General features: G+C 35.8%; 1 long non-coding RNA gene across 2 annotated transcripts; it reads right to left on the reverse strand.

Moving 5' to 3' along the window:
* Window positions 1–18,467: 18,467 nt before the first annotated feature.
* On the reverse strand, window positions 18,468–35,370 carry LOC103103125 (uncharacterized). 2 transcript variants are annotated; one of them, XR_008917782.1, is made up of 5 exons: window positions 35,008–35,370; window positions 22,200–22,291; window positions 21,776–21,962; window positions 20,844–21,008; window positions 18,468–20,443 (listed from the first exon to the last, which is right to left on the reverse strand). It is a non-coding gene; the product is annotated as an uncharacterized LOC103103125 (long non-coding RNA). The 2 variants fall into 2 exon arrangements; XR_008917781.1 differs by having other exon boundaries at window positions 21,776–22,000.
* Between the last annotated feature and the right edge of the window lie 36,719 nt (window positions 35,371–72,089).

Raw genomic sequence — 72,089 nt, forward strand, 5'->3', positions numbered from 1 at the left:
AACATAAATAAGGCATATATTTGCTTTCACCTGCAAGGGCTGACAGAACTCTTGGACTGGCTGCCACAGGGTTTCGTAGAAAGCCTGAGTATATTTGCACAAATTTTGAGCCAACATACAGATCATATAAAATTTAAGGACAGCAAATTAATTAAATATGTAGATGATCTACTCATGGCTTCAACAGATGCCAAAGCATGTCAGGAAGATAGTAAACACCTTCTTTTGGAATTGCACAAAAGAGGGCATAAGATCTCAAAGGATAAAGTTCAGTGGAGCCTCCCTAAAGTAAAATATTTGGGGTTCATCCTGACTGCAGGTGCCCTCTTTATTTCTACAAAATGTATTGAAAATATTCAAAATTTAAGCTCTCTTACTACTAAGAAAGAGTTGAGAGCAATTTTAGGAGTAATGGGGTTTTGTAGACAATGGGTTCCTTGCTATGGGGAAATTACTGAACCACTTTTAGCACTAACAAGGGATTTTGTCCCTGAACCCCTCAAATTAGAGCCAGAACACCTGTCACCTCTATCAGATCTAAAACAGGCTATTCTGTCTGTCCCCGCTCTAGGCATCCCAGATTATAACAAGCCATTTACTTTGTATGTACATGAGTGAAGGTGGGGTAATTTCAAGTGTTTTCACTCAAACTTTGGGGCCTTCTTAGTGCCCAATTGCTTATTATTCTGCCCAACTGGACCCAGTATCATCAGGAGCATGTTTCAGAGATATGAGTTCTGCCCCTTGAGCGCTAATATTAAAGGGCAATGAAGCTGACCACTTAGTTGCAAATTCTGTGACTACAGCAGCTCCAGTGTAGTGTATGCCAACCCTCATAAAAGAAGAACCATCAATAAATAAGACCAGATCTGTATTGTCTAAGGGAGTGCCGAAGAGATTATCTTGAGGCTTTTCTGCCATGGACACTAGTGTTTCACAACTGTATAATGGTTCTCCTGAAGTTGGTATATCTGGAAGCAAGGTGGCAGGGTTAAGGGTTGTACAGTGTTTCAAGGTAATGTTTTCACTATTTAACAAGGTTATTTTATACCTTGTAATTCGCTGATCCAAGAATGCCTGTGTTCTATGCCTTAGCAACAATGCTTCTACCTCATGTGGGCACATACTTGTTAGTGGGCATCCCAATACTAGATCAACAGTTTTTGTCACTAGTAAGGCTGTAGCAGCTACTCCTCTAAGACATGGTAGAGCTCCTGATGCTACTGGGTACAGTTGGGCAGAATAATAAGCAATTGGGCACTAAGAAGGCCCCACAGTCTGAGTTAAAACAGCTGACATTACCCCTCTTCACTCATGTACATACAAACTAAATGGCTTGTTATATAATGTGGGATGCATGTATATATCCATATCCATATTTATGTCTTGGCATTTCATCCTACACAGTTTGTTACTTTTCCCTCTTAGTATAATTCTTCTAGCTACCCAGGTGATAATAACTATTTTAAGAGTTACCAATATCCTCTTTTCTTGTAGGGATACATATAATTTTAACTAATTGGCCCCTTAAAATGTTTTTTATTTGTTTGCTTGTTTTTTCCCTTTTCTTAATTACCTTTTGGTGATTCTCTTGAGATCTGTGTTTGGGCATCACATTTCCTGTTTGGGTAAAATCTTTTCTTTACAAATGCTTAAAAGTCTTCTATTTTATTAAATGACCATACTTTCCCTTGCAAGAATATAGTCAGGTTTGCTGGGTAGTTGATTCTTGCTTGTAGACAGACTCCCTTGCTTTCCAGAATATCATATCCCATGCCTTTTGGTCCTTCAGTGTAGATGGAGCCAAAACGTATATTATACTCACTTTAATTCCATGGTATCTGAATGACTTCTTCTTAGCATCTTGTAATATTTTTTTTTCTTCATCTGGAAGTTCTTGAGTTTGGCTATAATATTCCTGGGTGTTGTCAGTTGGGGATAAGGTACAGGATGTAATCTATGGATTCTTTCAATCTCCACTTTTCCCTCTTGCTCTAGAATGTTGGGGCAGTTTTTTTGAATAATTTCCCATAGAATAATGTCCAGGCTTTTTCTTTTGTCATCATCTTCTGGTAGATTCTTAAGTTGTCTCTCTTGGACATATTTTCTAAATCTTCCATTTTATGGATGAGGTTTTTCATATTTTCCTCAATTTATTTCATTTGTTTGATTTTGTTTTAGAGTTTCCTGTTGCCTTGTGATGTAATTTCTTTCTAGTTATTGTATTCAAGTTTTTAAAGACTGAATTTCATCCCTGGCTTTTTGGTCATCCTTCTCCTTCTGGTCTAATTTTCTTTGGTGCTCATTTTTCATCTTCTATTCCTCATCTTTCCTTTTCTTTGCTTCATACTTCATCTCCTTACCCTCATTTTTCAAGCTGATTAATTTTGTCTTTCAAGACACTATTTTCTGTTTACAGGTGGTTTATTTTGCTCTTTAAGTTCTTTTCCCAGTTGTCTTCAGCCTCTCTTAATTATTTTTTTTAAATTGCATTTTGAGTTCATCCAAAGCTTATGTCCAATTTGCTGGAGTGTTTTTGCTTGATATTCCTCGATCCTCCTTATTTCATTTTCTCTTTGTTCATTGCTTGAACAGAAGCTGTTGATTGTAATTTCTGTTTTCTTTTTCTATTGTTTACTCATATTTGCCCCTTCTTTCCCCCCTGTAGTTGCCTGTAGTCCCGCTCCTCTCATTTTGTGCTGGATCTATGAGTATGGGTTTTTCTGTCCTGAAGGGACTTCTTCTCTGTTCTGCTGTTTGAACAGATAGTCTGATTTTACCCAGGTGATAGCAGAAGTTGGGAAGGAACTGAGCTTCCCATCCTGTGGTCAAGGTTGCTGCCTGTTTATTATTTTTTAGGAAAGACCTTTCTATATCTGTACTTTCTAGTGTTTTCAATAGGAATGAGTGTTGTATTTAGTCAAAAGTTTTTCTGTGTCTATTGAGCTAACCATGTGATTTTTGTTGGTTTTCCTGTTGATGAGGTCAATTATGTGGATTTTTTTTCTAATATTGAACCATCTTTACATTCCTGGTATAAATCCCACTGGATCGTAGTAAATAACCCTCATGATGACTTTCTGGAATCTTTTTACTAGCATTGTATTTAAGATTTTTGAATATATGTTCATTAAAGAGATTGGTCTATAGTTTTCTTTCTCCATTTTTGACCTGCCTGGTGTTGGCATCAGTACCATATTTGTGTCATACAAGGAATTTGGTAGAACTCCCTCTTTGCTTATTATGTCAAATAGTTTGTATAATATTGGGATTGGCTTCGAATGTTTGATAGAATTGCCTTTTGAATCCATCAGGCCCTGTGGATTTTTTCTTAGGGATTTTGTTGATGGCTTGTTCAATTTCTTTTTCTGATATGGTATTATTTAAGAATTCTACTTATTCTTCTGTTAATCTAGGCAGTTCATATTTTTGTAAATATTCATCCATATCACCTATATTGCCATATTTATTGCCATATAATTGGGCAAAACAGTTTCTATTGATTGTGTTAATTCCCTCTTTATTGGAGTTGAGGTCTCTTTTTTCATCTATGACACAGTTAATTTGGTTTTCTTCTTTCCATTTTTTTATTAGATTGACCAGTACTTTGTCTATTTTCTTTGTTTTTTTTTCAAAATACCAGCTTCTAGTCTTATTTATTAGTTCAATAGTTCTTTCACTTTCAATTAAAATTTTTTTTTCTTCCTTAATTTTTAGGATCTCTAATTTAGTTTTCTTCTGGGGACTTTTAATTTGTTCACTTTCCATTTTTTTTTATTTGCATGTCCAATTCATTGACCTCTGTCCTCCCTAATTTGTTAATATATGAACTCAAGGATATAAATTTCCCCCTGAGTACTGATTTGGCTGCATCCCATAGATTTTGAAAGGTGATCCCATCATTTTCATTTTCTTCAATGAAATTATTAATTTTTCTATAATTTGTTATCTAATTAACTGGTTTTGAAGAATCATTTTATTTAATTTCTAATTAATTTTTGATTTGGCTCTCCATGTACCCTTACTGATTATTATTTTTATTGTGTTATGTTCTGAGCAGGTTGCATTTATGATTTCTGCTTTTCTGCATTTGTTTGCCATGTTTTCATGACCTAGTATATGGCCAATCTTTGTGAATGTATCATGTACTTCTGAAAAGAAGGTTTATTCCTTTTGTCCCTATTTATTTTTCTCCATATAGCTATTAACTCTAATTTTTCTAAGATTTTGTTCATTTCTCTTACCTCTTTCTTATTTATTTTTTAATTTGATTTATCCGAAATTGATAGTGGTAGGTTCAGGTCTCCCATTAGTATATTTTTACTATCTATTTCCTCCTTCAGTTCCACTAATTTCTCATTTAGAAATTTGGATGCTATACCATTTGGTGCATTCATGTTGATTACTGATATTTCCTCCTTGTCTATACTCCCTTTTGTTAGGATATATTTAGCTTCCCTATCCCTTTTCATTAGATCTATTTTTACTTTGACTTTGTCAGATATCATGAATGTTACTCAAGCCTTCTTTCTATCAGTTGAGGCCCAATAGGTTTTGCTCCAACCTTTACTTCTAACCTTTTGAATGTCTACCTGCCTCAGGTGTGTTTCTTGTAGACAATATATGGTAGGACTTTGGATTCTAATCCACTCTCCTATTTGTTTTTGTTTTATTAGTGAGTTTATTCCATTCACATTCAAAGTTATGACTGTCACTTGTGTATTCTCCAACATTTTGATATCTTCTCCCAGTTCTATCTTTTCTTCTTTTGTTATATCCTTTTAAACCAGTGGTTTGCTTTTAATCAATCCCCCTAATCATCTCCCTTAGTATGCTTCCCTTTATGGCCTCTCCTTTTTTGTTCCCTTCTTGTTTTTTCAGGATCTATTAAGTTCCCTCCCTTTCTCTTTCCCTCTCTTTTTGTACTCCCTCTCCCCTCCCCCCCCTTATTTTTCCCTTCTCATGTTCCCTGTAGGATAAGATAGAGTTCAAGACCCAAATAGATCTAGATACTGTTCCCTCTCAGAATTGATTTCACTGAGAGTAAAGTTTAGCACTCTCTTCCTCTCCTTAAAAGAGTATCCTTCCCCTATTCTTCCTAGGCATATCATTGAGTGATAATTATTATCCTATTTATTTTATTTCTTCAAATATCTCTTTGTGCCACTTTTGATTCCTCCTTCCCTATTTCTTTTTTTTTGCATATCATCTCATAGCACTTATTACCCCAATCTCTTCCTGTGAATGATTCTTCTAATTACTATCATAATGAATATAATTTTTGAGAGTTACAAATAACATTTTCCCCACGGATTAATGTAAATAATTTGATCTTATTGTAGCTCTTAAAGAAGAAAGTTTGAATAAAAATCATTTCCCCCTTTTCCCTCTCTTTTTTATTTTCCTTTTCATGTTTCTCTTGATCTTTGTGTTTGGATATCAAACTTTGCACTTAGTTCTGGTCTTTTCTTTACAAATACTTGAAAATCTTCTATTGTGTGCAATGCCCATACTTTCCTCTGGAAGTATATAGTCAGTTTTAATGCATAGGTGATCCTTGTTTTAAGACCCAATTCTCTTGCCTTTCTGAATATCATGTTCCAAGCCTTGTGGTCCTTTATTGTGGAAGCTGCCAGATCTTGTGTAATCCTGATTGGTGCTTCTTGATATCTGAATTGTCTCTTTTTGGCTTGTAAAATTTTCTCCTTAGCTTGGAAGCTCTTGCACTTGGAAATTACATTTCTGGGAGTTGTCTTTTGAGGATTTAGTGTAGAGGGTGTTCTATGAGCTCTTTCAATGTCTATTTTGCCCCCTTGTTTGAGAACATCAGGGATGTATTCTTGGATAATTTCTTGTAGTATGATATCAAGTTTTCTGTTTAATTCTGTGTTTTTAGGTAGACCAATGATTCTCAATTTTTCTCTCCTTGCTCTGTTTTCCTGATCCATCATCTTTTCAGTGAGATATTTTATATTTTCTTTTATTTTGTCAGTCTTTTGACTTTGCTTTATTAATTCTTGCTGTTTTGCAAGATCATTGGTTTCTAGTTGCTCAATGCTGGCCCTTTAGGCCTGGTTTTTTGTTATAATCTTTTGGTTTTCTGCTTTAATCCTTTTTTATTTTCTGCTATAACCTTTTGAATTTCCTTTTTGGTTTGGTCTATTCTGCTTTTCTTAGCTTCCAGCTGTTTCTCCAATTAGGAGTTCTTGTCCTTTAAACTGTTATTTTCCCTTTGAACTATTTCCCACTTTTCTTGCCAGAAAACTTCCATCTTTTTGATAAACTCCATTTTAAATTCTTCAAGAGCCTGTGGACAACTTCAATTTTTTGGAAGGTTTTGGTGCATTCATTTGAATTTCCTCTTCTATTTTCTCTGTAGCCTGGGTTTTTTGTCTGTAAAAATTTCCCAGTCCCTTCTTCTTGTTTTTCTTGCTGGAGGGAGGTTGTTATTTTTGGGCACTATTTGCCATCACTGTGGAGGTTTTTCCTTCCCTTTTTAGTTAGAAATCTGAGTGAGATAGGCAGGCTCTCTGTGTATGGAGTTAAGGAGCAAGGATTTAGCCTGAGGCAAGCTTTCAAATCTCTGCAGCCTTTGCTGTTTGCTGCCCTTTTCTTTGCTATCTTCCCACTATTGCCCATGGTCTGAGCTCTTCAGCTGTTGGGCTTTCAAGTATAGCTGCTCTCAGGGGTAGGTTTTTGGTGGTCTTAATCAGCTGTCAAGGACCTAGATGTGCCCCTTACTCACTCTAGAGGTACCCCCTTGCTTTCTCACTGATTATGTTGTGTGCTGGTTCTGACTCTGGCTCCATAGGTGGGGTGGGGGAGGGTAGATCAATTCACATTTTTGTTATTTATTTTTTACTGTATATATTTCTGTGTACCAAATTTTAGGAATCACAATGATATTTGCTATTTCCTATGTAGTTTTTCTTTTTACTTTTCTATATCTATACCGGAGTATTAATAATAATTGATGAAAACAACATGGGATACTTAAGAGGAAAAAGACAAATTTATCCCCACTTAACTCAATTTCACTTGCAAGTTGATATTCAATTTCAAGACATATAAGAACCTGGTTTCCTTCATTAGTCAAAGTAACAATTAATTTTCATTAGTATCAAGTTAGGCTAACATATTTCTACTGATTATCATAGTGAATTAAAAAGCATGAGTATATAATTTACTACTCATATTTTTAAATTAGTTTTTGACAATGTCAAGATTCAGTTGAAATGGAAATGAAATTCAATATATTTTGAAGAACATTTTCATCTCCTGATGTCTTAATAAATATTGTCCTCAATTTAATTTTTAAAGCTCTCTCTGATGTTAATTATTATTCTTATTAACACTAGGAATTATTGCTCTTATCATTTAGCTTATTAGTGCTACTAAGAACTACATGTAAATAGATATTATGGATAGGTTGAATGAAATGGACTGGAAATTGGCATATCCCCTGCTTGTATACTATAACTATGACTCATGGAAGTTGCCATTCTATTTCTTTCCAGTTTTGTCTTGACTCTATTTGTCCCTGTTTTTGGATCCCTGACTTGGACAGAAAAACCAAGGATAATGAGGGCTAATATCAAAGATATATAGATCCCATAAGCTATCCTGAGCACATGATTCTACTGAAGGACCTATATCATGGGTTTCTTTGTATGCTTTTTTTTTCTTGGTGCAAACTGATAAAAATCACATTTTCAAATATCCTTTTATTCGTTTATTTCTCCATTCATTATTTTCTGAAATGAAAATTAAGCTGCTTAAGCAAAACATTCTTTAGTTGTTACTTTTTCTTTATGTCTTTAGCATCTAACATAGTATCCTACACAAAATATGCATTTTCTTTTGTGGAATAAAATAGAAGTTAATAAAACCCAGAACAAAGTTTTTGAGCACAGATAAACTCAAGTTATTCAATAGGATCTTTTAATTAAAAAAAAAAAAAACATGATTCTAACTATAGCTTAATGGAATAAGTAATGGTCATTACTCAATGATCTGAGTCTGAATCCTGTTTCATGTAATTACTATTTGTCTGTCTCTAGTGAAATCACTTCACATCTCTCCCTCCATTTCCTCACCTGTAAAATGGGAAAGATAAAAGTAGTATTTATTTTATTGGATCATTGGGAGAATCCAGGGGGATTACCCATGAAAAGCAATTTGGAAAATTTAAGGTGCAGTATAAATTTATCTTATCATTTGACTTTAGTGCTTGTGACTTCTAGCTTTACTTGTATCCCATCTTCTTCATAAGGTAAAGCATTAATTTTATTATCAATAAAGAAGCATATGAAAAGCAGGCCTTTAAATAGTTATCCATTTTTTCCTTTAAAATTATGTTTGAATAAATTCCATCATAGACTAAACAGACATTACATTCATTCACAGACTACATCTTCATCAGGAAACCAAAGTAAACAGCTCAGTAAAGGTACTGGAAATGTTATAAAAAGGCTCAACAATGTTTTTTTTATTCCTAAGCTAAAGAAACATTCATATTGTCAACTAATTTTAAAGTATGATGTACTCATACTCAGATAAATTATCATTTTCACATATTAATTTTTACAATAGTGAATTACTTCTGGTGAGTTGTTAACAGCTTGAGATCTATTTTCATTAAGTTTTCCATAGATTAATAGAATAGCAATGATAGAAGTGAAAAATAAAAACAAAAGAAAACAGAAGAGATTTTCTTATTTTATATGCACTGATTTGTAGGCCTAACACAATTGTATTAATAAAGGTATTATTAACCTTCATATTAAAAATGCAAGTACAGTGTGATGATTAAAACCAGAAGAATACAATTTAAAATGTCATGATATTAATTTAATCCACAGCTCATAAACACCGTACACTTTTCCTTAGTGTCTGTATTGAGTAATTAAATTTTATGCTTTTTACTCCTTAGCATCTGTTTCATATTTTTTACAAAGTAGTTAAGCTATCAATTTTTGGCAGGATAATAACCCTGTTGAATCAATGGCTACAGTAGTGGTAGCACTATTGACTCAGCAGTCAGCTCCTCATTTTCTTGCTCATCTGTTTCTAGAAATTTAACTTTTCCTATCTAATTCTAATCTTGGTAAACAAAGAATATCAATACTCATATGCATAATGAATTAATAGGTGGCATATATTAGTGGATATCCAATTGTAAACAGGAAGAGCTGGCTATATGACCTGCCTCTCACATATTCAAGCTGTGGGACTGTGGGCAAGTCTTTTAATCTCTCAAGAAACACTCTATGACTACAGGTTACATAAAGATTACTGACCTTCTTTGATGGGGTATTTGGGTTTTATTTTGCAAAAGCAATTTTCACACATGGAGTTTCCAATACCATATGTTAAAAAATGTGATAAGTTGTTGAGGACTTTCATCCTCTTCTGTACTCTTTCCTACCCAATCTCTTTCCTTTGGAAACAAAAAGAGATCAGACTGGAAGAACGTGCAGTTTGAGATGGGAAGTCCATAGAGAGCTGGCTATATGGGAGATACTGATTCACTACTCTGGGAATAGATGGAGCACCCTCACTTTAATGCTGAGGATTCTCACACCCAGACATATTGTTCTTATTCAAACAATTCTCAAGCCTTGAAGATATCTTTCAAATTTCATCCTCCACTCCTATTAACCATTTTTAAAATTCTTATTTTTCTCACTCCTCCTATCCAAAAGTTTCTACCAAATACTACCAAATCTTCTATTCTACCATGTGGAATGCCATTTCTATAGGGACAAACCTGGGTTCAACTTTATTTTTTTTCTTTTCCATTCCTTCTAACTATTAGATATTACTGAAATCTAGATCTCTACAGATGATACAGTAACCCTAACCACCCTTTGCAGTACTGACCACCCTTTGGGTCATTCTCCTGAGCTCACTGTATGAAGTAAAGGGTCTGACGTACTCCTTGCTCCCCAATACCTCTTCTTTATTCTCCCTTTATCTGGATCACTCACTAAGTCATTTTTTTTGTGTTTCATGTTATTCATATTCACCACCCAATCAAAATCTTGGTAATTGTTTTCTACAGATCTCCAGGTGATTCTCCTTTCCTTCATGAGTTCATTATACAGCTCATGATTTCCTCTCTTCCCCAACTTTTGCTCTCATACTATAAGACTTCAACATATCTAATGACTCTCCCCTCAAACACTCTAACTATTCATTCCTCAATCTGCTTACCTCCTATGAGCTACTTCTCTACTTTTCTTGACTGCACATAAAGATAGTTATATACTTGATCTTTCCATCAAACATAAATGTACCACTTCTATGTTCAGGAATTTAAAAAATGCCCTTATCTAAACGCAACCTCTTTCAATCCTCTTTCTTTCTTCTCTTAAAACCCCTACATATCATTCTACCTAGACCTCCAATCCCTAAACCATTCACTTGTCTCCCAGACCATCTCCCCTGCACTAGCCATTTTCTACTCAATCCCTTATTTTTACTTTTTGGAAAATCTATTCATGAAAACACTATCTCTCTTCAATCCATTTTCCTCTTTAGTTTTTCACTGATTATGATCTGCCTTGGATATTTCACTCTATTTGTCAACTTTGGTCCTAACAAATTTAATAGACATTTGGATTCTTATAATCAGATGTTTGTAGATGCTATAGGTCCTATTTGGAAATCCGATGTACAATTCCAGGTTTTTTGTAATTCCTGGTAAGGGAGATATTTGACTCTTATGTTTGCATCTCCTTAAGAAATTGAAAGAAAAAAGGAATTATTTATGTGGTGATAAAGGAAGATGGAGAAAATCATACCTCTAGACTTGCCAAGATAAAATCCTGACTAGCTCTACTGCAAATTAAATTACATGATTTCCACTGGGTCTTTACTGTTGTTAGATAATCCTTCTTTACCTGTCTTATTAACTCACTCATCAAGTCATTCTCCACAGTGTCTCTTTCAAATATGTTCATCTCTTCTGAAGCCTCTCATTGTTCCCCCCTCCCAAATTCCTCAATATATAACTTTGCTTAATATTTTAATGAAAAAAATATTGAGACACTGTATCTTCTTGCCTCTTCCTAATCTCCTACTACTCATATACTTTCTTCCACTTATTCTTCCTTCACCCCTTTTCACATGAAGTAAAGTGAGCCTTAAGAAGGCTAATCATTCTACTTGTTCAAGGAATCTCATTTTATCTCATTTCTACCTTCTCTATTCTGTCACTTATTTTCAATATCTCTATTTAATGGCTCATTGTGGTCAAAAATGTATTTATCTCCCTCACATGCCTCAAAAAAAATTTTTAAACCTCTTATATTATCCTTCATTTTATTATCCCTTATCTCTTTTGCACTTTATATCAAATCTCAACAAAATGCTATTTAAAAGACATGCCTCAACTTTCTCTCCTTCCACTTCTCTTCTTATTTTATCATTACACTTAAACTTATTTCTAAAGTTGCTAATGACCTCTTAGCTGCCAAATGCAATGGCTTTTTCTCAATGCTCATTCTTATTGATGTCTCTGTTGCTTTGACATTTCTGACCACCATTTCTTTCTTGACATTCTCTTCTCAATTTTCAGAACATCACTGTCTTCTGGCTCTCTGATACTTTTCTGATCTCTCTTTACTCCCTTCTGTTACTTTCTTATCTAGATCACTTCTGCTAACCAAAGGAATCACTCAGTGTTCTGTATTGGGCTCATTTCTTTCCTCCCTTTATGCAAAATTGACTTGGTGATCTCAGAAATTCTCAAGGATTTAATTACCATTTATATACTGCTTTTTCTAAAATCTAATGTATCTCACTCCTCAATCTGATACATTTCATTGCCTTTCAGACCTCTCAAACAAGATATTCTATAGGCATCTTATGCTAAACATGTTCAGAGCAGATGAATTATTTTTCCTCTAATCTGTTTGTCTTCCCCACCTTTGGTATTATGGTATTTGGTATTACCACCCTCCCAGTACTTTGGAATTCCAACCTAGGAATTATCCTTGATTCTTCATCTTCCTCACAATCCAAATTCAGTCTGTTGCTAAAACCTGCCTATTTAACCTTTGCAAAACCTTTCAGTTATGCCCACTTCTCTTCAATGACACTGCACTCTTCCAGAGTGAAAACTCATTATATCACACTTGAAGTATTACAATACTCTTTTCATGGGTTCACTTGTTTTGTTTCTCTCCTCATTCCAATTAAACCTCATTTCAATAATCAAAGTGATTTTTTAAGTGCAAATTCAATCATGTTGCCACCTCTCTACTTAATAAACTCTAATGGCTCCCTATTGTCTCCAGGTTCAAATACAAAATGTTCAGTTCAACATTCAAAGTCACTCAAAACTAGATCCCTTCCATCTTTCTGACCTTCTTATACATACTCTCTGATACTTACACTTGATCTAATGGGACCAACCTCCTGGTTATTTCAGGGACAACACAGACAGTCTCTTGGCAAATTCTTGTCTGTGGCTGACCTCCATTCTTGGCACATTCTTCCTGTTCAACTCTACCTTCTGACATCCTTAATTTACTTTGTTTTCTGATTAAGATCTCATCTTTTATAGGAAGCCTTTTCCCAAACCCTCTTAATAGTGTTTTTCCTCTGTTAGGTCTTTCCTTTTTTCTGTGTATAACTTCTTTGCATATATTAGTTTGCATTCAGATATCCTTCATTAATTTGTAATCTCCTTGTGGGTAACATATGTCTTTTACATTTTTTTTTATCCAAAGAGCTTAACAGAATGCCTGGAACATAGTAGTCATTTGAAAATTTTTAATAGAATTATTAAAAATATAGATGTAGCACATATATATTTATATATAAAAAATACACACTTTTCACACACATATATAATTTTGATTGTATGTCCCTTAAATTTCACCCTCTATCCATCCTCTACCCTTTACATCAAAATAACTTCCATAACAAAGACTTTTTAAAAAAGTAATAAGAGAAAGATCAGAAAAATATCAAAGCTATCTATCTTTTTAAAATCTGATGAAACATGTATTTTTTCAAATTCATGGAATTCTTCACCTCTGAAAATTGCTTCTTATACCTCTTCTTTGGTGCTCTATTTTTCTATATAATCTTAAAACCTTTATTTTATTTTTTTATTCATGATTGTAATGTTTTGTATATTCTGTTATATTAGGAAATCTATTTCAATAACTATTTTCAATTATCTTAAATAATTAAGATTTTGTTTTATATGAACATAGTTTAACATAGAGACTCTGCCAATGGCCTTGGCAATTTAAAAGGCATCTTTTATTCAAGTTTGATTACTGGCATATAAAAGATACTGAGCTGTTTAGTATTTCAGCAATTTCTGTATAAAAATATGAATTCTTAAAATCTTTAAGACATCTTGACCTCATCGATATAGTTAATCTTTCTAGCACTATGAATTACAATACATTTACATCCTCATTCACTGTCATTTTTTCCCATTACCTCTCAGAAAGTGGCATATATTTATTGAATATAGAGGATTAAAATAAACATTGCATCAGCATTCAGAGACTATCAGAAGTTTTGGTGGAACAATGAAAAAAATGATTAAACACCCCATTAGGAATGAAGAAATTGACTTGTTACCCTGATACTCTACCACTTTCCAAGTTCACTAGAAGGTTTATCAGAAAGAATTCTAGACATAAACATTAACCAGAAAATTCCTTTAGAGCTTAAATTCTTGAGAATCCTTAGATGGCTATGTGTTAGATTGCTGTCTGGACATTGCCTAAATGCTTATGTAAATATGTATGAGTATATTTATGCATATACATTGATGTGTGTGCTGGTCTGTTGCAGCAATCTGTCTCTTATGTATTTCTTAATATTATAGATTATGGCAATGCTAAACTTTTTATATGAGTTTCAACACTTCTGAGTCATAGACAAGATCTGATCATGGAAAATGTTGTAAATTTGGGGGTCTTAAACTCCTTAGATGGAGAAATAAGGGTTGAAGGCAGTAAGGAAAGGGTTGATGAAATGGTTTCCTCACTACCCCCTCCCAGAGTCCCCAGATTACTTGAGGGAGACAAACTGGAGATCTCTCCTTGGTAAAGGCTTGCACCTTGATGGCCATGGTAGCCCTTAAGGGCAGCAGGGAAGTCTTCTCTACAAGGAGAGGAATGTGGGACCTCAATTTGGATATGCCCTGCTTTGGGGGTGCTCATAAGACTCCCCCTCGTTTCTTCTTGAAAACTGGCAACAAGATGGAGTCTGCCAATGGGCTTACTCTCTAGTTGTAAATAAATGAGACTGAATTCAGTATCTGACTGCTTATTTGATTTAATTGTTGATTGGGCAAAGGGTAGAGGTTAGAGGGGTTGTGGGTCAACCTAAGTATCTTTCTAAATAAAACTACTTACTGAAGTACAAGGTTTTCTTGTAGGCAAGGGACAGGTAGTAAAAAAAGGAAAGAACACTGCTCACCAATCTGAGTCCAGTATCTCAATAATTCATGGAATGAAAGTCTTTGAAGAAATTAGTTTTCTTGACAGGAACCAGGAATGTTTTAAACAGGAACCCACAATGTTAAGATTTTTTCAGTGTCAGAAATCCCCAAAGGTGTCTTGAAATGGCCTAGAGAAACAGTTCCCTCTTCCACTCCCTTCTGTGTCTCAACACCCAATACCCCTCCTCAGGAGAATTTCCCAGAAGTCTTTGTCCAGTTTCCAACTGTCATTTCTGCCTCATGCAACTGTAGAGCTCTCAACATTTCCATTTCCCCCAATGGTTCGTTTGTCATATTCCCATCATTATAATATCCTAGTTTTGATTTTTGTGAGCCTTTTTATAAAAACTCACACTTCTTGTGCACTGTGTTTTCATATTCTTACCCTATGTTCTATTCCACCAAAATAACAAATTCCTATTTTACTCTTACTCTATCTAGGATTCTATCTACCTATGCTAAGGAAGGTATATAGGAAAGTTTTGGGTAGGAAAGGATAATACAAATTGCATTACTATGTTGCAATGGATGAACAATTTTTGTAACAGCAAACAGTTTTTTCTTAAATCAAGAGTAAATTCAATGTAACAATATGCCATCTTTCCTCATTAATCATTCATTAACTTACACTAAGCTATATATTTTTCTATTCTAAATGTTATCCTACTCATGTTTACAAATAATGTTAAGTTTTGCTATTATTTAATTGGCTATCTATCTTATTTTTGTAAGTATCCACAAACAAAATATAACAATATACTATAGTCTTATCCTTATGCTGTCCCTAAGCTGTCAAGCTAAAAAACATAACTTTTTTTCTAGTCCCTATCTGCTTCTTTCTCTATGCTATCATTTTAATGTGGTTAGTTGTTATATTATTCGATAGTTAGATTTTTTGTAATTAATTTTTAATCTACTTTTATGCATATATGATACAAGTATGTACATATTTATATATGATATATTTTTACAGGTTTTACAGTCTTGCATAGAGATTTTAGCCCTACAAGGAAATGAAACATGTCCTTGTCAAGTTAAAAAACTCTATAGGCTTAGGAAGTATATACATTTATACAATATATACCTATATACTTTTGCACATATGCAATCTTCAGACACTTGTTTATTTACACCAGTTCTATGTCTAGAAATCAGTTTTTATGTTGTGTAATGTCTAATATGTCCTGTTGCTTGCACATACTTACCCTTTTTGTTGCGAGGTGTATTTGTCTAACTAGTTGCTGGTAGGTTCTCTTCTTTCTTGAAGTTATGTAGCTTTGTTTGCATTTTTATAGTGTGAGGTTAATTTGTGTTTTTTTGTGTTTACACCACACTAGATTTACATACAGTTTTCCTTTTGTCTTTTTCCTTGGACTGTCCTTTTTTGAAAGGTTTAAAATTCTAATTGTCCATTTTGTGTTGTAAGTTCATCCATTTATTCTTTACTTCTATCTTTTGTTCTTTTTCTTCATCTGTGGTAGTTGGATTTTTGTCATCTACATGTTGACTGATGGGGTCTTTCCTCTTGTATTGGAACTTAATATGAGTGTGATGTTTATTTATTTTAGTTATTGGAATTTTCAGCAGTCTCTTGTGTTTTCTTCATTAATTCTCTGGGTTTTCATTTGATACTAAGTTTTGAGTAGTTTGTGAGTGTTCTGATTGTTCTGTGTCTATGTTTGGTTTTTGCAATTTTATGTGGGAACAGTGTAACCATGAATCTTTGTTTGAAACTTTTACAGTTGACAGAGAAACGAGCAGAACTTCATGTGGACACAATCATTTTGGATCTGTTACTGATTTTCTGTTGAAGTTCTTTATATATACTATGTTTCTGGGTTTTATATTGTGTAATGGATAGTCTAGTGGAACTCTCTCTTGTAAAATGCCCATTTCATGCAATTCTTTGAGTCTGTTGAACAGACTGAATGGAGTTGAATAGCCTTATGAAGTTGGCAATCTCCTCCAAATATTGATATATATATACACGTATATATATATATATACACGTATATATATATATATATATATATATATATATATATATATATATATATATATATATATATATATATATATATATATATATATATTCAGGTTTTTGTGTTCTCCCATTCCAGATTGAATGACCATAAAAAACCTCGAATGGAGATAGGTGTAATTTTCCACTTGGCTTGGTTCTGAGATGAAACATTACCATTGGCAGAGCATCTGTTCAGGATAGATGTGTTTCTGTACAAACCTTGCTGAAAAGTGTTTTTACAACTCTACTGAATCTCTCAATCTGGCCTGTGCTTTCAGGATGGTATACAGTGTGATAATTTCCTTTTATCCCTGAGTTTTTATACCCTTTTTGGAGTATATAATGTGTGAAGTGCTTTCCCTTGTCCGAATATAAAGATGGAGGGATCCCAAACTTGGGAATGATCTCTTTCAAAAGGATTTTTATCATAAAAGATGCCATGCTCTTCTTAGCTGGAAAAACTTCTAGCCATCTTGTCAGAAGATCTATTATGACAAGACTATACTTAAACCCTTTGTTATTTGGCATGCATATGTAATCAAGTTGTAAACTCTCAAAAGGAGTATATGCCAAAGGTCAACCTCTCAAACCCTTGGTTCTGAATACTCCTTGGTTGAACTGTAAAGAGATCTTGCATTTCTGACAAAATGCCTAAGAGGAAATTCCAGGAGCTGTCCAAAATAATTTTACAGAATTGATGATTGCTTATGTGTTATAATGCTTTTGTTCATGAATAGCATTGCACACATGGTAATACAAGGCTTTTGGTAAGATGGGACTACCTCTCTCAGAGAACCATATGCCCCTCAGTTGTTTTGCTCCAAGTTTTTCTTTCCAGTTCTGAATTTCCCTTTCATAATAGGCTTGTTTTAAATTGTCCATCTCATATAGGGAAAAATTCAGAATATGGATTGGACCAAACTGAGCCCCATATTTTGCTGTTTTGTCTTCTCTATGATTCCCTAAGGAGATGTGATCTTTCCCTGGATTCTCTATCTTCTCATTAGCTATTTGAACTTCTGCCTTTATCTCTTCTACAGTTTGTATTGCCACGTCTAGGGTTTGTTCCCCTTTGTTGTTTTTCATTATCTCTATTTTTTTCTAATTGGGTTATTTTTTTCTTTTAGTGTCAGGATGTGTATATAATTATCTTCCTTTTGCCCAAGTATTTTCTTGATTAGATTCTTTAGACATCAATAAAACTGTAGGAAGGATAATATGAATGCAAAGATTATAGGCAAAAATTCAGAGTTGTTCCAGTTCATTGGTATATGCCAAGAATTGTTATGATTCCTAAGATATATTATGGAGTCACTTCCATCCATATGCCATATAGCATTGACCAGAATTTATATAGCAAGAAGATGCTGCTGCATAATGCAACAGAATTGTTTTTATAGACTTTTCCATTGTTTTGTATCTCTCTGTCTGATTTTGTACCAGTTGTGTTGATGTCCCTTTAAATTTTCTTCACTGAGATGTTTCAACCTCTTAGGCTACCATAGGGAGTGGAAAAACAAAATGGCTACCTTCCAGTTCTCCCCTGAGAAATGTTTTGTTTCTAAAATAAATTTCTCTTATCCTATAGTAGGTTTCATCCCAAAACCAGCCTTGCCAACTGTAATTTTGGAGGATTCACATTCCTTAGATGGAGAAATAAGGGTTGAAGGCAGTAAAGAAAGGGTTGATGAAATGGCTTCCTCACTACCCCCTCACAGAGTCCCCATATTACTTGAGGGAGACAAAATGGAGATTTCTCCTTGGTGAAGGCTTGCCCCTTGATTGCCATGGTAGCCCTTAAGGGTGGCAGTGAAGTCTCTACAAGGAGAGGTATGAGGTATCTCAAACTGGATATGTGCTACTTTGAGGCACTCATGAGCCTCCCCCTCCTCCCTTCTTGAAAACTGGCAACAAACTGCCAATGGGCTTACTCTCTGGTTGTAAATAAATGAGACTGAATTCAGTATCTGACTGCTTATTTGATTTAATTGTTGATTGGGCAAAGGGTAGAGGTTAGAGGGGTTGTAGGTCAACCTAAATCTCTTTATAAATAAAATTAATTGCTGCAGAACAAGGTTTTCTTGTAGGCAAGGGACAGGTAGGAAAAAAAAAGGAAAGAGAGCACTGCTCACCAATCTGAGTCCAGTATCTCAATAGTTCATGGAATGAAAGTCTTTGAAGAAATTAGGTTTCTTGACAGGAACCAACGATGTTCTAAACAGGAACCCACAATGTTAAGATTTCTGTCAGTGTCAGAAATTCCCAAAGGTGTCTTGAAATGGCCCAGAGAAACAGCTCCTTCTTCCACTCCCTTCTGTGTCTCAACACCCAATACCCCTCCTCAGGAGAATTTCCCAGAAGTCTTTGTCCAGTTTCCAACTGTCATTCCTTCATCATGCAACTGTAGAGCTCTCAACATTTCCATTTCCCCCAATGGCTCTTTTGTCCTACTCTCCATCTTTACAGTTGTAGAATGTAGTATAGGGAGCATTTTGCCTAACATGGAATCTTGGGATACTCATGGCAATTCCTTGCATGCAGTCAACTAGAGCCCCAAAGCTACCTTAAGTTGTACAAAAGGCTTTGTAATGCTTATATTACATTTCCTATTATCACATCTCTATTGAAAACTTAACATGGGAAACTCAAGAATAACTAGTACTTAACTGGTTGGTTAACTATGAAAACAAATATCTAAGTGCTTCTTTGTGGGGAACAGAGTATGAGTGACAATGTTTAGGAGTAACCTAATTTATTGTTGCATATTCTTGGCCAGGGCTTTCAACTACATCTTTTCAATCTATGTCTATCTATAAAAATTTATTTTATAAGCCTTATTTGTCAAGTCATTTATGACACTCTATTACCTTGTTTGAGACAATTTCCATAGCCTGTTTACACAGCAATTAGGGTCATGAAAATCATTTCTTCGTTCAAGCAAAGAGAAAGGGGAGTCAAGTACACATTTATTCTGGATTATCCTAATCCTAATCTGTGGCAATAGGTGGCAAAAGATCTGTGAACATTTTAAAAGAATTTCTACCAGTGAAATGAGATCCTATGCCCCATTGAACTTAGTGAAATTGATATAGAATAGAAAGACAGTGAGAAAATAAAAGCAGAAAGGGGGTTTTGCAGAAGGGGAAAAACCTCTGAATCTTTTTGGGACATGAACTTAATTCTTTCAGTAAAAAAATAATTAATATGGATGTTCTGTCTATTCTTCTGAGAAGGTAAGTTTTCAAAGCTAAATCACTATTTCATTTGATTGTTTGCTTTCTATATTTCATTACCTGGAAGGAATAACTTTGACTTTTGTTCCTATCTGCCATACCCACAGGGGCAATTTCTCTTTCTCTAAACACAAAGGGGGGAAAAGGGGTGAAGGCTTTTATTGGGATATATCCAGTGTCAAATCAGTCTTTTCTGAATTCTGATCTAGTTGCTTGGTGTGATGACAGAGGAGATAAAAGATAGAAGAACACGCAAAGACAATGCAAAAAACAACAGGGAGAGGTCTATTTACTAGCCCTAGGACGGTTCCCCAAAAGAACCATCCCCGGTAGGATTGGGAGTGCACATATATAGAGCAGCTGAAAAGAACAGGCCTTGTTCTTGTGACCTTGTTTGTTTCAACAGTTAAGGCCTTGGGGAGGACGTCTTAGTTTTTCCCGGTTATCTGTCTCAACTGTGGCCTTGCAGTTTTTCCCAGGAACTGTTCATTTGGATACAGTGCAACCTTCACTCCATTCCCCAGTTCTTTTTATTTTATGATGTTCATTCAGGGGCGAGCGGAGACCTCCAGGGGCAGGGCATTAGCATAGCCATGGGCGGGGAAGGGGGTGGGGTCTGGCAGGGCCTGATACTGCTGCCTGAGGACCATGAGCTGGACTGTGTGGACCTGGTCCTTCACAAAGTAGACCAGTTGGTGGACAATACAAAGCCTGAAAGTGATAAGGAAAAAGAGCATTAACATTGGTCTAGCTATAGTGGAGATGAGGGTGGTGAGTCAGGGGGATTTCACAAATGCTTGTTGGTACCAGGGTTGGGTGTGAGTGCGTTCGTGTTCTCGGGTATCTAAACTATGCTTAAGTCTGGCTACTGACTCCCTGACTACCCCTTTGTGGTCAGTATATATGCAGCACTTTTTCCCGAGGGTGACACAGAGGCCTCCCTCCTTGAGGAGCAAAAGATCAAGGCCCCTCTAGGTCTGGAGTATGACTTCTGAAGGGGAGGATAGCAATTTCTCAAGGGCATCTAGTGATTTTTCTGTACGCCTGAGGTCTGCCTCTACGGCAGTGTGTAGGTGCCTTAGGTCTGCTGTTTGAAAGAGGGAGGCTATACCTGTGCCAATCCCTGCCAAGCCAAAGAGTGTGGCTCAGGTCAGTGCACGGAAAGGTTCTTGTTACTGGTGGCTGATTCTTTGATGTTCCCAGTAGTCCAGCAGCTCCATCCCGGATGGTATAGTACTTGGGGCAGAATGGTGACTAGGATACAAAGCTCAGGGTCCTGGGACAAAGTTATGGAGGAAACACAAGGGGTCAGTCCTGAGGAGGTGCAGGCCCAGTAAGCACCTGACGGGGAAATGTCATAATATGGTGGTCTGGAGGTGAGGTTAGGTGGGGTTTAACTACCACTGAGGCAGTTTCATGGTTTATTGGATAGGCTTCTACCCAACCTGAAAATGTGTCTACCAGGACTAAAAGGCACCTGTATTCATAAGTCCCTGGCTTGATTTCTGTAAAGTCTACCTCCCACTGTTCTCCTGGCTCCAGCCCTCTTCACCGGTTGCCCCTGGTTCCGTCAGTCCCCCCTTTTGATTAACTCACTCACATGTTTCACATCTCTAAGTGATGTCTTTGCATAATCTGTGCATAGTATGAAAGAAAAACTCTCCGTCCAGTATATCACTCAGTTTTGTGCCTCTCCTATGTGTGGTGTCATGTATTCTTTTTGCTAGCTGTCTCTCCACTGCTTCTGGTAAATGAGTCCTGCCATATGGCAGGCCCAGATATCCATAGGGGAACCACACAGCCTCCAGGAGGGCCAAAATCTCAGGCCCCACCTGGTTCAGTGCTCTCTGCCCTCCTATCAACTCCCCTCTCCAAGTATCTAAGGGAAGAAGGGTGATGGCCTCAGAATTCTGTAACTTCTTCAGAGCTGAGAAGGGGTATAGAGCTGTCCCTGCCTATGGTCAGGAGCTAGGTATTGGGTATAGGCAATGTCCAGGGCTTTGGGTTGGAATGGTTGCTGAGGTCACAAATGCATATGAATACCTATCCCACAGGGGATTATCCAAAACTTGAACAGGGAGGGAAAGGCTGAAGACACAGGGTATTTAGGGGCATGTCCTCAGTGAATGCCAGGGTCCCAGGTCAGTGGAGACCTGCTTGGAGATCTGAAGGGTGTCCAGCCACTGCTTCCCCCGATTGGTAGACAGGTCACAAGGGGGAGAGTCAGCCCCTAAGATAGAAGTGTAGAAACCAGGACTGAGGCAAACACTAGAACACCAGACAGAAACAGAACATTAGTACAACATTAATTGGCATCACAAATTTGCATATGGGTATCTTAGCCAACAGACTCCATCTTGTGAATTTTAAAAGTCTCCATCTTGGTCTAACACCCAAAAATTGTGCACACCCACACTACACGGGCATGCGCTAGTCAATGACAAATCAGAAATAACTAACTGCCCACCTGGGCTGTCCTAAGCCAAGCTAGAGCCAACCATTGGATTTGTGAGACACAGGAAGTGAGGTAGGGAACAGCCTCTGGAATTCGCTGACTTCCTGTGGAGAGAGCGAGACAGGAGTTGGTGTTAGGAGCTTGGAGAGAGAGGACGCCCGCAGACAGCTTTCCTTCAGAGCGGTCACGTGAGTTAAGGACTGATTCTTTCCACCTGGGCCTTTGGGCCTAAAACTCCCTCTGCCTTGGTCAGAGGTTGAGTAGCCCCTTTCCCTTTTCTCTTCTCTCCTTCTCTCCCTCTCCCTTCTCTACTCCCAGTGTGATTAAACCTCCATAAACTCCATTCTGACTTGAGTGCTTCATTTTAGGAATTTCATAAGTAAATTCCTTGGTGGCCATTGTTCAATATTACATAAATCCTGTAGCCACATTTGTAACCATTACAATATTATAATCTCTCCCAGAAGCCTAAAATTTCAACTATTACAGTTAGTTGACGAGCCACTACGGGAAAAAAAGAACTATATCAGTCTTCTGATCTCCTTACTAATCACCTGGGAAAAGTCCCACCCCAGCTACCCCCTCTGGCTCCTGGCCCTGCCTTAGTGCTTGGAAGGTTTCTAGAACCTCAACAAATTTCCTGAATTTTCTTGCCCTTTCACCCCACTTATTACTCACTCCGTCAGTCCTTTTACCAAATACCTTGGCTTAAAGACACAGCTGCCAGAACAGGTGAGTATAAAACACCTTTTCTCTTTTCCCTTTACCCCTTAAGTTAAATTGGGGTCAACAGGATTTTTTTTTTCCTTCTCCTCTTTGTCTCTCATTTCCGTCTCCTTTTACTTTAAGGAGGTGGCTCAGTAGATTGAGAGGCAGTCCAGGCTTACCTAATCAACTGATTAGCAACGAGGAACCTCAGGAGAAGGAGCTCTTAGGAGCTCCTAGCCCACAAAAAAAAAACAGCTGAATACAGCTAGGGAGCTAACTTAAAACCCATTTTTTTCTGTTTCCTGGCCTTTCTAGTCTTAAAAATTTAAGTGGGCTTTGCTCAAGGAAGATAGCACATGGTCCTAGCGGTTTTAGCCTGAGGGCTAAAGAAGATTGCTGGGACCCACCTATACACATTTTGTAAAAGAAGGAGATTTAGCTCTACCCTTTTGTTTACGGTCTATTCACTCCTAATCAGCCCTTTCATAGCTTCTACCTTCCTGCAGGAGGGCTTTTGTAGCCCCTCCCAGAAGCTTGATAAGGAGAATTTACAACACAATAGGCCCTTAACCTGTATAGGGTTGTAGACTAGGGAGCCACCTACTGTAAAAAAAAATAAAAAAAACCTGTGGAAAGTTTGTTGCTTTGCCTTGCTCCCCACGTGCTTTGTGAAATTACAAAATATACATATAAAAATGAGTACTACATTCTTTGACAATTATACGGCAGCTGAAGAAGTAGGGGCATTGAGGAATGAAGGATACCTCCAAATTTTTATATTAATAGGTACTGTCATTTTTGTAATCCTCAATACTATATTTAGAGATGATAAAATAAGAAAAATTGAGGATAAAATGCAAGCCCAATTAGAAGATCTAAAAAGTCTCTTACAGGATCAATTGGCAAACAACCACTCTACCAGAAACAGACCTGTTTCTGAACCTTTGAATGAGGAAATTTCCTTCCCTGAAATAGAGATGGAAAACACCTTCCCTATAGCCCAGTTAACAGACTGCTTCTCTTGTGTAGTGCAAATCTTGTCTGAATTTAATCCCCAAAACCCTTCCCCTGCAATCCCAGCTTCTCATGTTCCTTCTACAGAAAACCAAATTCCAATGCAAGGGAGATCTTGTCCTCCTAGAGAAACCTGTCATTGTCAAACTGACCCACAGGTGCAAAATTCAACTAGAGGCCTGTTTCCCCTAAGAGAAGTACCTGAAATAGGACGAAATGGGGATGTGGTGACTTTAAGACATAGGATACCGTTTACTCCCCAAGAAATAAATGAATTTACACGAAGTATCCCCACATATGAACAAGATCCTTTTCTAGTAACAAAAAAGATGGGAGACATATTTTTTCAGTATAATCCGTCTTACAAGGACGTTGAGAGCTTACTACAGGCTTTTTTAAGTGAACGTGAAAAAAATAAAATAATTGCTCATGTCAACAAAACCCGGGGGCGTAATGCAGCACATTGGCCATCTCAGGATCCCGAATGGGACTATAACAATCCTGATGATTATCTACAACTATACCGTTGTAGAGAGGCCATCCTCACGGCCATGAAGGAATGTGCAGACAGTACAGATAAGTGGATGGAACTGGAAAAAATTAAGCAAAAGGACGAAGAAACACCCTCCAGATTTATGGACAGAATTATCGAGTTTGGGGACAGATACTTAGATTGGGACTTAACTAAAGAGAGTAGTTTAAGACAAGTTAGGAGAATCTTTGTAAACAATTCTTGCAACGCAATTAAAAATTATTTTAAAACACAATGCCCAAGATGGTCAGATATGGACCTTGAAGAATTGCGAAAAACAGCTATATATGTTTTAAAGGGAAACGAAGAAAAGGAGAAAGAAAATAATGATGACATGGTGGAAATGAAGAAAAAAATGAGATATTTAATAGATAGGATAACTAAATTAGAAAGTGGGCATGATAATGAACCAACGACAATTGCCCCTCTCCAGAAATCCAATTATCAATCCATTACTTGCCACTTCTGTGAGAAGAAGGGCCACAAAATGATGGAATGTAGAACCTTTCTTAAGATGATTGGAAGGAATACACAGTTTAATAATAGCTTTAGAAATAATAACTATAATGAATATAGAAATAAGAACTTTAGAAACCAGAATTATAGAAATAGGAATTGGGAAAATAATGACAATGCTCAAATTGAAGAAAATTTTAATGATAATACTCAACAATATATGAGAAATGGCGCTTGTCCAAAAATTACTCGAGGTACTAATGACCCTCAGAGAGGTGCCCTTCAGGGGGGTGCCCAAGGAATATCCCAAACACAATGATGGTGTCCGGGGGGGGGCTGGGGCACAGGAATCAGAGGATACAACCTTTGATTTCCCGGACCCTGATGTCCTACTACCCGTTGTCCCTATCTACTGCCCTCCCCATACTAATGAACCCCATGTTACCTTAAAGGTGGGTAACACCTATTATGATTGTCTATTAGACACCGGAGCTTCCTGGTCTGTATTAAAGAGAACACCTGATTTACAATGTTATTCTATTGGCTCAGAGAATGTAATGGGAGTATCAGGAATAACCCAAAGAGTTAAAAGACTTCCTCCTAGAATGGTGTCTGTAGGACCCCTAGAGGTACAACACTCCTTCCTTTTGATGCCTGACTCCCCTTTAAATTTGCTGGGGAGGGACCTTCTATGCAAACTCAGAGCCACAATAACCTGCTCCCCAGATGGCTCATTATCATTAGAAGTACCAGAGGAATCTTTAAAATTACTCCCTGTACTTCTCTCGGAAAACCAGGAAGCAAAAGAGCCTTCCATTTTTGAAATACCTGAAGATATACCTGAGTCTCTTTGGGCCACATCTTCTTCTGATGTAGGCTTACTTAAATCTGCTGTTCCTGTGCAGATAAAAACTAAATCTAGCCCACCTCCTTCTATCCCTCAGTATCCCCTCTCAAAGGAGGCAATTGAGGGTATTACACCAGTTATTAACTCATTAATAGAACAGGGAATGATAATCCCTTGCAAATCTGAATACAACACGCCCATCCTGCCAATTAAAAAACCAAAAAAAGGGCCCGATGGCAAGCACATCTATAGATTCGTACAGGATCTAAGGGCAGTGAATAATCACGTTATAAAGAGACACTCCGTAGTTTCTAACATACATACTATTATTTCATCTATTCCTAGCACAGCTACATACTTTACAGTAGTAGACTTGTGTTCAGCTTTCTTTTCCATACCAATACATGAAAACTCCAGGCATATTTTTGCTTTCACCTGGAAGGGCTCACAATATACCTGGTGTCGGCTGCCACAGGGTTATGTCAAAAGTCCGAGCTTATTTGAGCAAATTTTGAGCCAAGACACAGACAATATAACATTTAAAAATAGCAAATTAATCAAATATGTAGATGATCTACTCTTGGCTTCAACAGATGCAAAAACATGTCAAGAAGATAGCAAACACCTTCTTTTGAAATTGCACAAAAGAGGTCATAAGATCTCGAAGGACAAAGTTCAGTGGTGTCTCCCCAAAGTAGAATATTTGGGGTTCATTCTGACAGCTGGTGCCAGCTCTATTTCTCCCAAGCGAATTGAGAATATTCAAAAATTGAGTGCTCCTACCACTAAAAAACAGTTAAGAGCAATTCTGGGAGCAACAGGGTTTTGCAGACAATGGATTCCTTGCTATGGGGAAATTACTAAACCTCTTATAGCACTAACAAGGGATGTAGTCCCTGAACCCCTCAAATTAGAGCCTGACCACCTGTCAGCTCTATCAGAGCTAAAAAAGACTATCTTATCTGCCCCTGCTCTAGGCATCCCAAATTACAACAAGCCATTTACTTTGTATGTACATGAGCGAAGAGGAGTAGCCTCAGGCGTTTTAACTCAGACTCTGGGGCCTTCTCAGCGTCCAGTTGCTTATTATTCAGCCCAGCTAGACCCAGTAGCAGCAGGAGCACCACCATGCCTTAGAGGAGTAGCTGCTACAGCCTTACTAGTAACAAAAACCATTGATTTAGTATTGGGATGTCCATTAACAATAATGTGCCCACATGAGATTGAAGCATTATTGGTAAAACATAGAACACAGGCATTCTAGGATCAGAGAATTACAAGGTATGAAATAACCTTATTAAATAGTGAAAATATTACCTTGAAACGCTGTTCAACTCTTAACCCTGCCACCTTGCTTCCAGATTTACCTACTTCAGGAGAACCATTACATAACTGTGAAACATTAGTGTCCATGGCAGAAAAGCCTCGAGATAATCTCTTGGACACTCCCTTAGACAATGCAGATCTGATTTTATTTACCGATGGTTCCTCTTTTATGAGGGATGGCATACGTTATACTGGAGCTGCCGTAGTCTCAGAATTTGCCACTGAATGGTCAGCTTCACTACCTTCTAACATTAGCTCTCAAGGAGCAGAACTCATAGCTCTAAAACAAGCTTGTATAATTGCCAAGGATAAAAAGGCAACAATTTATACGGATTCTAGATATGCTTTCGGCATTTGTCACTCAGTCGGGATGCTATGGCTCCAAAGAGGATTTTTAACCTCAGCTGGAAAATCCATAGCTAATGCAGAAATTATTAATGAAGTTCTTTCTGCTCTCAAACTGCCTAAAGCCCTAGCTGTAGTTCATTGCTCTGCCCATACAGGTGGCTCTGATCCTGTCTCTAGAGGAAATGACCGAGCAGATGCCGCTGCAAAACTAGCAGCCATAAAAGGACCTGGATTAATTTTAACATTAACAACCACTGATAATTTAAATTTATCACTCTCCTATAATGAAAAGGAAGTGGAAAAATGGAAACAAAAATTTAAAGCAAAACAAATTAATGGAGTATGGGTGTCATCTGAAGGAAAACCCCTGCTCCCTAGAAGTTTCTATAACCAAATTTGCCAATCTATTCATAAAAATGGTCATTTTGGCACCCAGGGCATCGTGGACTCTGTCAAGAGAGTATGGATAGCCCCTGGTATAACTACTATAGCCTCTAAAGTGTGTTCATCCTGCTCTACCTGCCAGGCATATAACCAACATGCCTTTCGTGGTAAAGCCTTTGGTGGACGTCCTCTGGCTTACACACCTTTTGAGCACCTGCAGATAGATTTTATAACGATGCCAAAGGCTGGACAATATAAATTTTGTTTGGTCATAGTAGACCAACTGACCAGATGGCCAGAAGCATTTCCTACTGCCCGAGCCACAGCAGATTTTGTTGCTAAGGTGCTTTTAAAAGAAATTATTCCTCGATTTGGCCTACCAGCACGTATTGACTCCGATAGAGGGAGTCATTTTACCGATTCTGTCTTAAATCAAATATATTCTTGCTTGGGGATAACTCCAAAATTCCATGTTGCATATCATCCCCAGAGTTCAGGCCAAGTTGAGAGGATGAACAAAGAACTTAAAACTATGATTGGAAAATTATGCACTGAGACCCATTTAAAATGGCCTGAAATTCTCCCTTTGGCCCTATTTTATCTTAGAAGCAGGCCTAGAGGAGACTTACATATTTCACCATTTGAGATGCTTTTTGGACATCCGCCTATACAGGCTAAGCCTTTCTCCCCGGCTTATACATCGCTATTAGGGGGAGATATTACTATTGCTTCCTATATACAGGAATTACAGCACAAACTGCGTGAGCTACATTAATCCGGAGCTGCAGTATAAGCTGGACCACTAGACTTCTCACTTCACGACCTGAACCCAGGAGACAACGTGTATATAAAGAATTTCAAGCGTACTGGAGCAACTGAACCTTCATGGGAAGGACCATTCCAAATATTGTTAACTACTCCAACATCTATAAAGGTTGGAGAAAAGGACTCTTGGATTCACTGTTCTCATGTAAAGAGAGCATCTTCTGTTGAGACTGATTGACTGTATCCTATACATTGACAAGTGGAACTGTTTTATTCTGCTTTTGACACATTGAATTCCTAAATTTAATTTTTTTTCCTTTTTTCTCTTTTCCTTATTTTATTATTATTATTATTATTATTATTACATTATTTTATTTTTTCCCTTTTTCTCATTTCTATGTACTTAAGGTACATATGATCAATATTAATTTTATTCTACAATATTAGTTTAAATATATATACTTGCTATTATTATTAATACACACACAAACAGCTTTAGACTATGGGAACCTGCCATTTATTGATAATTGTTGTGGGACTATGATTAATGTTTGTGTCTGATTCTAGGAACGAGATCAAAAAAGGAGCACAGAGATAATCTGGATAATGCCAAAAGAGCTCACAGGTCTAAAAATCAAAAGACCAAACCAGGTAGAATTAATGCATTTCTAAGCCAATACTAAGGACTTGAACCTAGTGTGAGACTCGGGGTTGCGACACTTGACAGACGTTAAGATGTAGGCCTTCCCTGTATCCACACTCTTCGTGAAAATACCTACAGACAAGTACCTAAGGTTGGCTACCATCCTGGCTCCATCCATGCCTGAGAACGAAGGTAAAATCAGACGAGGGAATAACACTTCCCTAGATATAAAATAAAAATCTGGTCCTCTTTTTTCTCTCCTATAGTATGGCAACTTCCTGTAGCCTTGGCTGCAAATGGGGAAGAAAAATATGCTGCATTCTGTCCTACAGACTTGTGGGATTAGAAATTACTTAACTGGACCCTAATACAGGGGCCTGTGGAAAAAAAAAAATTTTATTCTTGCTTTCTCAAATTTTGTATACATAGATTTTTTTTTGATTTTTGATACTGATTTTGAATTCTTCTCTAATATAAATATGCATATATAAAGGGTTTATATTTTTCCCTTAATTTTTCCCTTTTTCTTCTTTTGATTTTGATTTTTGATTTTATTTTCATATTGTTTTGTTTTTCTTTTGAATTAACTCACACACCCCCACAACTGAAACTTGAATCCTCAGCTGGACTCAGTGTTTTTTCAACACTTTCTTCAGGGGGGATTGTATTTCATCAAATCCAAGATTTAAATTTTGTTTGAGAGAGAAATCTTCAGAGAAGAAGCTTGCTAACTAACTGAATCCAGAGAATGAACTGTTTGCAGAAAGATATCTAAACCTTTTCACTACAGGAAGATCCAGAATGAACCTTGGGGTGTGGTTGATTGAACATTTTTGAATGTACTCTCTTATGCCAAAGGGGACTGCCCCCTAATTGGCTTTTGTCAATGTGCCCAGCAAAACATTGGTTTGCTGTCCTTCTCTCTCCTCTATTTCCCCATATTTACAACTATTACAATTTTCCTCTTAGTGGGTAAAAAAAATTTTTGTATACACTTATAGTTAGAAATTTTTGGGGTGCAGTATGCTTATGTTTAGTGTTCAATTGGGGAGACTAGTCTCCCAATCATCATCAGGGGGGATTGTGAATTTTAAAAGTCTCCATCTTGGTCTAGCACCCAAAAATTGTGCACACCCACACTACACGGGCATGCGCTAGTCAATGACAAATCAGAAATAACTAACTGCCCACCTGGGCTGTCCTAAGCCAAGCTAGAGCCAACCATTGGATTTGTGAGACACAGGAAGTGAGGTAGGGAACAGCCTCTAGAATTCGCTGACTTTCTGTGGAGAGAGCGAGACAGGAGTTGGTGTTAGGAGCTTGGAGAGAGAGGACGCCCGCAGACAGCTTTCCTTCAGAGCGGTCACGTGAGTTAAGGACTGATTCTTTCCACCTGGGCCTTTGGGCCTAAAACTCCCTCTGCCTTGGTCAGAGGTTGAGTAGCCCCTTTCCCTTTTCTCTTCTCTCCTTCTCTCCCTCTCCCTTCTCTACTCCCAGTGTGATTAAACCTCCATAAACTCCATTCTGACTTGAGTGTTTCATTTTAGGAATTTCATAAGTAAATTCCTTGGCGGCCATTGTTCAATATTACATAAATCCTGTAGCCACATTTGTAACCATTACAATATTATAATCTCTCCCAGAAGCCTAAAATTTCAACTATTACAATCTTCAGAAATCATCTTCTGACAGGAACAGATTCCTTTAGGAAATCAGATTCCTGAGTTGTTTGCAGAGTTGGTATGTGATGTTTCTGTTAAAGAATATTCTTTTGCAAAGTACACATTAACTATAACATCTATAAACACTGGAGTAACAATATTTTACAGATGAATTTCCTTAGCCCAGAGGCTTGGGAAATTCAAGAAAGCTTTGAGCTATATTCCAAAGCTCAAGAACCAAACTTCAACTGCAGTAAATCAAGGCTACAAATACAAGCCCTCTATGAATAAACTTCACCTACTTCTCAATATATGTTCCTAACAATTTGAAAATGTTCAATTATTAGAGTTGTTTGAGGAAATGGAAACTTTAATTTTACAATTCACATTATGTGCTGACCATGGGAATTCATTACAAAGGAAAATATGTCCTCAGGTCCCAAAGGACACAGTGAGTGGCTTCACATGCAGGCAATCAAATTCTCTGTCCTCGATGTACTTTGTCACCATTAAATCCCAGAAGCCTTTGTTTGCAGTAAAAGACAAGTCTAACCCATTTCAACTGAGAGAAATATTACTGATCAGCAGTCCAGAAACAAATCTCCATACCCCCAAACAAGCCTTTTATATCCCTACAAGGCTGATCACTCAATTATGCTTAGTATTTTGGCAATAATTAATACATCACAATTTAGTCACAAAACCGGAACAGGAACTTTGAATTCATCACGCCTACAGTAAATACAAACTAGAGCTAGATCAAATCCTGGCCTTATGCCATCTGAAGGAACTAAGACAACATTAGTCAGGAATCTCCCTAAGGAATTTTTAGAGAAATTCCAGAATTATTTGTGATTTTCCACATACATTAATTCTAGAAATTATCCCTAAGTTTAAGATCCAATTATAAGCATAGAACATCTGTCTGTTTTCTTTTACCTTCTCCCTCTCTACTCCTTCAAAACCCTCTGTTTAAAAAGGAGAACACAACTTCCATTCTTCTTTCACAAACCAGCATACTCAGGCTTTCATGGACTTTAGATCAAAGTCCCTCTTTCTTCCAAATTCAAACCCAACATACCTCCCCACCTTCTCTGATGTGCTTTTACCATCATAAGGCAAATAACTCTCCTCCTAGTATTACTTCAATTGCTAATAGGTAAGGCAAAAGAATTCTGATTTAATGGATGACATCATTAAACCATCTTTAGTGTAGGGCTCATCCATTATAAATTACAGTTCCTAGAACAAATATGTAAACTGAGGTAACCACTGAGTATTGAACAAAACCTATGGTACAGTCAGGTTAACAATGAGCTTTTGTTTACATTTAAACAATACTTAAAATGCATAGTTCAAAAGCAACCCACATAACATTTAAAAAAAAATTTCATAAAGCATTTAGTATTACAGGATCTATTTCAGATTTAGAGATATGAACCTTGTAAGGACCTTAAACCTTAAAGCAAGCCTTTTGACAAGCAGGCTAATTATCTATTGTTGAGACCAAGAAGTTAAAAGTAATAATAAAGTTAGTCTAGCATTAATACACTGGGAGGGAAACCATTGAGATGAAAGCCATTTGATAATTTTAAATAAATACCTCATTTTAGGTAAGTTTAAACACTTAAACCCATTTTCATTTTCCCTTGAAAACTCTTATGACAGAAAGATAGATAAGGATGGAACACCCCTTCTTGAGGCTATACTTCTAAAGCCCATTTTACCTTTTTAGATCCCTATTTCAGTCCCTAAGTATCAGTGTGGAATAATTACAAGCACTCCTTTCTCCTCCCTGTGTGCAAGGAAGCGGTTAACAACTGCTGAGCAATGTATCCCAAGGCTTCTTGGCTTGGTTTAGAATTTATTACTTAGCAACCTTATTCGATCCATCTTTAATCAGTGAGCTTACTATAATTTTAAAAGTTTGAATGTATCAAACTCCCTTTAAAATAATTTCCTCTCAGTAGATTTCAGTTTGAACTCCACACTTCCAAATAACCCTGATCAAGCCCTTTAGCAATGTTTCAGTTCAACCAAACTGAGGTGCAAAGCATTTACCTGTACTTCTCTCAAACCCAAGCTCAAAGCATTGTTACATTCCTAATTAAAGTCCATCAACATTATTCCAATTTATAATTTTTTGTGTCTATTCCACACTAGAATTCATAGTATCAACTAGTAACTCTATTCAGTTGTAAAGATTAAAATTTAGGGGAGACGGGGAGACTGAGGCAGGTAGAAATTAGTTTCTCTCTGCAAGGAGTATTATATTTTTTAGAGGTTTATTAAAGGATAAAGATTAAAGAATATGCAAGTAAGAAACATGTGCCTAGGCCAGAGGCCTAGACAAAATAACCTCACATCACGCAAGAGACCGCCTGCTCCAAAACGGAAGTCCAAAAAGAGCCAAGAGCGAGACTCAAAAGCCTTTAATCAGCTTAAATACCTTCTCGATCTCGGCCCAGGTGAGATTACAAAGCATTCTGGGGAAGTGGAGCAAAGGCTTGTGGGGATTGTAGTCCTGTATTCGAGTCTATTTTTTACACAGTGTTCTTATTTCTTCTGGTTCCTCCTTTTTGCCATTACTGTAAGTAGAGGAAAGGTACTGTACTGAATTGCCTGTAATTCCCATGACAAGCCCTAAAATCAATAAGGGCTTGTCAAGGTTGTCTTCTTAAGGACATACAGTTTGCATATCATATACCCCTAATCTATTTAGGTGTAAAACTTAATTATCTCTATAGTACGAATGCACACATAATTTGTATTTACTTCACTACTTTCCAGGAATTTGTATCTGAATACATGTCCATCTCTGGATCACAAATTCTTTTCTATACATTGTGCAATTGTTTTCCCCAAAAACAATAAACATAACCTTAGTCAAAGACAACACCATTTTAGAAATTCTCTTTTGCAAAATACCAAAATTCTTAACACTTACATTATTAATTCCCCTGCACAGATTAACCACTTCAAAAAAAAACAAAACTTCTTGTGTCATATGAGTTCTTGCTGCTAGTTCTGACAGCACATACATTAAACAAATCTGATTCAAAGAATTCCCAATTTCAAATTCTGGAATAAGTTCTTCTCAACAACATAACAACTTTTTCTGAATGACTTTTACATCCATAAAGTACATCTATAAAGTAGCCAGGACAAATTCTGTCCATATAGAATAATCATTTCTCTCTGTGTCAGACTGGCTATCAATCACATTTAGACAATTCTCAAATTCACTGAAATCATTTTGAATTGCAGGGTTTAACAAAACAAACCTTGAACCATGAGTTTTTGTGCTCAATAAGTATTTGATCGGAGTCCTTCTCCCATGTTCCTCCCAGGGGCCACCCACTCCCGAAGTTTGGCCATTCTGAATTGCAAAGGTTTTGTACTTTCCATTTTTAACTGAGACTCCCAGATTCTGCACCCAAGTTTTAAAGTCGGGGTAGTGGCTCAGGTCAAGGTCTAGGGGGGTAGTTTGATTCTGACCCATCTTCATATCCTCGCTTATGAGAATGGCGGACAACCCAAAGACAATCACACAGATAATAGACAAAAAGATAGACAAAAAATCCTTTTAGTTGACCCAAACAATGGTTGGAGCAGGGAGGGAGCTTGCTCAAGGCTCCTCCCCGACTTTCCTGGTGCCTTACCAAAAAGGCCCAGTGCACTTGTGCTTTCAGGGCCTTGGGTATGTCCACGCTGAGACCCCTACCTGGGGACTAGACTACTCTGCTGGGGACTTGAACCCTGGCCTCTCCAGAGGCACAGGAGGATTCCAACCTCCCCAAGTTCCATCTCTTGGCTTCTCAGTTCTTGTGAAACCCTTTCCCTCCCTCTAGCTGAGTCGCTTCCCGGTTTTGGTTTTATCGACCTGCTCTCTCTGGGGAGGCAGAAAATGTGATACTGACTGGTCCTCACTCAGAAATGGGTGAGGAGGTGGGCTGTCACCTCTGCCTGGTCAGGCAGAGTGATCCGGTAGCTTACCAAAAGACGGCCCCCTATGACCTGGGAGACATGGTAAATATACATCCACTTATTAATATGCCAATCCGGTGCCCAAGTCCCCCCTTACACAATTACTCCCACAGTCACTCTCACATTCACTCAGCAATCAATCAACTAACCTTCAGGGTTTCAGCACAAGAGCTGGAAGAGCCTTCCCTTTGTCCTGGTGTTTCCTAGAGGGGTCCTACTACCATCCCAGTGAGCCCCCCTATGTTAGGTTCCGAGTGGAAGTAACCCGCAAAGGAACACTCAAAGACAATGCAAAAAACAACAGGGAGAGGTCTATTTACTAGCCCTAGGACGGTTCCCCAAAAGAACCATCCCCGGTAGGATTGGGAGTGCACATATATAGAGCAGCTGAAAAGAACAGGCCTTGTTCTTGTGACCTTGTTTGTTTCAACAGTTAAGGCCTTGGGGAGGACGTCTTAGTTTTTCCCGGTTATCTGTCTCAACTGTGGCCTTGCAGTTTTTCCCAGGAACTGTTCATTTGGACACAGTGCAACCTCCACTCCCTTCACTATCTACCACAGATAGAATTTCATTGCATTGGAAACAAAAAGAGATTCAATTCAAAATCAAAATGAGTCAAGCACAATCTGTTCAAATTCCCATTATAAAAATTTTTATGATTTCCTAATAGGGATCTAATGATTCAATCTCTTGGCCTATTTAAAAGTGAAATTTTGTCAATTTTGTGGAATTGGGCATATCCTTTACCTTTTTCCTTAGAAATTAAAATATAGTTATTGCTTTATTAAATATTGGTGACCTGATGCTGATTTAGAAAAAAAAAATTAAAGTCAAGATGTCTTAAATAGCTTCTCTAACTCAGACACAAAAAGTAATTTTTAAAACATTCTGATTTAATTAATTAATTAATTATTTTAATTTATTAACTTAAATTAATAATTTAAACCTTATAATTCTAATGAATACTTTATTTCTAACTCCATTTATTTGAGTTAATCTTTTAGTAATAAAAGTACAATATCTCAGATTAGTTGTGTGTGTATATATGAGTGAGAGAAAGAGCCAGAGACAGAGAGAGAGACAGAGACAGAGAGCAAATTAGAATGAGAAAGAGAAAAAAAAGAAAGCTTTGTTTTTTATAAGTAAGTGTGGGAACCAAGTAAATGGCAATTAAAACTAATTGTGTTATAGTAATTATTTTTGTAATATTATAATTAAAATACTATAAGTAAAGACCAGGAGACTGAATAATTTGTTTTGCTATTACTATATTCCTCTACCTTCCTTCATAGCAATTTTTTTTCCTGATCATCACAAGAGTCAAATAAATGTGTTATGATTTATAATATCACTATCACCTAGAAACACTGAATCCAAAATAATGGAAATAGAGATGGGAGAAAAAGCTCAAGACTTTCCTGAGATGTTATTTATGTGAGTTCAGAACTGAGAACTATTAAAACTCTTTTTACACATTTTTAAGTATCTATCTTAAATCATAGAAAATAATGTATTTCACCTTGTCATAATTAAACTTAATAAACATTTTAAAGCAAATATTCCATGCTAGGCATTGTGATAACTACTTCAGATACAAATAAGAAAAGGAAACCAGTCCCAGACCTCAAGGAGTTTACTATCTAATGAAGAAATGAAAACAATATATGAAAAGAAGTTGAAATAGGAAAGGAGAAGCAGAGACTGCCAAGAGCATGATATTCCCTGTATCCAAAACCAAATTGCTACTGACAGAAAATGAATTTATCTCAAAAGTTCCAAGTATTCTATGAAGGAAATCTTTGAAGGGAATTTATTGCTCAAAAATATCACTATTTCAAATAGAAAGCAAAGGCAATTGAGGGATATGGCTAGATATTGGATATGAAAATAATACTAATTCAATAAATATATGGTGATTAGATTTCTAGTGATTAGCTTTTCATGAGAGAGGTATAATGTTTTAGGGAATTAAAATCAAGCAGAATTTCTGATGGAAAAAGAAGAGGCAGATTAAAGGAGAAGAAACATTAACTCCAAATTCTTGAATGGTGTATCTCCAAAGTAAGAGATTAAGATAATAGAGGAAAAATGGAATGTGTTTGTAACTCCAATAAGTAAAGGTTTTTTTTTTTCCTATTCCAAAGGCTATTCAATTGGAAATCAAAGAAATAATAACTAGTAGCCCCTTAGAGAAGATAGACACTATTCCCAAACACTGGGAATTCATTTAAACCAAATTTCCTTTCTAATTGTATTTGCTAAGATCAAATTAAGACCAACTTTAGGAATGAGGGGAGTAATTTTGAAAAAAAATATGTATAGGTAAGAATATATATATATACATATATATATTCTCTATAATGTTGATGCGGTTGATGAAATTTATTTCTATTTAATTGTGATAAAGACTGGGCATTTTGACAAAAATATATTTGCTTGCCATTCTGATCCATATAGAGTTTATTTCCCAATGAGTATAAAGAAATAACCATATGATGATGATACTGGATGATGATGATAAACACTCACACTAATATAAATGGTTACTGCCACTCTAGTCACTTGGGAAACCATGTACCACCTTTATTTTCCCTTATCAATGAACATAATATAATTTATTTAACAATATCAGATTTATTAACACTATGTAGTGCCACAAAATGTCTTTATAATCATATTTTAAAGAATATAATTTATAATTCCATAAATTTTTTCTTGATTTTAACTTGTTAAAACACATTTTACTATTTTCTGGTAGTTGTTATTTAATGCAACCAATACTAATGGATTTTATGTGAAGGTAATACATATTCAAAACCTGAAAATGACAGAATACAAGTTCCTTGAAATGCAAAAATTAAAGAAGAAAAATGGGATACTGCTCTATATTACTGTGAAGAATCATTTTTTTTATTTTAAAAGACAGTGATCTGCATACTATTTACTCAGTCTTCACATTGGGGAATTAGAATGAGAAACAGAGAATAGCATTCATTTAATATAATCTCACTATTATATGGAAACATGCATATTCTTTTGAGATCAGTGGCTTAAAAAATAAAAACAACAAAATTGCATTTTTGGTCTTCCCTCTTTTTCTTTTAATCTATATCCTTTCCTTTATATTTTCACATAGTCAGCTCTTGAGACAGGAAGAATGTTTATTTATTTAACTCTCTTTTTCCAAGTACCAAAAGCATAATCTTTTGCATCTAAATCATGAATTATCAGACAACAACCCTTCTACAAAAAAAAGTCTCAAATATGTTTTCAAATGGGTCCTCAAGCTAAGAAAGTTTTTTTTTCATCTTTAACAATTTGAAATGTAAAATACTGTAGTCAGCTCAATGACTTTCCTTCAATAACTTGCCTGTCCTGTGAGAAAACAATAAAGTTCACTTAAAATTGATATGTGCTCCTAGTTGTAGTTGTATTTCTTCCTTCCTCTTGACCACTCCTGATATTATTTTACTTTTTAGGTAGAAAGTCTGATATGTGATTCTAGCTCAATTGTAACCAATTAAGAAAAAGCATTCTAAAAACATCTTTTAAGAATAGGAAAAGATAGAATTTATGAAAAAATTGAGGGTGAATAGGGGGCATACTGGATATAACTCTAAGATCCAGGAAAACCTAAACTGAAATACAACTGAATAATAACAATGTATAAAGAATTATACTAAATTGTTGGGGTAAGAATTAAGAAACATCACCACTTTTACCATCACCACCACCAGTACTTCTTTCATCACCAGTATTGCTAATAATAGTTTTGCTATTGAAAACACTAATATTATGAAATTAAATCTCCACTGAAAAGGAGATTATTTTATTTTGCCTGTGGAGTGAAATAAAGCCATGATTCCAATTACAAAATGGGAATAACTCATAGATGAACAAATTGACCATTATTATTCTCAACCCCAATTTATGATTCATTATTAAGTAAATCTTTTCTTAGAACACATTCATTCAGTATTTGTAGCAATAGATGATATTCTCACTAATTATGCATGCCTCTCAATTTGCATTTCTGAAAAGTTTCTCATTCTCACTTTCATTTATTTACATATATATCTTATTTTACTACTCAACTGGTATTTGTATAATCACAGAATTAGTTAGAAGGGTACACTAAAATTATCCAGTCTTGCTCCTTAATTATGTAAATGAGAGACTAACCCTGAGAGATTCAATGATTTGTCCAGTTTTACTTTCAGATATTCTGATAATGTGTAATAGTATCAATTTGGGGAGTCTATCAAACAATCCATGTTACAAACCATCCATACTCTCCATCATTTAGACTAGAGTTTTGCTTTTCCATAAATCTATATTGGTGTCCAGTGGTAGGATATGTTATCAATATTCTGTACCCCTTTTCAGTTTTCTCTTCACTTTGAAAAGTTGTTAGTGTTATATGCACAACATCCACCAATCATTTGTAACCCACATCACATGATCAGTTCATCTTTTTCCCCCAGGTGTTTTTAGATAGTTTTTAGGTAGATAGATAATTTTTAATAATAATTTCCTTACATTTTGTTTTCCATTTTCTCTCTCTTCCTCCCAAGTTTCCTTTTCCCTTCCCAATGCATGTGCTATTATACAATACATATGCTGTATTTATCATGTTGTGAAAGAAAATATATATTGCTTATAGAAGAAAAAAAAACCTGATGAAGCAGATAAACAAAAAACAGTACACTTTAACATGCACTCAGATTTCATACATTCTTTTTTTTGTGGTGGTAGTTTTCATTAGTCTTTTGAAGTTGTCTTTGATATTTGCATTAAAGATAATATTAATCACAAATGATCATCATACAGTATTGCTGTTACTGTGTATAACATTTATCTAGTCCAGTTCACTTCACTTTGCACCACTTCAGATAAGTCTTGCAAGTTTTTTTTTCTAAATATTGTCATGTTTGTCATTTATTATGGCAAGATAGTATTCCATTACAAATAAATATCATAACTTGTTCAGCCATTTTCTAATTGATGGGCATCCCTTTATTTACAAATTCTTTGCTACCACAAAAAACCTGCAGTAAATATTTTTGTACAAGTAGGTCTTTTCCTCCTGTTTTTAATCTCTTTTGAGACTTGGTAGTGTTTAGTATGTGTTGCTGGATAGAAAGATCCATCTTCTTTTTTCAATCCAGAATTTCCTTGAAATCCAGTTTTTACTAATGCTCTTCAAAGTTCCTAATTATTTCCATATTGTAGCTTAGTCACATCCACCTTGGGTCTTCCCATTGACATATTTGTTGTACAAATATTAAAAGCTTCCTTTTTGGTTAAATTTAAAGTCCTTAATATCAAATTGATATTTAATTTTAATTAATTGATTTTAAACTTAAGATATATTTTCTCACCTAAATATATTTTCAGACATCCTTTTGGAAATATGTGTAAGGGGAAAAATTCCTAAAGTCTTTTGGGGGGAAGTGGATTAAGAGTTATAAACAAACTGAACTCTTGCCTAGATAAGTTTCTTAAGTGCTACTTGAAATAATTGATTCCAAGGCCATACAAAGACATTTGTTGTCCATTTCCCCCCCTTCAAATATAGGATATTGTTCACAAGAAGAAAGTCATTTCAGTTGTTGAGCCAAAGTACAAAGTAAGTAATAGTTATTCTAAAATTTTAATCCAAATTGTTTTTGAACATGTAATATTTTTCTTGTTTAAGATTCCTATAAATTTTACCTCAAATCATCTAGGTAAAGAAATATATTAGACCTGAGGGAATTATTTGAGTTTCTTGTTATTGTTCACACCTTCCCCCCTCTCTGTCTCTGTCTCCCTCTCCCTTTATGTCTTAGTCCTATCTCTCATTCCCCTTCTATGATTTTACATGTGAGTAAATTATTTCTACCACTGTAAGTGAGCCAATTTTCTGTAACTTCAAATGTTGGGAAAATTATCTAGGAAAAAAATGTAGTTCTTGCCTTTCTTTTTAGAATTGTAAGACTTGGTTGTGTGCCATGGGTTTGGAACCTTCCCTGTCCACAGCTTTGGGGGTTTTTGACTAGGTGTGGCAGTGAAGGCATGAATGAATTTTGGGAAGACAGTTGAGAGTGTCAGCCTGCAGCCAGGAGTGAGGAGGAACTGCTTCACTAGGCCCAGGATTGTCTTTATTTTTAACACCCCCCCTCCCAATGATTACATATTTCCTTGGCACACAGCTTCATTATTCAATATATATATTCTTTACAAATAATTGGATAAGTCATACATTAACTTTTAACAAATTGTTTGATTAACATTCTGTGATTATTCTACTTACTATGTTGTTATAGATTCTGTCAACATAAACACAAAGCTTTTGTAAATGATAAATGTTTTCTTGTCACAGGCAGCATAACTAGAAGTCAATTCTCATTAACCTGTGAGGTGCTTGGTCTTGCAAACAATATAAGAAAAATCATTTGTTACTTTTAATAAAATAGATAATCAGGAGTTCTTAGAAGACAATCAACAAAACGCTGTGCCAAGTTGAGGGGTCAAAGGGTAAGAGACATATAAAGTTTGTTATTTTTTTTAATATCAGGCTAATCATTTTTCTAGTGTCTCACTGGGGTTCCCAGGACATATTACATGGTCTTCAATAAGCACAGCAATTAGTGGGACATAGTTTATCACCTCTCCCTGAAGGGTAATTAATATACTAGTTCAGGAGAGCTTGTTCCTGGTATGTATATGGAGTTAAATCCATAGGAGTCTTTAGGTTTGTTTTTGTAAAGTATGATCTTTTGGTGATATTCTGGGGGAATCAAGTGAAACATCTGTATTAATCCTGTATGTTTTTTGCTCACATATTATTTTTTGCTGAAGCCATGGAAAGAACAATAATCATAGCAATTCTAATAACGGGGAATGTTAGTGAAAAAAGTCACACAGAGGGGGGTTGAGTGGATGTCTCCCTCGTTCATAGGGGTCACTTTGCAGTCTTTGGTTCCCATGAGTGACCGTGTCAAACATTGTGGCTTGATGGGCCCCTGGCAGTTGTGAAACTTCATTTTGCTCCCCAACATAGTTGATGCATTGGTTAGTTTTTCTGAAGTGCTTTTTTAATTTATCAATTTTTAATTTTCTTTTTTATACTTCATTACACAGGAATTTTTCAAAGTATTTAAGAACAAGAAATATTACAAACAAGGTGATATAAAATGAATGATATAAAGAGAATGAAATACATTTTAAATCAATTTATATGAAAAAGTAAGTAGAAAGTAAAATATAATTACTTATTATTTGAAAATTTTCCTTAATAAACTAATTCATAAATAATTCAGTGTTACGAAGAAAGTTTTGATCTTGCTCAGCCCACATTGAACATTTTTTACACTTTACCTTTGTTGCTGCCATTCTTTTTTTTACTAGTTTTTACCCCTAAAACATCATAGATTTTATGTTGAGCAATACAAGTTGACATAAAAAGGAAATATGATGTCTTATTTATAACTTTCAACAAAATGCCACAGCTGTAACTCAAGGTTTTGATTCTTTAGGAGAATATATGAAATCCTTAATCTACCTTAAGCAGTTTTATGATGTCAGCAATAGAACCACCTCACTGAATCCAAATTACATTCAATCCAAAACCATATTTTATTCCCTGGTTTAAAATCTAATCCCTCCCAAAGAAGCAGTAGAATTTCTGAAGTCATATTAAATTCAATCCTATTTCTACAACTGACAAAATATATTTTGTGAACTCTGTTGTTTTATGTCATGCCATGTTCTTTTTCATTTCACTGTACCCCCATGTATTGATGTGGGATTTCAACATCAATGTCAAATCACCCTTCAGAAGGCACATTAAACAAAGGGACCATTCATCGCCTTGCTAGTTGAAATAAAGGTTTGATCACTATGTCATTGTGATTTTTAAAACTAGCATAAATGATCAGTGGCAACCATGTACTTATATTCAATATTCTCTAAATGTAAAATAGTCACTTTTTAATTAGATCATAATGTAAATTTTTATAGTTGTGTGTGAGAGAGTTTAATGAGTGTACAGTAAGTACCAAATTTACCCACATGTACTTACATCTAATTTATTCTCCCTATAATATTGGGTGCTGTAAAAGCCATAACATCAAAGTAGCACTGTAATTCTGCTTCAACTCCCTTTAAAATGTTGAATTCCAGCATTTATATCTATACACTGGGTAAGCATTAGTCTCTGTACCCTTTCTATAGCATATTTTGTAATAGAGAATTTAAAATATAAATCTTCTGTTTGGGTGATTATGCTGGATTGCTACTTATTACTTCAAAGTATTAACTATTTCAGAAGGAAAATGAATGACTTTTTTTGACCTATGGAGGTTAAGTTGATCTTTTTGGGTAATTCTAAACAAACACTTCCAAAAATATGGCATTGTCATATAACACCTGAACAAAAAACTTTAAAGTTAGAAATGGGTAGAAATTGTACATGCTTAAAGCCATTTTCCCCCTTCACCAGAATATATTTTCAAAAAAAGCTGAAAGAATGAGATCACTATGTCTTGTTGTTCTCTGTTATGTGTGAAAATAAATTGTGCATAGGCTTCATAAGACAACTTGTCATTTCTGGAGATATTTTCCTCCTTTATTTTTAAAAATTATTTTTCACATAAGGAGATGGAGTAGATAGGTTTACTTCTATTACCTTTCTAATTTAGAAGATTAATGTTTTTGTTTACTTTTGTGTTTTGATATTTTATTATTGATCAGTATTTTCAGTCATTTCTGACTCTACAAACTCATTTAGAGTTTTCTTTTGGCAAAGCTACTGCAGGGGCTTGCCATTTCCTTCTCTAGCTCATTTTTAAAGATGAGAAAACTAGAGCAGAGTTAAAAGACTTGCCTAGGATAACAGAACTAGTAATTGTCTGGGTCAGATATGAATTCAGGAGGATGTCTTCCTGATTCCAGGCCCAACATACTATATACTTTGCCACCTAAGTGCCCTAAAAATTCCTGTTAAATCTCAACAATTTATAAAAGGAGATATTGATTTATCAATGAAAATATTATAGGTACATAGATACTAGTTTTCTAATTTTCAAAATGTTCCTATCAAATGAGAAATACAATCCTTTATCTTCCTTTATACTCTTTTTTAAAAACAAAATTAGAGTTTCTTCAAAGACTACTTGAAGAACTTAAATTGAATCAATTTTTTATGTATTTTAATAGAGATATTATAAGTAGAATAGAAAAATATATCATTTATTCCCTTCTTTTGAATTATAGGTTATTCTTACTAAAATTAAAATAAAGAAAAGGAATTTGATTGTAATCCATAAAACATTAAATCACATAATGAAATAAAATTGACCATGTGATTGTTCCTCTTATTACAATTAAAAGGTATAAAAATAGGCCACTGAACACAGATATTCTGTCTCTGATATAATTTGATGTTATGACTCTATCAGTTTTTTTGGTTTAATTTTTTTCTCTGCTATAATACTTCACCACTCCCCCAATGTTTGTGAAATACTGTTTTCATGACAGTGTTTGAGCAAATTGTCTATTGAAGTCGTTTTATTGTTTGATTAATAAAAAGGTGATAATTTTTATTCTGGGACCAATTATTTTTATTCAGAGGATGAAATATGATACATTTAAAATATATATATTTTCCCATTGAACAAAATAAAGAAAACACATCATAAAATCCAATCTATCCATAAAATCAGAAAAAATATTAAGAAAATGTTCCTTCCCCCCCCAAAAAAAATAATTAAAAGCCTTGAGACAAAGCTTATTTGAATGTAATTTTCTTGAATGTAATTGTGGATGTGTGTGTGTGTGTGTGTGTGTGTGTGTGTGTACACACACATCATTCAGTAAAGTTCATTAATGCTTAAAACTTGCAAATCTTTTTCTAAGTCAAATCAGCACAGTACAGTAATTATCCTCTATTACACAAAGTTTAGTCATTCATTATTTTATACACTTTTGCACTGCTGCCCTTGGGAAAATAAAAATAGCATGTCTAATATATGTTGACAGTACAAAATCATCCCCTTTATACTACAGATGCATTCTCTGAAAAGTTCATACTATCTCAACACCTGCCAAATAAAATTTCAGAAGATGCATTATAATATATAATACTAAAGCTATTAGTACCTTTAGAAAATGGAGATCTACTTCCGGGTAATCATGGCTGCAATCTAGAAGCCACACGCTTCCTCTCCCCGGTACCAAATGAAATAGACTCCATTAAAGGAGCATAAAAATCACCTTTGGCTGAACAGGACTCCCCAGTACCCCACAGAGGCGAAGGTACGTGGGGCTTGAACATTTCCACACTATAATAAGAAGGAGGGAAAGCTTGCACAGAAACGTGAACTGAGTCGCCCTTCCCCCCCCACTTCCCCCACCAAACCAGAGTGAGATACCTGAGCGCACACTGGGACAGGGAGTGAGTGGGGAACATCTCTGTCTGGGGGGGGGGGCACTCCAGGGTCCTTGGGATCTGGGGACTGCCAGGAAAAAATGTCTCAGGATGGTTTTATGGGAGAAACCAGTGCTGAGCAGGGGGGTCCCTGGAGCTGTACGTGGGGTGGTTGCGCTGAACATCTGGGTGGAGCTAAACACCAGGGGTGGACCACGCACGGATTATCTGGGCGCAGCTGAACACCTGGGGAGTTTGGCTGTGATCAGGATCCCAGCGCTTTAAGAAACCTCGGAGGCTGGGAAGAACTAGTCTGACACAACCTAAATTCCCAGAAAACCCACCCATATCACCCAGACCCCAGACCAAAAAGGAAAGGGGAATAAAACCACCAAAGAGATGGCTCACATGGCCCAAAATCAAGCCTCCAGGAAGAAAGGGAAAAAAGGTGACTATTGAAAACTTTTATGGTGGAAGTACCCAAGGAAAAGAAGAGAATGAGGAGGAAATCCAAAAAAAATCAGAACATGCCTCCCAAAATGGAAACTATCAACAAGCTCTGGAAGATCTCAAATTGGAACTTATCCAAAAGATGGAAACCTGGAAAGAAAAATGGGAGAAAGAGATCAGCAGTCTAACAGATAAGACTACTCAATTAGAAAAAGAGCTCGAAGCATCCAATAGAAGGGCAGACAAAGCTGAAAAGCAAAACCAGTCCCTAATGACCAGAATTAAGCAACTCAAATAAAGTGAGATCATAAAACAGCAAGAATCAATAAAGCAAACCCAAAAAATTAATGAATTAGAAGAAAACATAAAATATCTCACTGAGAAGGTCACAGAGCTGGAAAACAGAGGGAGAAGAGAAAACCTCCAAATTATGGGTCTCCCAGAAAAACCAGAGATAAACAATAAACTCGATATTATTCTACAGGAGATTATAAAAGAAAATTGCCCCCACGTTCTGGAGCAAGGGGGCAAAATAGAAACAGAAAGGGTTCATAGAACACCCTCTATACTAAATCCCCAAAAGAGAACCACTAGGAATGTAATTGCCAAATTCAAGAGCTTCCAAGAAAAGGAGAAAATCCTACAAGAAGCCAAGAAGAGGAGCTTCAGATATAAGGGGGCTCCCATAAGGATCATACTCGACCTAGCAGCTAACACACGAAGAGATGCAAAGCATGGAACATGATATTTAGATAGGCAAGAGAGCTGGGTCTCCAACCAAGAAATAACTACCCAGCAAAACTGATTATATACTTCCAGGGGAAAGTATGCGCATTCAACAAAATAGAAGATTTCCAAGCATTTGCTAAGAAAAGACCAGAATTTAGTGGAAAATTTGATATCCAAGCATAGAAAGCAAGAGAAACATGAAAAGGTAAATATGAAAGAAAGAGAAAAGGAGATAAATCTTATCTTTTTCTTTAAGTCAAATTCTCTTCTATAAGGATTACATTTACATCAAATTATATATATTAATATGTGGGGAAAATGTTTTGTGTAACTCAAAAATTGTAGCATCATAAGAGTAGTTAGAAGAAACATGCATAGGGAAAGATTGGGGCATCAAAAAGATTTGGGGAAAGTGGGGGCAAAGAAAGGAAAAGGGAGGGGGGAACCTTCGATAATACTAAGAATAACTTCAAGAACTAGGGGGGGACTCAATAGAATAATCTTTCCCATATAAAGATATACATGGGAAGGGGAGGGGAAGAACTCTCATATGAGAAGGAGAGGAAGAGAGTGTGAAGTGGAATTACTTAAACCTTACTCTCAGAGAAATCAAATCTGAGAGGGAATAACATCTAGATCCAGTGGGATCCTGAATTCTATCTTATCCATTAGGGCAAGGAAGAAAGGAAAATTAAGGAGGGGGAGGGGGGAGGGAGTATAAAAAGGGAGGGGATGAGAGGGGGGAGGGGAAGGGAGCATAAAATGGGAGGGGCTAGAAAGAGAAGCATCTCAAGGGAGGGGACTAGGGGGACTGACATAAAGTAAATCACTGGTTCAAAAGGAGATAGCTAAAGAAGAAAGGTCAGAAGTAGGGGAAGATATCAAAATACCAGAGAATCCACAAATGACAATCATAACTTTGAACATGAATGGGATGAACTCACCCATAAAACATAGACAAATAGCAGATTGGATTAGAACCCCAAACCCTACCATTTATTGTCTTCAAGAAACATATATGAGGTGGGTTGACACTCACAAGGTTAGAATTAAAGGTTGGAGTTAGACCTTTTGGGCCTCAACTGATAGAAAGAAGGCAGGAGTTGCAATCATGACATCTGACAAAGCCAAAGCACAAATAGACCTGATCAAAAGGGATAGGGAAGGTAAATATATTCTGCTAAAAGGGAGTATAGACAATGAGGAAATATCACTAATCAACATGTATGCATCAAATGGTATAGCATCCAAATTTTTAATAGAGAAACTAGGAGAATTGAAGGAGGAAATAGACAGTAAAACCATATTAGTGGGAGACTTGAACCAACCACTATCAAATTTAGATAAATCAAACCAAAAAATAAACAAGAAAGAGGTAAAAGAGTTGAATGAAATCTTAGAAAAATTAGGGTTAATAGACATATGGAGAAAAATAAATAGGGACAAAAAGGAATACACCTTCTTTTCAGCACCACATGGCCCATTCACAAAAATAGATCATACACTAGGTCATAGAAACATGGCACTCAAATGCAGAAAAGCAGAAATAATAAATGCTGCCTTTTCAGATCACAAGGCAATAAAAATATTGATCGGCAAGGGTACATGGAGAGCCAAATCAAAAATTAATTGGAAATTATATAAAATGATACTCCAAAATCTGATAGTTAGAGAAGAAATCATAGAAACAATTAATAATTTCGTTGAAGAAAATGACAACAGCAAGACATCCATTCAAACCTTATGGGATGCATCCAAGGCAGTACTTAGAGGAAAATTCATATCCCTGAGTGAATATATTAACAAATTAGGGAGGACAGAGATCAAGGAATTGGAAATGCAAATCAAAAAATTTGAGAAAGAACAAATTAAAAATCCCCAGAAGAAAACCAAACTAGAGATCCTAAAAATTAAGGGAGAAATTAACAAAATTGAAAATGACAGAACTATTGAGCTAATAAACAAGACTAGAAGCTGGTACTTTGAAAAAACAGACAAAATAGACAAAGTACTGGTTAATCTAATTAAAAAAAGGAAAGAACAAATGCAAATTAACAGCATCAAGGATGAAACGGAGAATCTCACCTCCAATGAAGAGGAAATTAAGGCAATCATTAAAAATTACTTTGCCCAAGTATATGGCAATAAATATACCAATCTAGGTGATATGGATGAATATTTACAAAAATATAAATTGCCTAGACTAACAGAAGAAGAAATAGTTTTCTTAAATAATCCCATATCAGAAAAAGAAATCCAACAGGACATCAAAAAACTTCCTATGAAAAAATCCCCAGGGCCTGACGGATTTACCAGTGAATTCTATCAAACATTCAGAGAACAGTTAATCCCAATAATATACAAACTATTTGACATAATAAGCAAAGAGGGAGTTCTACCAAACTCCTTTTATGACACAAGCATGGTATTGATTCCAAAACCAGGCAGGCCAAAAATATAGAAAGAAAATTATAGACCAATCTCCCTAATGAATATAGATGCAAAAATCTTAAATAGCATACCAGCAAAAAGACTCCAGCAATTGATCAGAAGGGTCATCCACCATGATCAAGTAGGATTTATACCAGGGATTCAGGGCTGGTTAAAAATTAGGAAAACCATCCACATAATTGACCACATCAACAAGCAAATCAACAAGAACCACATGATTATCTCAATAGATGCAGAAAAAGCCTTTGATAAAATACAACACCCATTCCTAATAAAAACACTAGAAAGCATAGGAATAGAAGGGTCATTCCTAAAAATAATAAACAGTATATATCTAAAACCATCAACTAATATCATCTGCAATGGGGATAAACTAAATCCATTCCCATTAAGATCAGGAGTGAAACAAGGATGCCCATTATTACCTCTATTATTTGATATTGTACTAGAAACACTAGCAGTAGCAGTTAGAGAAGAAAAAAACATTGAAGGTATTAAAATAGGCAAGGAGGAGACCAAATTATCGCTCTTTGCAGATGACATGATGGTCTACTTAAAGAATCCTAAAGATTCAACCAAAAAGCTAATCAAAATAATCAACAACTTTAGCAAAGTTGCAGGGTACAAAATAAACCCACATAAGTCATCAGCATTTCTATATAATTCCAACACAGCTCAGCAGCAAGAACTAGAAAGAGAAATTCCATTCAAAATTTCCTTAGACAAAATTAAATACTAAGGAATCTATCTCCCAAGACAAACACAGGAACTATTTGAACACAACTACAAAACACTTTCCACACAACTAAAACTAGACTTGAACAATTTTAAGAACATTAACTGCTCATGGGTAGGATGAGACAATATAATAAAAATGACCATCCTACCCAAACTCATCTATCTATTTAGTGCCATAGCCATTGAACTTCCCAAATTTTTTTTTTACTGATTTAGAAAAAACCATAACAAAGATCATTTGGAAGAACAAAAGATCAAGGATATCCAGGGAAATAATGAAGAAAATACAAAGGAAGGGGGTCTTGCAGTCCCAGATCTCAGACTATATTATAAAGCAGCAGTCCTCAAAACAATTTGGTACTGGTTAAGAGACAGAAAGGAGGATCAGTGGAATAGACTGGGGGCAAGCCACCTCAGCAAGACAGTATATGACAAACCCAAAGATCCCAGCTTTTGGGACAAAAATCCACTATTTCATAAAAACTGCTGGGAAAATTGGAGGACAGTGTGGGAAAGATTTGGTTTATATCAACACCTCACACCCTACACCAAGATAAATTCAAAATGGGTGAATGACTTGAACATAAAGAAGGAAACTATAAGAAAATTAGGCGAACACAGAATAGTATACATGTCAGACCATTGGGAAGGGAAAGACTTCAAAACCAAGCAAGAATTAGAAAGAGTTACAAAATGCAAAATAAATAATCTGGAATACATCAAATTACAAAGTTTTTGTACAAAGAAAACCAATGTAACCAAAATCAGAAGGGTAGCAATATATTGGGAAACAATCTTCATAAAAACCTCTGACAAAGGTTTAATTACTCAAATTTACAAAGAACTAAATCAATTGTACAAAAAATCAAGCCATTCTCCAATTGACAAATGGGCAAGGGACATGAACAGGCAGTTCTCAGATAAAGAAATCAAAACTATTAATAAGCACATGAAAAAGTGCTCTACATCTCTTATAATCAGAGAGATGCAAATCAAAACAACTCTGAGGTATCACCTCACACCTAGCAGATTGGCTAACATGACAGCTATGGAAAGTAATGAATGCTGGAGGAGATGTGGCAAAGTGGGGACACTAATTCATTGCTGGTGGAGTTGTGAATTGATCCAGCCATTCTGGAGGGCAATTTGGAATTATGCCCAAAGGGTGATAAAAGACTATCTGCCCTTTAATCCAGCTATAGCACTGCTGGGTTTGTACCCCAAAGAGATAATAAGGAAAAAGACTTGTACAAGAATATTCATAGCAGCACTCTTTGTGGTGGCCAAAAATTGGAAAATGAGGGGATGCCCTTCAATTGGGGAATGGCTGAACAAATTGTGGTATATGTTGGTGATGGAATACTATTGTTCTAAAAGGAATAATAAAGTAGAGGAATTCCATGGAGACTGGAACAACCTCCAGGGAGTGATGTAGAGCGAAAGAAGCAGAACCAGGAAAACATTGTACACAGAGACTTATACATTGTGGTACAATCGAAGGTGATGGACTTCTCCATTAGTGTCAATGCAATGTCCCTGAACAATCTGCAGGGATCTAAAAAATACTATCCACAAGCAGAGGATAAACTGTGGGAGTAAAAACACAGATGAAAAGCAACTGCCTGAGTACAGGGGTGGAGGGGATATGACTGGGGAGAGACTCTAAATGAACACTCTAATGCAAATACCAACAACAGGGAAATGGGTTCTAGTGAAGAACATATGTGATAATCAGTGGAATTGCGCATCAGCTGTGCGAGAGGGAAAGGTGGTGGGAGGGGGGGAGGGGAGGAAAAGAAAATGATCTTTGTTTCCAGTGAATAATATTTGGAAATGACCAAATAAAATAATGTTTAAAATTAAAAAAAAAGAAAGAAAGAAAATGGATATCTAAATTGAGGTATTGTAAAAGGGCACAGGGTATAGTAAGGTTGTTTATTTTTTCAATTTTGTAAAATTATTTTTCCACTTTATGTCAAATCACTTTGCCAGAGAGTATTGAGAAGAAAATATGGCATAGAAAATATGAATCAAAATCAAATTAAAGAAATCATTTTGGTTTTCTTTTGAGGTACAGAGGTGCACATGTGCATGAATCAGAAGTAATATTCAGAAAGCCTAGATGCCATAATTGTGGTTATAAAAATGTTCTTCTAACACTCATCTCTACATCATTGAAAATGGTTGCATAATTTTGGCTATCTTTCCATTACTGAATCCTCCCATTTCAATAAAAGATGGAAGTTTTAAAATAAGTTATGAGTGTTTCTAACATCTCAGTGAATACTACACTATGCATTGCAATGGTTTTCCTGAGTCATTTTGAGTCTATTATTTAGGAGTGAGGGGGGAGGAGAGTGATTATTTAACTGCCCAAAATATTGTTTTCAATTTGAATTTGCTAAAATTACTCTTTAATTCATAAAACTGTAACTTCTAACAACAACACTTAAAGAAAAAGTAAGGAGTAAACTGTTTTCAGTGTTTTTCACACCAGATACACATGTATAACCTATGTTTTATTACCTGTTGTCTCAGGAAAGGGGGAGGAAAGGGAGGGAGGAAAATAATATGAATCAAAAAATGTCAGAAAATGGTTATTAAATATCATTATTCATTGGTAACTGTGAAAAATAAAATTTAAGTTAAAATAAAATAGGCTGAAGTATTAAAAGGTCAATATAAAAGAGAAATAATAAATAATAATAACTAAATAAACTAAATAAGGATCAACTGTTTATATTCCTATATAAGCAAACTACACTTGTAACTCCTAAGAATTATTTCATTACTAGGACTGTTAGAATTTTACATAAAATGGTCATGAATAAAAATTTGTTATGATTTAATCATCTTAAAAAAATGAGGGATGAAAATGAGGGATGTACTAGGAGGAGGGAAGAGAAAGCACTGGAAAATTAATTTGTCATAAAAGAGGTAAACAATATCTTTTACAATAGAGGTGAAAATAAGAATTTGGGCAATATTTGAACTTCACTTTCATCAGAATTTGTTCAAAGAGGGAGTGATGTCCACACTCAGTTGGATATAAACATTTATTTTCCCAGTGGGGAAGTATTGGAGAAAGGGAATAAAGGAAAGAGAGTGGGATTAAAGGAGAGAGAAAGACATATGGAGAGAGAGAGAGAGAGAGAGAGAGAGAGAGAGAGAGAGAGAGAGAGAGAGAGAGAGAACAGGAGTATGAAGAAGAAATAGAATAGAGGGAAATAAACAGTTTGTAATCATAACTGTGAATGTGAATGGGATGAATTCACTGATAAAATGCAAGCAGGTGATAGAATGAATTTGAAATCAGAATACAAATTACGTTATTCATAAGAAATATATTTTGAAGATAAAGACTCAATAAGGGGCTGGAGCAGACTCTATTAACCTTCAGCTGAAGAAAAAAGACAATAGTAGCAATCATGATCTCAGATAAAGCCTCTTGGCTTCACCATTCTGATTATGATCTCATAAAAAGCATTATTGATTAAAGATGGTAATTTTAAAGTATTTTAAAATATTAGTCACACATTTAGATGAATGTAACTTTTCTATTATAGTTGCACATTTATGTATATTCAGATACAGTAATGAGAAGCAATACATTCCTGTCCTTTTTGGAAGTGGACAAAAAAGATCTTTGGACTCATGATTTCCTTCTATATGAGGAACAACTATCAGGATAGACAGTTGTCTGAAGTAAATTTCTTTCTCTCCTGTGTCACTCACATGATATCATCTCCTGTTATGTGAGTAAATTGAGGATAGACCAACCATCAGGAAAAGGGAGCAATGGAGTCAAGAATATCACAAGACCAGGAGTGCAGGATGATCTTCCCTGTAACACACCCTCAATATCCCCAATGGGTGGGGCATAGAAAATCATAATTAGCCCCTGAGATATCATATGTTAGTGGATAGAGAATAGGCTCAATAAATTGAGGCAAGGGGAAAGTTGAGGGCCTCTGGACTTCTGTGTTTGCTGATGACTGTACTCTCATGTGTTGATGTTGTATGGTCATCTCAGAATAGAAAGCTAGGTTCATCTCTGTCTTTCTCCTATTTTCCCCCTCTTCTTCCAAGAACTACTTTTGATTTAATAAAGTTATTAAGCTACAGCTAGTCTCTTAATTTTTTTAATTCTTACACAGTTCCCACAGTTTAAAGCTTTTGGGTATGCATCAATATTATAGCACTTTATATATATTAAACTTATATTACTACAAAATAAAAAAAATACTAATTGTATGTACCTTAAGTGCAAGAAATGAACAAAGGAAAAAATAAAATATTTTAATCAAAATAAAAGAAAGGCAATAATAAAAATAAGGGAAAAATCAGGGATTCAATTTGTTCCCAAAAAGCAGTATCTACTTGTCTATCGATTATTATCTCCAATGCATGTGAGAGTGTGAACTTTAAATCATTCCACCCTACTTAGATCTTACTTTATGGTGAAGATATAGTTGTAATCTTCTGATTGAATAATGAAGGTACTTAGTTCTTACCTTATAGTGAAGCTAGAACTTTAAGCCAAGTCTGTTTTTAGATCTTAATACAAGCAGGTGTTAAGTAACTATGAAGTATAAATTAATCACAAAAAGGTTAAGTAACTAATAAAAAGTGAACTTAACAAAGAAGTGTTAAGTAACTCAAAAGATATAATCTAATCAAAGAAGATGAGAACTAAAGAATGGGCAGTCCTGTAGGAAAAACAAAAAACAAAAAAACCTCTGATGTGATTGGTAGACATGAAAATTGAGAGGAGGGGTCACAAGAGTAAAAGGTCTATATATTTTGCATCACTTCCTCTCTCCAATATCTTTGGCAGTGGAGAGGTGGCTGGTGGCACCCTGCTGGGCCTTTTGGCATCTTGGCATGGCTATAGCTATTGTCTGATTCAGTGATGAGTTTCTGGCTGAGTTTTCCTCCTTTATATTCCAAACATTATCTTCTTAGAAGACTCTAATCTTCTTCAGAGACCTAGTGGCAGGGATCTTGAACTCCCACAGGCCAGGTGTGAGAAATCTTATACCCTCTTCTCTCTTTCTCCTTAAAATCCTTCCCTCTATATTAATTAAAATTACCATAAATTTCCAGACTGACTTGGGATTTTATTTGGGATTATTTCTCTGCTGACCAATTAATTTAGATTTTAAGTCACAACCCTAAAATTATCTCTACAACAGAATACAGTCAATCAATCTCAATATTGGTGACATGCTTCAAATGCAAAAAATATATTAGAGAAAAAAGTCAAATACTGTATGGCACAAGTAAATTGCTACAAACTAGTACAGATCCATCAATAGTGAAGAAAAACAAAAATGTTAAAAATGTGTATATTTCATAATCACAGGGGTATTGTATTCAAAAATCCATTTCTTCTTCTATTTTCTTTCTTCCTTCTTCTTTACCTCTATTAGGAAGGGAGATAAAACTGAAAAGGGTTAATATATACAAAATCAAAAAAATCTAAAGGAGACAACATTTTGCCCCATGTGGAGGGGCAGTAGCACCCTTACTATTTCTTGGACAAGCTCCACTTAAGTTATATTGTTGTTGGGTCATTTGGTCAAGGTTATCATTTTCCCAGTTTCTATTCCTATTGTTATCATTCCTAAAGTTGTAATTTCTATTATCATTATTAAACTTCATATTATTTCTGGTTAGCTTTAATAAATTTCTACACTCCATTATTCTGTGGCCTTTCTTGTCACAGAAGTTGCAGGTAATGAATTAATAGTTAGATTCTTGGATAGGGACAAGTGCCATTGGTTGAGTATCATGCCCTTTTTCCTGTTTATTAATCTTCTCTCTTAAATTTTCCAATTCTTTCCTCATTGTCTCTATGAGATCATTAGTCTCTTCCTCTTTTTCTGTGTTTCCTTTTGAAATATATACAGCAGTTTTTTTCTCAAATCATCAAGATCCATTTCAGGCCACCTTGGACAATGAGTTCTAAATTAATCTCTCATCATTTTGCAAGAGTTATTCACAAAGAGTCTTCTAATTTGTCTTATGTATGTAATATGTCTTATTTAGAAAGGTCAAAATCTTGGTATCAACCCCCAAACTCAATTAGTCTATCCATGAAGGTTACAACTGTCAGAGATAAAAGGAAAGAAGGGAAAAACCTGGAGCTAAGTGGTTTTCCTTTTCCAACTTGGGAAACAAAGGTGACAGTCTATTGCTGTTGCATAAATTGTTTTAACTTTAAGAAGATCGAAGAAAGACTTGCTCTTTGGTTTGGACTATGAGTTTGCTAAGGTTTAGAGTCCTAACTTGCTTCTTGCTGAGACTCAGCCAGTTGATCTTTTATATTTTTATAACTTGAGGACAAACTTGAGAATTATATACTTCTTATAAGGATAATAGTGTTAGTTTATTATAGAATATCGAAAAAATTTGGTTAGTCAGATCAGGGAGGATCAGTGTAACCTGTGGAAAGAGGAGAGGCAGTTCCTTACAGAATCAGGGAGTTTTCTTTGGGTGTAGTTAGAATCCCTTAGAGTTAGAAATCCTTTTATATCCTTATATTTTCAATAAATAGTTTATTTTTGTATAATAAGAGTCTCCTTAGCACTCTTGCATCTGGCCATAAAGAGAAGTTCACTTATGAACGTCATTTCACTTATATAACCTGAATATATTTTGTAAACACAGCAAGCAGATATATCCATAATCAATTCATTGAGATATTATTTTCACACTTAGCAAGGTAAGAGCGGAAACCAATGCAATACAGAACAGATAGCAGTAGGAGGGAAGTATTCCCGCATAGTACAGTCTGAACAGAAGCTGGTCATAACCTAGAACAGGAAGCAAGAGGGAGAAATTTAGCCCAAGAAGGTCCAGCCTCAGAAGGGATTGGGCAGAATCCAACTCAAACCAGCTGAACTGAATAGCTACAAATCTCCACATGTCAAGGAAATAAAGCTGTCTCCAGCAAAGTGCTCAACTTGGGACTGATACAACTAAGCTGATTTCAGGCACATTAAGTGTGAGAAAGTACCCTACCCCAAGAATGGAGCTAAGCTTCACATATAGAAGAAAATCAATGATAAAATAATCCTAAAATGAGCAAAAGGCATAGAAAAAGTTTAATGCTAGAAAAATATTTCAGCTAGAGAAATTATCAAAATACAAACTCAGAAGAAGACATCAATACAAAAATTAAAACATACAAAACCTCAAAGGAAACTGTAAAAGGATGCCAAGAGAAAAACTGACTTCAAGAAGAGCTCCAAATAAGCACAGAAAAAGAAAAAATAAGAAGCTTATATGACTAGGGATATAATGGTAATAAATAAGTAATCCTTGCATTCAAGAAGGTTACAGTCTATCAGAAGAAGCAAGTGTATACATTTAAGTAATTTAGAAATAAGTATATATGTAGTTTGTTTAAAAATTAATAGATAATTTGTGGGAACACAATTATATTGAGTAAATCAATAAATAACTTATATAGGACATAGCATTTGAGATAAGATATGAGGAAACTATGGATTTTAAGAAGAAGAAGTAGGGAAAGTATTTTGCATGCACAAAGGATGAGGGGAAAGGTTATGGAAAAAAAATAACTACAAGATGGTAGAATAGATGTAACAGAGCAGCTGAACTCTCTCAACATTACCCTCCAAAAACAACACTTCAATTTAAATTTTGGAGTTGCATAGAAAAAGAAATTGGTGTGAATCATTTTTCAAGCCTAAGAAAACTTAAAAAGATCAGCAGAAATCTCTAGAATTGGAGTGAAGGCCTGTCCAGATCCTACCATATGGCAACAGATACAGGCATGAAAATCACAATAGGAGTTTTGGGAGATCTAAACCTAGAGAAAATAATGTTATTAGTTAACTGTTCATGGAGAGATTATAGTGGACCTTTGCAGGCACTGGGTATAGCTTGCATGGATTAGCAACTATATTGCCCATGTGTACTTCTGGGTCACATTTGTGGGGTAGAGAGGAACACTGGAGGGGGATCCATCAAAAGAAAACAGAGACATTTGTCACAGTTCCAAGGTAAAAGGTACACTTGTAGCTGCAGGTTACCATAGGCCCCTCCTCAGAAAATAGCAGAACAGACAAGAATAATGATTACACTTTTCCCAAGATTATACCACTTTGGAAGCAACAAAAACTTGCAGTCCCCCAAAACAAACTCTTAAAATAGTAGTAGAAAAAAAAATCCCATGAAGCTTGGAAGAATGCCTCTCTACTCTCAGGTAAGCAGAACCTAAATTTAACATGTAGTTAAAAGTTAAGAAATTGGCTGAAAGAATGAGCAAGCAACAAGAAAATAATTTGGCCATAAAAAGCTATGAATGTGAAATGAAAGATCAAGGAATAAAATCAGAATAAAATAACTTGAAAACTGTTACTAACTGACTTTCCAAGTTAGAAATATCTTCTTTAAACCACCTTCTATCCTTGGTGAATTCTTATCTAGCACCTCCACTTCAGCAACAGCCATGGTCATCTAAGCTAGCTTCTTATTTCACTTCACTACTCAAGATTCGCTGAGTTTAAAACCTGTCTCAACCACTTGCTATTTGCTTGATTTTAGGCAAGTCATTTAATATCAGTTTGCTTTAGTTTCCTCAAGCAAAAAATAATAACTTCTACTTCCTAGGGTTGTTGAGTGAATAAAATGAACTAATAGTCATAAAACATTTAGCATAGAACCTAGTACATCGTAGGTGTTTATTAAATACTTATTCCATTCCCCCATCTTCCTATTCCTGACCAACCATCATTCAGCTCCCCATTATGTGTTATTTTTAAAATTTTTCCCCAGATTTAATGTTGATTCAATTTTTAATAATCATTTTCTGATATTTCATAATCTATGTTCTCTACTTCCTTCCCATCCCTTCTCTTTACCCAAGATTGCATCTTTACCCAAGATGATATAGGTTGGACATATGTTGCCACACAATATATATTTCTATGTTCCTCATATTGTGAAAGACATATCACTTACAAAAGAAAAATTCATGGAGAAAATAAAATGGAAAATGGTATGTTTCAACCTTCATTCAGAATCCATCAGTTCCTTCTATAGCAGCAGGTAGCCTTTTTTGGTCATGAGTAGTTCAAAGTTAGTCAGAATTCTTATGTGGCTGAAAATAGGTGTCATCTACAGTTGATTATGGTAATTATTGCATTTATTGTATATAATGTTCATCTTTTTTCTGCTCAGTTCACTTTGCTTTTATAAATTAGCTTCTCCTTTTAGATTGTTAAACACTTGTTGGCAGGGTTTTTCTTCATTTCTGTCTTTCTTTTGGTTTCTACTTAATTCCTAACACTTAGCAAAGAGACTTATATATATAATAAATGCTTATGAGTATTTTATTTTTCCAAATCTTTCTCATTGGTTAATGTTATGAGATATAATCTCCAAGATGTCCAGATATTCATTAACTTCTACAATTATAGGCTGAATAGAGACTAGAGCTCAAGATGTTTGGTATTACGTGTTGATAATAATATCCTAATAATTCTTTAATACCTCTATTGATTATTTAATCTATCCCTGTAATAAAAGGGTCATTATGCATATTATTTGTTCAATTATGTTTAAAATGAGATGTCTAATTTTTTGTCTTATGAGGAAATATATCTGTTGTTTTTATTTAATATGCTTTGTATCATCCCACCAAGAATCCTAATGAAATATGCCAGCCACTTAGCATTACTTTCCATCTCTCTGGAAATGATTTGAAAAGTAATTTGGAAATACTTTATGAATATTTAAGAAGAATATTGTCATAAGAAAAAAATCATTGCTTCATGGAGTAAGCCTCATGATATTCTCAAGTGTCACACTATAGCATTACAATTAATTCCATCCACTTTGCCTTCCATTTTTTTCACAATTAAAAGAAACACATCTTTGCAGCTTGCTTTGTCTTAAACTACTGACATCCTTCCAGGGCTGGAAAGGAACTTGTTCCCACTGTGCTCAGGGTGAAAACATTTCTTCAGTACAGCCAACTTCCTATATATAACTAACAGCAGTGTTTCTTTCTAGAGGTCAGATGAGAGAACTCAACCCAAACTTAGTCTTTTATTAGGATGGAAAAACATAGGCAGTATAGTACAGAGAAAAAGATGCTAGAATTGGAGTCATAGGAGCTGGTTTCAAAGACTAGCTCTCCTACTTACTTCCTTTGTGACACTGAAAGAAATCGCTTAACCTCGCTGGGCTTTAGCTTCTTCATCTGAAAAATGAAAGGGTTGGATTCGATCTGTCAAGTCCTTTGGCATTGTAAATCTTTGATAGTAACATTAATGGGAATTTTCCTTTCATACATCTACACCACTGCACATAAGGACCTAATTTTGTGTCATCTGAGTGTATAGATGAATATTTGGAGAATATAACAAAAATATTAGTGCTAGAGTTTTCTTATCTTGCCGCACAGTCTCTTGAGAATGTGATCCCTTTATTTATATGAGAGACTTGAAAGTGGGCATTAACGATTCCAGTAACATTGTTAGACTCTTGACTGATTTAATGTTGTAAGTTATAGAAAAAAATAAAATCTGTTTGCAAGAATTTTTGTTTTTCATTCTCTCTCTCTGTGAAGTCCATTACTCTAAACCCTTTCAGATTTAGATGTCAGTTCTACTTTTACATTGCCTGATGCTTGATAAAAGGACAGTTAAGGCCTTAAGAGATGTCAGGAGTTTCTCCTTCTATATCTAAACATTAACATTTACTTACTCAATCAATCACTAGTTATCAATAAATATGTTGAGTATATACTGCATGCAAGAATATATTCTATTATAAATCAATATAAAGATTAATGAGATGGCACTTGACCTCAAGAAGCTTATTACCTGGTAATTATAACTATTAATTGCTAATGTTTATACAGTGCTTTCTTTATGTCAGGCACTATGAAAAAGGCTTTATACTTAGCATTTCATTTGATCCTCACAATAATTCTGGGAGTAGGTATTGTTATCTCCATTTAATAGATAAGGAAACTGAAGCAAATAGAGATTAAATATCATACATCCAGTAAGTATTTGGAAGCCAAATTTTAACTCCTGACTTCAGGCCCCATTCTATCCAGTATGCAACATAGCTGCCACAAAGTAATGGAAGTTATTTGTCTGCAAGTATACATAGAGAAGTATGCAATCATTACACGAGAAAGTTAAAACCAAGTTCAATTAGAGTTCAGAAAAGGGAAAGATAAGTTTCTTCTGATGGAATAAATAAATTGTTCATGAAAAGGATGAGATCTGAAAACTAGGACATAGTGGCTGGTACCTCACTAGACAGAGGTCTTGAAATAAAAAAGATTTACACTCATTCAGTATTGTAACAGTTAAAATTTAGGGGAGATGGGAAGACTGAGGCAGGTAGAAATTAGTTTCTCTCTGCAAGAAGTATTATATTTTTTAGAGGTTTATTAAAGGTTAAAGATTAAGGAATATACAAGTAAGAAACATGTGCCTAGGCCAGAGGCCTAGACAAAATAACCTCACATCACTCAAGAGACCGCCTGCTCCAAAACGGAAGTCCAAAAAGAGCCAAGAGCCCTCTCAAAAGCCTTTGAATCAGTTTAAATACCTTCTCGATCTCGGCGCAGGTGAGATTACAAGGCATTCTGGGGAAGTGGAGCAAAGGCTCATGGGGATTGTAGTCCTGTATTCGAGTCTATTTTTTACAGTATCAGGGAGGTTTCATTTCCCTAGTATCTGTTACATTACTAAGAACAGAAGAGCCTTTTTTTTTAGCCATTACTACTTTTTATTTTTTTCTTTCTTTTTTTAAAATAATTTTTTATTTGATCATTTCCAAGCATTATTCATTAGAGAAAAAGATCATTTTCTTTTTCTCCCCCCACCCCTTTGCCAACACGTGATTCCACTGGGTTTCACATGAGTTCTTGATTCAAACCCATTTCCATGTTGTTGGTATTTGCATCACAGTGTTCATTTAGAGTCTCTCCTCAGTCATTTTCCCTCAGCCCCTGTAGTCAAGCAGTTGCTTTTCATCGGTGTTTTTACTCCCACAGTTTATCCTCTGCTTGTGGATAGTGTTTTTTAGATTCCAGCAAGTTGTCCTGGGACATTGTATTGACCCTAAAGGAGAAGTCCATTACCTTTGATTGTACCACAGTGTATTAGTCTCTGTGTACAATGTTCTCCTGGTTCTACTCCTTTCGCACTGCATCACTTCCTGGAGGTTGTTCCAGTCTTCATTGAATTCCTCCACTTTATTATTCCTTTTAGCACAATAGTATTCCGTCACCAACATATACCACAATTTGTTCAGCCATTCCCCAATTGAAGGGCATCCCCTCATTTTCCAATTTTTGGCCACCACAAAGAGTGCTGCTATGAATATTCTTGTACAAGTCTTTTTCCTTATTATCTCTTTGGGGTACAAACCCAGCAGTACTATGGCTGGATCAAAGGGCAGACAGTCTTTTATCACCCTTTGGGCATAGTTCCAAACTGCCCTCCAGAATGGCTGGATCAATTCACAACTCCACCAGCAATGAATTAGTGCCCCTACTTTTCCTCATACCCTCCAGCATTCATTACTTTCCATAGCTGTCATGTTAGCCAATCTGCTAGGTGTGAGGTGATACCTCAGAGTTGTTTTGACTTGCATCTCTCTGATTATAAGAGATGTAGAGCACTTTTTCATGTGCTTATTAATAGTTTTGATTTCTTTGGCTGAGAACTGCCTGTTCATGTCCCTTGCCCATTTGTCAATTGGAGAATGGCTTGATTTTTTGTACAATTGATTTAGTTCTTTGTAAATTTGAGTAATTAAACATTTGTCAGAGGTTTTTATGAAGATTGCTTCCCAATTTGTTCCTTTCCTTCTGATTTTAGTTATATTGGTTTTGTTTGTACAAAAGCTTTTTAATTTGATGTAGTCAAAATTATTTATTTTACATTTTATCACTCTTCCTAATTCTTGCTTAGTTTTAAAGTCTTTCCCTTCCCAAAGGTCTGACATGTATACTATTCTGTGTTTGCCTAATTTACTTATAGTTTCCTTCTTTATTTTCAAATCATTCACCCATTTTGAATTTATCTTGGTATAGTGTGTAAGGTGTTGATCCAATCCAAATCTCTTCCACACTGTCTTCCAATTTTCCCAGCACTTTTTATCGCATAGTGGATTTTTGACCCAAAGGCTGGGATCTTGGGTTTATCATATATTGTCTTACTAAGGTCACTTGCCCCAAGTCTATTCCACTGATCCTCCTTTCTGTCTTTTAGCCAGTACCAAATTGTTTTGATGACTGGTGCTTTATAATATAGTTTGAGATCTGGGACTGCAAGGACCCTTCCTTTGTACTTTTTTTTTTCATTATTTCCCTGGATATCCTTGATCTTTTGTTCTTCCAAATGAACTTTGTTATGGTTTTTTCTATATCAGTAAAGAAATTTTTTGGATGTTCCCTGGGTATGGCACTAAATAGATAAGTTTGGATAAGATGGTCATTTTTACTATATTGGCTCTTCCTACCCATGAGCAGTTAATGTTTTTCCAATTGCTCAAGTCTAGTTTTAGTTCTGTTAAGTGTGTTTTGTAGTTGTGTTCATATAGTTCCTATGTTTGTCTCAGGAGAGAGATTCCTAGGTATTTTAATTTTGTCTAAGGTGATTTTGAATGGGATTTCTCTTTCTAATTCTTGCAGCTGAGCTGTGTTGGAGATGTATTAAAATGCTGGTGACTTATGTGGGTTTATTTGTATCCTGCAAGTTTGCTAAGGTTTTTGATTATTTCAATTAGTTTTTTGGTTGAATCTCTAGGATTCTTTAAGTAGACCATCATGTCATCTGCAAAGAGTGATAACTTGGTCTCCTCCTTGCCTATTTTGATGCCTTCAATTTATTTTTCTTCTCTAATTGCTACTGCTAGTGTTTCTAGTACAATATCAAATAGTAGAGGTAATAATGGTCATCCTTGTTTCACTCCTGATCTTATTGGGAATGCATCTAGTTTATCCACATTGCAGATTATATTACCTGATGGTTTTAGATATATACTGTTTATTATTTTTAGGAACAACCCTCCTATTCCTATGCTTTCTAGTGTTTTTAATTGGAATGGATGTTGCATTTTATCAAAGGCTTTTTCTGCATTTATTGAAATAATCATGTGATTTTTGTTGGTTTGCTTGTTGATATGGTTGATTATATGGATGATTTTCTTTATATTGAACCAGCCCTGCATCCCTGGTATAAATCCTACTTGATCATGGTGGATGACCCTTCTGATCACTTGCTGGAGTCTTTTTGCTAGTATCCTATTTAAGATTTTTGCATCTATATTCATTAGGGAGACTGGTCTATAATTTTCTTTCTATATTTTTGACCTGCCTGCTTTTGGAATCACTACTATGTTTGTGTCATAAAAGGAGTTTTGTAGAACTCCCTCTTTGCTTATTATGTCAAATACTTTGTATAGTATTGGGATTAACTGTTCTCTGAATGTTTGATAGAATTCACTTGTGAATCCATCAGGCCTTGGGGATTTTTTCTTAGGGAGTTCTTTGATGGCCTGTTGGATTTCATTTTCTGATATGGGATTATTTAAGAATTCTATTTCTTCTTCTGTTAGACTAGGCTGTTTGTATTTTTGTATATATTCATCCATATCACCTAGATTGGTGTATTTATTGCCATATAATTGGGCAAAGTAAATTTTAATGATTGCCTTAATTTGCTCCTCATTGGAATTGATGTCCCCCTTTTCATCTTTGATGCTTCTTTCCTTTTTTTAATTAGATTGACCAGTACTTTGTCTATTTTGTTTGTTTTTTCAAAGTACCAGCTTCTAGACTTATTTATTAAATCAATAGTTCTATCACTTTCTTTTTTATTAATTTTTCCCTTAATTTTTTAGGATCTCTAGTTTGGTTTTCTTTTGGGGGGTTTTAATTTGTTTGCTTTTGAGTTTTTTATTTGCATTTCCAATTCATTGATCTCTGTTCTCCCTAGCTTCTTAATATATACACCCAGGGATATGAATTTACCTCTGATTACTGCTTTGGCTGCATCCCAAAAGGTTTGAAAGGATGTCTCTCCATTGTCATTTCCCTTGATGAAATTATTAATTGTTTCTATGATTTATTCTCTAACTAAATGATTTTGATGTATCATATTGTTTAATTTCCAATTAATTTTTGATTTGGTTTTCCACGTACTTTTACTGATCATTATTTTTACTGCCTTGTGATCTGAAAAGGCGACATTTATTATTTCTGCTTTTCTGCATTTGTATGCCATGTTTCTGTGACCTAGTGTATGGTCAATCTTTGTGAATGTGCCATGTGGTACTGAGAAGAAGGTGTATTCCTTTTTGTCCCTATTTATTTTTCTCCATATGTCTATTAACTCTAATTTTTTTCTAAGATTTCATTCACTTCTTTTATCTCTTTCTTATTTATTTTTTGATTTGATTTATCTAAATTTGACAATGGTTGATTCAAGTCTCCCACTAATATGGTTTTACTCTCTATTTCTTCCTTCAATTCTCCTAGTTTCTCCATTAGAAAGTTGGGTGCTAAAGTATTTGGTGCATACATGTTGATTAGTGATATTTCCATATTATCTAAAGTCCCTTTTAACAGAATGTAATTACCTTCCCTATCCCTTTTGATCAGGTCTATTTTTTCTTTGGCTTTATCAGATATCATGATTGCAACTCCTGCTTTCTTTCTGTTAGTTGAAGCCCAGAAGGTCTCACTCCATCCTTTCATTATGACCTTGTGAGTGTCTACCTGCCTCATGTGTGTTTCTTGAAGACAACATATGGTAGGGTTTTGGATTCTAATCCATTCTCCTATTCGTCGAAATTTTATGGGTGAGTTCATCCCATTCACGTTCAAAGTTATGATTGTCACCTGTGCACTCCCTGGCATTTTGATATCCTTCCCTAATTCTAACCTTTCTTCTTCAGCTCTACCTTTTAATCCAGTGATTTTCTTTAAATCAGTCCCCCTTGTCCCTTCCCTTGACATGTTTCCCTTTCTATCCCCTCCCTTTTTCTTCCCTCCCCCTACCCCTCTTCTTCCCTTCCTTTTTTGTGTTCCCACCTCTCTATCCCCTATTGGTTTTCTCTTCTCCCTACCCTTTTTGTGTGAGATAGAATTCAAGATCCCAATGGATCTGGATGTTCTTTCCTCTCAGAGTTAATTTCCCTGAGAGTAAGGTTTAAGTAAGAATTCTCTTCCTATCCTTCTTATAGGAGTTTTCTTCCCCTCCCCTTCCCATGTGAATCTGTGTGAGAACGATTATTCTATTTGGTTTTTCTTTTCCCCCTATTTACACATTACGTTTTCCCCACATGTTAATATACATAGATTGATATAAATGTAGTCCTTATAGAAGAGAGTTTGAGTAAAAGAAAAAGATAACATTTTTCTCTGTTTCCCTTTCCTTCATATTTACCTTTTCAGGTATTCCATGCTCTTTGTTTTTCTATATCGAACTTTCCACAGAGCTCTGGTCTTTTCTTTGCAAAAACTTGGAAATCTTCTATTTTGTTGAATGCCCATACTTTCCCTTGGAAGTATATAGTCAGTTTTGATGGATAGCTGATTCTTGGTTGAAGGCCCAGCTCTCTTGCCTTTCTGAAAATCATGTTTCATGCCTTACGGTCATTCAGAGTGGCACTTGCAAGGTCTTGTGTGACCCTGATTGGCATTCCTTTATATCTAAATTGTCTTTTTCTGGCTTCTTGTAAGATTTTTTTTTTCTTTTGCTTGAAAGCTTTGTAATTTGTCAATTACATTCCTGGGAGTTGTCTTTTGGAGATTTAGTGTAGAGAGTGTTCTGTGAACTCTTTCAGTGCCTGTATTGCCCCCTTGTTCTAGAATCTCTGGGCAATTTTCTTTGATTATATCTTGTATTACGATGTCGAGTTTGCTGTTTATTTCTGGCTTTTCTGGTAGTCCAATTATTCTTAAATTATCTCTTCTTCCTCCATTTTCCAAGTCTGTCACTTTTTCAGTGAGATATTTTATGTTCTCTTCTAATTTCTTGGTCTTTTGGCTTTGCCTTATTAATTCTTGTTCTTTTACATGCTCGTTGTCTTCCAGTTGCCTGATTCTGACCTTTAAAGACTGGTTTTCCTTTTCAGTTTGGTCAAACCGGTTTTGTAGATGCATGAATTTCTTTTGCATTATTTCCTACTTTTCCTCCCAGAAGGCTTCCATCTTTTTTATAATTACTGATTCAAATTCTTCATGGGTTTGTGGAGAGTTTCCATTTCCTTTGGAAGGTTTCAGAGCATTTGCTTTTGTTTCCTCTTCTGTCTCCTCTGTATTTTGTATTTTTGCTCAATAAAATGTGTCCAAAGTTGCCCCCTTCTTCTTGTTTTTTCTTGGCGTTTTGAGGCTTTTCTGTGTTGTTTGCCATCTCTATCTGAGTGGGGAGAACTAGCTTTTCCTATCTCTGTCTGGTGTTCAGAGGCTTTAGCCCTAGGCAAATTGTCTGTTCTATGCAGTTGTTGTTCTGTCTTCCCAGGGAAGCCAGGAATTGCTGGTGTTTAGGTGTTACTGCCCTCCTCAGTTCCCTCCCGATGCTTCTCCATTCCCATACTTCCATGCTCTGAGCCTGGCTTGGCACTCTCCGTGAGGTATCTCAGTGTCTTTGAGGGCCAGAAGTGGGCCAGAAGAGCCTGCAGTCTGAGGGTGGGGAGGGCCATGGCTTCTAGGAGCTCCTGAGGGCTCCTGATAGGATTAACTTCAGCTGGGATGGACTGAGTATGTCCTGATTCAGGGACCTTCTGTGAGACTTGGATGGAAGGATCCATCCAGGGGGCTACAGGTTCCCCCCCATCTCTCTCTGTTTCCCTGCTGTTTGTGTTGTGTGCCCCCATGACTGAGTCAGGTTGTTTTCAGGATGCAGCCTTCAGAATAGCTGTCCCTGAGGTCCTTCTGCAGGCTCTGAGGCTCCCGCTGCTGCCTTCGAATCAGAGCTCTGGGTTGGGTGGGATGGGTCCTGGGAACTTCCTTCTGCCTACCCCTTAGGTCCGAGTGATCTCGGGTTCTGGCTTTTGGGGGACCATACCTTTTGATCCAGGTCCAGGATGAGGGTTCCCAGAGTCTATGCTGTTGTTTGTTTTGAATTTCGGTGCCCTAGGAGCATATAGTTTGAGATCGCTAAGGAAGGTCTTCCGGAGATCTGAACTTTAGATTTCTCTATGCCACCATCTTGACAGGATGTCTCACAGAACAGACTTAAAGAAGTGTGTTGATTGATTTTATTAATGTATGTCAAAACCCTGTGCTAGATGGTAAAGATAAAGAGACAGAAAAAGAACTGTCCTTGTCCTAGAGAAGTGATAGTGAACATATGATATGGGTGCCAAAGATGGCATGGGGAGTGCTCTCTGTGGGCACATGTGCTACCTCCCCTTATGCCTGGCCCCTAAGGAGGCAACACAGATGATAGGAAAGACATGCCTTCTACCTCATAATCCTTTACCTCAATTGCTGGCTATTCCTGATGACTACAGGGGGCACAAACACTTTCATTCTAGCCTCCCGATCAAAATCCTCTCAATAATTTCTTTCACACAAAAGTAATTTGGAAAAAGAGAGGTATAAGTAGCTATGAGGAATCAAAAATGCCTCGCAGAATACATGAAGAAGCTGAGTTTTTACGGCAAATGGGAGACAAAGAGGATTATAAGTGAGGAGAGAGAATTTACTCTGGGAGAGCAGTTTGAATAGGTACCAAGACAGTAAAACAACATATAGAATGCTCAGTGAGAGGAAGAGCAAGTAGTCCTCATTGGACTGTAGAATGTGTTGAAAGAAATTGTAATAATTATAGAAAAATATCCTGAAGTTGCATTGGGAAAGGCTTTAAATGCTAAGCAGAGGTATTTATTTCATTTTAGAAACAATAGGGTGCCACTAGAAATGGAAAAGCAGATTGACATGGCCACCTTTATGCTTAAGAAAGATCACAAAAATCAAGCGACACTTGAAATTCTGTATTAGCAATTTCTCATAGATTTTTTTTCTGTAATGTGTTTTCCATAAACAGAATTCTCAATAGAAGCCCCCCTTTTATTTCTAGATTAAGTTGAAGCCTAATCTTTGCTGTCATATGGCATCCATATTCAAGGAAATAGTTACCTTTCTAGTTTTTAAAGATTAGGCAAATTATTTGTCCATTCTCTATCACAGAAAGGGTATGTCTGACTAGGCTACATGTATAATTAAAATTTCAGTTAATTTATTATTTTTTTACTCTAAGTACATTTTATTCTATATAGTAGTAGAGAGAAAAGTAGCAAACCCCATGGTTTTAGACCCATCTCCTTTCCCCTACATAGGTCTGAACAGGTCAGATTTATAAATCTGAGTTTACTAAAGTTAGAAGGAGGATGAAAAGGAGAAGTGAGGGTATTTCATCTGGAATGCTGCTGAATATAGATACTGAGATGAAGTATCTGCACTGGTGCAGCCATTCAGTATGGTGTACTCAGCTAGCATGCTGAGTTATATGTGAGAACTAATAGACACAACTAGCCTTATGGAGTCAATAAAGTCTAGAAGAAAATAAGCACTTATTTAACACCCCTTATGTGCTAAGCACTGTGCTAAGTGATGAGGGATAAGCAAAGAGGAAAACAGTCCCTGCTTTCAAGGAATTGCTTAAGAGGATTATATTGTAATTTAATTTTTTCTACAGAAAGGGATTCTACTGATTTGTTTCTTTTTTCCTTTTCTCTTATATCACATTTTTTTTGTGTTAGCATACTTTTTAGGGTTTTGAAGTGGTGATGAAGAGCTGACTCTAGAAGCCCTTAAGCTATTTTTATTCTTATTTCTTCTAGAAGGTATTGTATATACCTTTGTTGCTACTAAATAATTTTCCTCTTTTATTTCTGTTATTTTTTATTTCCCTTTTTCTTGATTCACTGTATATCTGGGTTCATTTCTGGAAGTGTTATTAAAGTTAGTTATGCTATCCCTCTTGTTATTTTTCTTCAGGGTCTTTTAACCTTTGTCATTATTAACCTTATTGAATCTCTCTTGAAATGTTTTTATTTTAATTCTATTTCTTACTTCTCCCCCTTTCTCTCTCCTTAAGAAGCTATTTTTTCCTTAAAAATCTTTCATTATTCTCATTATTTCTGCTTCCTCTCTTTCGTTTTTTGTGTACTTTCTGTCTCTCCCAGCATATCTAAAACAAAAATGTTCTTTTTGGGTAAAAGTTAAATTATCTTCTGGTGTATAAATTTTGCCATCTTACCTCTTGGACCTAACTATTTGTTTTCTTGAGCACAGTGCTGAGGAAAGCAAGAGAAAATAGGAACTTAATTTATATAACTTTGCCTCATTCATAGAAATTTCATATGAATTCATTAAATTCATAGAATTTAATCCATCATTATCATCATTTTCGTGCTAGAAAAGAGAGTGCAAGTGAAAGGAAATGACACCTATATGTCTCTCAGAAAGTTAATGGCTTCTCTGGAACATATTTCTTGGTTTGAAGAGTCTAGATCAAGCAAAAATTGAAGTAATTGGCTATTTTCCAACATCTGTGAGGTGAAGCAGAAGGCTCAAAGAGTCTCTTCATCCTAAATTAACCCATGACAAAAGCAACCTAAAGAAATTGAGTGGAATGTGCAAAAATCCAATAAGGATTTAGGAAATGTCATGTCTAAGTGAACATGAAGTGGTAAAGTACACAAGAGAATGGAATGTTGAGGATCTGTAGTTGCATGAGGCAAGAACAACACTTGGAAATGGAACAAGGACTTCTGGGAAATTCTCCTGAGAAGCAGGGTCTTGAGGGCTGAAACACAGAAGGGAGTGGAAGGAGGGTTTCTCGGGGCCATTCAAGACACCTGTGGAGATTTCTGTCACTGACAGAAATCCTAATATGGAGGGTTCCTTTTAAAAGCATCACAGATTCCTGTCAAGAAACCCAATTTCTTCAGACTTTCATTTCCATGAACTATTGAGATACTGGACTCAAATAGGTGAGCAGTGTTCTCTCCCCTTTTTACTACCTCTCCCCTGGGTATGAGAAAACCTTGTACTTCAGTAATTAATTTTATTTAGAAAGAGATTTAGAGTGACCCACAACCCCTCTAACCTCTACCCTTTGCCCTAATCAACAATTAAATCAAACAAGCAGTCAGATAGTGAATTCTATCTCATTTGTTTATATCTAGAAAGTAAGTCCATTGGCAGACTCCATCTTGTTGCCAGTTTTTAAGAAGATATGAGGGGGAGACTTGTGAGCACCCCAAAGCAGTACATATCCAGATTGAGGTCACATATACCTCCCCTTATAAAGAAGACTTCCTTGCTGCCTTTGAGGGCCAGCATGGCCATTAAGGGGAAAGCCTCTTCGAAGGGGAGATCTCCATTTTGTCTCCCTCAAGTAATTCAGGGGCTCCAGGAAGGAGTAGTGAGGGGAGCCATTTTCATCAACCCTTTCCTCACTGCCTTCAACCCACATTTCTCCATCTAAGAAGTGTGAGTCCCCCCAAATTAAAATAGCTACTAAAGATGTTAAATTCAACATTTCCAAAACATAACTCATTATCTTTTTCCTTAAATGTTCTCTCCTTCTCAGCTATCATATGGTTATTTTAGACCAAAACCATCCTCCTACTCCCATAGGTTCATAAACAAGGTGTCATTGACTCTTCATAATCTCTGACCTTCCATATCCATCATATTGCCAAAAATTGTCAATTTTATCTTTACAAAAAGTTTTGAATACATGTCTTTCTGTATTCTGACCCTGCCATCATTATTGTACAGGTCTACACCATCTCATACTTGGACGATTGTAATAGATTGCTGTTTGGACTTTTTGCCTCAAGTCTTTACCCAATTCAATTCATACTGCCTTTAGCTATCGGAGTGATTTTCCTAATGTTCATGACTAACTATGTCACCCCAACCCCACCAACACCATTCAACAACTTCAGTGTATCCCTAATACTTCCAGGATCAAAGGTAGAATCTGCTGTTTGGCTTCAAAAGCCTTTCATAACTTTCTTCTCTAACTTTCCATTCTTCTTATGCCTTACTCTCTGCCATCTACTTTTTAATCTAAGCACAATTCCCTACTTGTTCCATGAACAAGACATTCCATCTTTTCACTCAGAATTTTTTTCTGGTTTTCTGCTATTGTTCTCCCTTCTCATCTCTGCATCCTGTCTATTGTTGCTTATTTTAAGTTCCATCTAAAACCCTGTCTCTTAAAGGAAACTTTTCCTGAACCTTTCTAATTCTAATGGCCCTTCTCTCTTAATTTTTCCACTTAAGCATCCTGCATATAGATTGTTTGTATATATATTTGTTTCCTTCAATAGACTAAAATGTTCTTGAAGGAAGAAACTGCCTTCTGTCCATTTTTTTTTGTATCCTAGCACTTACCACAGTGCCTGGAACATCATAGGTTC

Source organism: Monodelphis domestica, chromosome 3, assembly GCF_027887165.1.
Source record: "Monodelphis domestica isolate mMonDom1 chromosome 3, mMonDom1.pri, whole genome shotgun sequence".
NCBI lineage: Eukaryota > Metazoa > Chordata > Mammalia > Didelphimorphia > Didelphidae > Monodelphis > Monodelphis domestica.